Source organism: Ruditapes philippinarum, unplaced genomic scaffold, assembly GCF_026571515.1.
Source record: "Ruditapes philippinarum isolate M1 unplaced genomic scaffold, ASM2657151v2 ctg5520_1_1_1_1, whole genome shotgun sequence".
NCBI classification, from domain to species: Eukaryota; Metazoa; Mollusca; class Bivalvia; order Venerida; family Veneridae; genus Ruditapes; species Ruditapes philippinarum.
The window spans coordinates 1-72,089 of NW_026855320.1; the positions used below are offsets into that span (position 1 = coordinate 1).

At 32.3% G+C, this 72,089-nt stretch overlaps 1 protein-coding gene and 12 non-coding genes across 13 annotated transcripts; 7 read left to right on the forward strand and 6 right to left on the reverse strand.

Moving 5' to 3' along the window:
* Window positions 1-5,418: 5,418 nt before the first annotated feature.
* On the forward strand, window positions 5,419-5,490 carry Trnaq-cug (transfer RNA glutamine (anticodon CUG)). The gene has a single exon. It is a non-coding gene; the product is annotated as a tRNA-Gln (tRNA).
* A 377-nt stretch (window positions 5,491-5,867) lies between these two features.
* Trnaq-uug (transfer RNA glutamine (anticodon UUG)) lies at window positions 5,868-5,939 on the reverse strand. Its single transcript has one exon. It is a non-coding gene; the product is annotated as a tRNA-Gln (tRNA).
* A 540-nt stretch (window positions 5,940-6,479) lies between these two features.
* Window positions 6,480-6,551, forward strand: Trnaq-cug (transfer RNA glutamine (anticodon CUG)). Its single transcript has one exon. It is a non-coding gene; the product is annotated as a tRNA-Gln (tRNA).
* Window positions 6,552-7,180: 629 nt separating this feature from the next.
* Window positions 7,181-7,252, reverse strand: Trnaq-uug (transfer RNA glutamine (anticodon UUG)). The gene has a single exon. It is a non-coding gene; the product is annotated as a tRNA-Gln (tRNA).
* Window positions 7,253-8,099: 847 nt separating this feature from the next.
* On the forward strand, window positions 8,100-8,171 carry Trnaq-cug (transfer RNA glutamine (anticodon CUG)). The gene has a single exon. It is a non-coding gene; the product is annotated as a tRNA-Gln (tRNA).
* Window positions 8,172-8,756: 585 nt separating this feature from the next.
* Trnaq-uug (transfer RNA glutamine (anticodon UUG)) lies at window positions 8,757-8,828 on the reverse strand. Its single transcript has one exon. It is a non-coding gene; the product is annotated as a tRNA-Gln (tRNA).
* A 4,495-nt stretch (window positions 8,829-13,323) lies between these two features.
* Window positions 13,324-13,395, forward strand: Trnaq-cug (transfer RNA glutamine (anticodon CUG)). Its single transcript has one exon. It is a non-coding gene; the product is annotated as a tRNA-Gln (tRNA).
* An 11,426-nt stretch (window positions 13,396-24,821) lies between these two features.
* Window positions 24,822-24,893, reverse strand: Trnaq-uug (transfer RNA glutamine (anticodon UUG)). The gene has a single exon. It is a non-coding gene; the product is annotated as a tRNA-Gln (tRNA).
* Window positions 24,894-31,764: 6,871 nt separating this feature from the next.
* Window positions 31,765-31,836, forward strand: Trnaq-cug (transfer RNA glutamine (anticodon CUG)). Its single transcript has one exon. It is a non-coding gene; the product is annotated as a tRNA-Gln (tRNA).
* A 371-nt stretch (window positions 31,837-32,207) lies between these two features.
* Trnaq-uug (transfer RNA glutamine (anticodon UUG)) lies at window positions 32,208-32,279 on the reverse strand. Its single transcript has one exon. It is a non-coding gene; the product is annotated as a tRNA-Gln (tRNA).
* Window positions 32,280-32,748: 469 nt separating this feature from the next.
* On the forward strand, window positions 32,749-32,820 carry Trnaq-cug (transfer RNA glutamine (anticodon CUG)). Its single transcript has one exon. It is a non-coding gene; the product is annotated as a tRNA-Gln (tRNA).
* Window positions 32,821-33,445: 625 nt separating this feature from the next.
* Window positions 33,446-33,517, reverse strand: Trnaq-uug (transfer RNA glutamine (anticodon UUG)). The gene has a single exon. It is a non-coding gene; the product is annotated as a tRNA-Gln (tRNA).
* Window positions 33,518-64,399: 30,882 nt separating this feature from the next.
* LOC132742926 (uncharacterized) lies at window positions 64,400-71,107 on the forward strand. The gene is made up of 2 exons (XM_060731430.1): window positions 64,400-65,327; window positions 67,696-71,107. The coding sequence occupies exon 2, from the start codon at window positions 69,161-69,163 to the stop codon at window positions 70,469-70,471; it is 1,311 nt and encodes a 436-aa protein (XP_060587413.1). The 5' UTR covers window positions 64,400-65,327; window positions 67,696-69,160; the 3' UTR covers window positions 70,472-71,107.
* The last annotated feature ends 982 nt before the right edge of the window (window positions 71,108-72,089 follow it).

Below are 72,089 nucleotides of genomic sequence, written 5' to 3' on the forward strand. Positions count from 1 at the left end.
GTCCAATTGAGCCTGCCTCCAACTGTTTCTATTTTTCTGTGTCCAAATCTGCTCTAAGTAAACTGGGTTTTTAAAGGCCAAATATGCCCGAGGAATGCTTTTATCGTTATTTCTAAAAAAAGCGTTTTTTACTTATACTTTCCAAAATGATAAACAATTGGCATCATTTTTCATTTCAATAAGTTCAGTTACAGTGATTTCGTATTTTTCATTGTCCCTTGTTTTCACTTTGCTTATTATTAATGACAAATCTTTCACAGTAATTGCTTTTTTCTTCAGGTGACAAACATCTAACATGCCCTCTTAAGCCATCATTTAAATGGTGAAAATCGTGTTTGCCCTTATAGCACTTACCCATAATCAAGTATGTTTAAAACTAAAATATCTTCTGAAATAACTGACGATGCATATAGCTATTTTTGTGCAAAATGAGAACGACTACGTTTCCAATTTTTTTAGAATTATGTCATGACCAACAAATTGCCCTTCACAAGGTTATCCTTTCTATATAAGTGCAATTTAACACTGCTTGAATAAAAATTAATACTAATAAGTGGTATTTGTACAATAAATTCGTCCAATATCATATATTATATGTAAATAGATTCAAGTATTAAAAATCCACTATTAACACCTTAATACGCTTACTTAAAATAGAAATTTAATTAGAAATGTTTTTTCCTATACGTCCTTAAAGGCCTGCAATGTGTTTGTTATAAACAAACAGTTCAAATATAATTTACACTTATAGAATTGTTAATAAGTAGCAATCACTTTATTGAAAAAAGGTTTAAATATCATTTAATACCATGTGTAAATGAAAATTTAGACTGATTAGATATTTCTTTAGAATTCAGGTTATTTACGCAATGAATAGACTATAAATATTTGAAACAAGAAATGTATGTTAAGACCTGCTATTACCTTGACATGGTGCCCAGGCTATATATTTACTCTTAAACATGCTGGAGTAATAAGGTCATATAATATACTGTGAATTCACATAAATTCGTGGGCATGGAATTTCGCGGTTTTGTAAAAAAAGATGTTTTTGTGTATTCATAAATCTGTTGATAGTTTGTGCAAAAAAGGTAAAATGTAAATAACAGTATACAAACAATTGCACAGCAGACGAAATAAGACTTCTTTACATATTAAATTCGTGAATTGACGTGTCAACGAAAACCACAAAAAATAGTGCTCATCAAATAATAATGATTATGCAGTAGATGAAAAGGGATTTTACACACACAATGTAAGCTTTGAAATTGTTCTTGGCCTTGATGCTTCAAATGATGTTGATAATGATTTTAAAAAATGGGTAAATTATGTAATTAAACTGTTAAAATGAATTGCACAATCACTAGAAATTACCATATTATTTTAAATGCCTATACAATAATACATGTGTTCTAAAATAGCATAATGCTATATTAATTAAACAGGCTGACAATCTGGGCTAATGATATCATACCTATAAAGCCATGTATATAACCATAGAATTATTTAGAAAATGTCATTCATCTAAACAATGTACAATGTCCTTTTTTAAAGTAGAACCCGTGAACCCAGAAAAAGAACACGAGACTACATGGAGTACAATATGAATTAAATAAGGGTTTGTTTTAATCTGGAAATATAAGAAAACATTTAGTCATTGTTTATGGGTAATGGATTGAGGGTAATAACTGTGTTTAATTATTTTATTTTAACTTCAGTCAGATCCATTCATATGTCAATTAAACTGTCTATAAGATATGTCTGTAAAGTAAAGGTTTACAAACGATGCAAGTTATTACATCAACACAGACATATTTCAAATTAAATTTCTTGTATTGTTTAATTGTATGTCAAATTTTCAGTTATTTGCTGCCTCATCTAACACTTAGGTAAAGATTGTATTTTATATAAAATATGCATATCTTTTTTACTTTTCTTTATAGTGATAAAAGCATAAATTTCATCTAGTCATTGAAAAATCAAATATGCCAATCAAACGGTTTATTAAAGCAGGTGAATACATTTATCTATCTATATACAATGTATGTTCACACAACAACAATTCATTGAAAAGAATTTACTTTCATCAACATGCTACTGTAGATGTGAATGTACTCGGAAAAAATGTGCAGTAACACTCTAATATAAAATTGCTGGTTTTGAATTTCAAAAAAAAAAAAAAAAAAAAATGTTCATATTGTGATAAAACTGACAAATATCGGTGAGATATTGGGCAAAACAAACAATTTGACAATTTAAATATTTAAATTCCAGTCATATTTATATCTATGTAAATTGTTTACATCATCTACATAGTTAGCACTTCAAGTTAGAGATAGTTTCTATTCTTGTGTTATTAGATTTAAAAGCATTTGATCCCACTTAAATAGAAAACGTAAAATTCATATAGCAAACAAATCAATCAAACGATTATTAATGCGCGTGAAATTATTCGATCATGGGTATTGGAACAACATTTTAGCCCTTGCAAATATTCATAAATTATCATACGTCCTCATTTTTTTAACCCTTCAACAGACCAAAGGGGAAAAATAACCGTACCCTGGAAAAAGTTGGTTATTAACATAGAATAATGCAGCTGTATTGTTTGAAAAATGTTATATTTTGTGTAAATGCTAAGATATATGAATATTGCATATAAGATAAGACAAAAATGTGAATAGATCATATTTATTACATGCTTTTCGGTGGTTTATAGAAATTTATAAGTGATTTAAAACTGGTAATTTCACTGTTTGAAACAGTGAATTTACCACTTTGATAATTTCACTGTTTTGAATTTAAGCCCCTTACGTTGTTTCAGTGAAATACCAGCGTGCACAAAACTGGGTACCAACTTAATGACGTCACGTTGTATTATTATTTGGCGCGCTTTTCATTAAGTATTAGGTTTAATGTCTTTTTAAAACGTTTCTTTGCATATAATAAAAAGAAAATTTGTTTAGTTTAGTGTAAGATCGAAATATATTTCACCTTGTGAACACCAAAAGTTCATATTTCACTCGTGGCTGCGCCACTCGTGAAATATACCTTTTGATGCTCACTCGGTGAAATATATTCCGATCTTACACTGAACTAAACAAATATCCTCTATGTGTTCCACGTTTTTTCCCAGTTCCCCATTAATGTTTTGACCTGTTTCAGTTCCTGAACTAAGTTGATTATATATGTTTAAGAAAAACGAACTAATGTCATAAACGTTGCACATCAATTTTTGCACTTATCAATTTAGCTTTTGTCTGATTATTTTGCTGAACTAAGTTGATTTTATAGCATAGCACAAATTATACATTACCAAAGTGCAGTTTATTGTACACCTATTGCGTTTTCGTTCGGATACTGTCATATATGAAACTTCCTAATAATCCCCAATATCTGTTATTTTTCCTTTGCACTATCGATATGTCTATCTTTTTCCCGCCAAACCCGCAGTTTTTCCACTTTTTTCTAAAAGTGATATTAAAAAATGAAGCCAACGCGAATTTACAGAAATCAAGAATGTGATAACAAGATATGCATGTAAGAAAAGATATTCATATACAATGTAGTATGTACATTGATTATCTAATACAACATGTTGATATTTGGCGAAAAAATGAATGACTTTTAATTCTTTATATGATTAACAAATCTATGTAAGTAAGAAAGAACGTTCTTTATTACAATAACACAACTGTGTAAAATAGTAAAAAATAGTAAAATTGCATACAGAACCGGTCAACTAGACTTATAAGTCGCCTTCTTTAGCAATAATGTAAAAAAATCTTGACAAAGAGGAGAAACAGTTACCTTTTTTAACAACAATCTTTGAAACATTTGTCTCCCTTCCCTTTTTAACCTAAAACATTTTGAATCAATGCAACAAGACCACATTTGGTTGAATATTAAATAATAATTTCATCATTGCATGTAGGTGCACCTGCGGGCTTCTTCCATCTGTACATCTGTGAAGTCGCCGTATGACCTTTTCTGTGTTGGTGTGACTCCCACCAATATAAAACTTCCAGGAAAGCTGAAAAGTCGCCGTGTGGCCTTTTGCAGTGTTTGTGCGATGCAAACCAAACAAAGACAAACATTTCTTTATTAGAGCAGCTCTCAATGCAGCTGAGATCTTTCACCATTAAGCTAGTAAGTTGCCGTTTCACCTTTGGAAAGTCCCAAAGTTGGTGCGACGTAAACCAAACCAAGAAAATGACCAAACACAGCATTTCATTATTGCCTTTAAGTAGGAGAAGGAGATGACTTCATTCAGAATGTGCTAAGAATGTGATATAGAAATCGGAAGGTAGGTTGTGCCAAACTTTCTTTCAGTGTCGTTGTCTCATTTCAGCAAATATTTTTTCATGGCAGAAAAGGACTATCAAATGCCGTCTTATTTAAGGAGCGTGGTCGGTAACTTTCATTTCCCGTTACCATCCATGAACAGGCTCAATCAAACCGAACCTGCAACATTTTCACTTTTGTCGCTTTGTGCGTTCTTCGGGGATTCTTTATTTCTCTCTATTTCAGATAACATTCTTTCAACTTTAAAATGATTAAAATGTTATAATAAAAATATCATTAATGTCACTTGATTGCTTAGTGTTAATAATTTAAGAGAAGTTGGTGTTTTGTAAATTGTTTTTTTCTTTATTTAAACATAAATAGGCCATCGGTTTCGCAATGATCCGAAAAATTATTCTAAATATAGAAAACGAGAAGATAATAAAATGAAAGCAAACGACTGTTAGTTGTGAGGTTGTTAGACCAAATACCGTGTGCACTATGTTTTCAGTAATTTAGGATTACATAATTGCTATTATCATTCCTATGTGATAATGTTCATGTTTTTGTTGTTGTTGTTTTTGTTTTTTGTTGTTGATTTTAATATCGGGTAATAGTTAATAAATCAAACAATTCAAATTCCTCTCTTGTTTAAGTATTTTCATCATTTGTACAATCAACACTCAATTTTGTCATGTTACTCGGTTCGAAATAGCTCTGTGTATTGTTAAAATTTGAAGTACTTCATCTAGCAGACAAGCCAATCAAATTATTATTAATGTAAATGATAATATTCGCTAAAAAGTTTGATCACCACATAAATATTTAGATGAATGCGAAATATCCGTGGTTTTGAATAAAAAATATACTCTTTTTTATAACTGCAAAATATTCTTTCGTACGTTTTGTTGTTGTTTTTTGTTGTTTTTTTTTTATTTTTTTTGGGGGGGGGGGGGGGGGGGGGGGATGCGGGTAAAAAAATGTAAAATGTTTTTCACTGTTTGAACGATTCAAGTGAGGTAATATTGATAGATTGATACAACATTTAGATATAAACATTTAGACAAGTATTACGCGTTATCTTTCTTAAGTAAAAGTGGGTTAAACGTAATACCTGTATATTCATATGTAAGTGGTTCCATGGTGTAATGGTTAGCACTCAGGACTCTGAATCCTGCGATCCGAGTTCAAATCTCGTTGGAACCTGAATTCTCCTCTTTTTTCTTTTCTTTTTTAAACGATATCGCCAATAGATTTCTCTATTGAATATAAAATAAAACATTCCCCAGTTAAACAAAGATAACGTCCTACCTCCATTTAAAAATGGGCCAAAACATCGTATTATTGAACTTATTTATGCCACGAGTTACTATATACCTTACCTTGCGTTATTTGTCGCCCCTAATTAGATCAAAACTGACTCATCACAACAAAACCGCTTCTGGTTTAACTTATTCAATATCACGTTTTTAATTCGCCCTTGAATGTACTAAATAACTCAATACAAAGAAAATGGTAAATAATTGCTCTTTATGTTTATTATATGAACGTAAAAAATAAAGGAAAAGATTTGCAAAAGTAGAAGGTTCTACCGAGATTTGAACTCGGATCGCTGGATTCAAAGTCCAGAGTGCTAACCATTACACCATAGAACCTATACATATTGTATAAAACTTACCTATATTAATACACTGTTATATCTTAACAGTTGACAGTTTGACAAGTTTGACAATTGGACTACTTACCTATATCAATACACTGTTATATCTTAACAGTTTATCAGTTTGACAGGCTTGACAATCGGACGAATAACAAAATTTGATTTTATTGTTATGGTAAGCACATATATGTCGACATTCATGTGCATGTGAAAGTAAAGCATTTTGTAAAGCGAATAATGAATGAGATTACCTTTTTTTGTACGATATATTCACAATAAACTAAAAGAAATTTAACTTACTTCCACAATTGTAAGAACCGCAATAATACACAATGTTTTAACGAAAAAATGGTTATGACATCACAATCCAAAAGCACACTAAAATGAAAGGAAAATATAGTGTTACCGAAATGTAATTTTAAACCATTAAACATAATGTATATAAGATAATATGCGACGATTAATCGCTCTTAAGTGGATTAACTTTTTTCGCATTAGCTGAAAACTTTCATTTTTACATTACTGGTATCTGACTGGTTCCATGGTGTAATGGTTAGCACTCAGGACTCTGAATCCTGCGATCCGAGTTCAAATCTCGGTGGAACCTAATTTTTTCCCTTTACTTTTATGAAAGCTCGTAGTGAATCTTATTCTATCCTAATACTTTAATTCAGAAAGATATCAAATTTTCATCTTTTGGTCTTGTATTGGCGCCAACAACAGCGGCAGCATTTACTTCTACCAGTGCAAAGGAATTAAACGAGAATCATGTATCGAAATTTAGTAAAAGGTATTCATTAAGGGCACATTATGACTCACAAATAAATAATTTTTTACATCTTAAGAAAGGGCAAACATGAATTTTATAATTTTAAATAATGGTTTTAGGGAATTTTGGGTTCTTGTTACCTGATAAGTAACGATAAATGTGAAATAATTTGTCATTAAAGTAGCATAATGTAAACCAAGTAGTATTTGACTTCCATACAATACAAAATACGAATTCACTGCTACTGAAGCAACAGTTGTAAAAAGTGGATTATGTAATTGGCCAATGAGTAAATTTTTGATACCATAAAAGTACACAAGTATTAAAAGGGTTTTAAAAATGAAAATAAAAGCACTTCTAAGGCATAATGGGCCTTTGAAGGATACGCTGAGAATTTGGATGAGTTGAATTACTTTTATAGTATTAAAGTACAAATTGCTATATTTGAGATTTGGAAAAAAAGTGAAAGGTTCTACCGAGATTTGAACTCGGATCGCTGGATTCAAAGTCCAGAGTGCTAACCATTACACCATAGAACCTATACCTGTTGTAGACTGCCTATCTATATTATAAGATACTAATACACTGTTATATTTATCAGTTGACCAGTTGACGAGCTTGACAATCGGACAATTTATCAGATATTTCGCCACAAACTTAACATTTGAAAATATAACGTTATCTTTTGTAAGCTCATCTTATAAAAGAGGCCTTCAGCTTTTCTAAATGTTAAATGTGTTATTTTATGATAAATTGTTTCATATAATTGTGAAATAAAAAAGTGTACAATGAAAGTTGTCGTAGATGAAACACATAAACAATAAGGAAACCCTTATATACGTCTTAATTATCTACCGGTCCGTTCTCTGTATGTTTATTAGTACAGCGCAAGAAACGATCGACACTGCGCGCTATAAATAGCTCTTGGGGTGCTGTGCTGAAGAAGCCTTAACAGTGATATGATGCACTTTTCCTAGGTTACATTACTGAAATACTTAATTTGAAACTGCACATAATTGTTTTTTTCCGAACAACAACAACAAAAAACCCCAAAAAACTGAAGGCCGCTTTAAGTTGGTTGACAGATTTGACAATTGGGCTGATTATAAATTGGTAACTGTAAGCAGGGTCTTTCAAATCTTTCTATTTGAAAGACCCTGCTGTAAGCCGACTTTTATATTCTCGTTACAGGAAAGCATGATTACTGCATGAGAATTGGAACACAAAACAAAATCTATATTACACTAAGATTGAAAAAAGTAGGGTTACACCCGACTTCACATTATAAACTTACTCTCCGCTTAATCGTACTTAAGTATGAGTAACCGATATACCGATTTACGTGTTATCGTTTACAAACTATTTTTTATCACTTGTAGGATATGTGGTTCCATGGTGTAATGGTTAGCACTCAGGACTCTGAATCCTGCGATCCGAGTTCAAATCTCGGTGGAACCTAACTATTTTTTTGGGATAAAGACTTTTAAAAAGTTAATTATATGTATAGATTAATTGCTAATAATTTTACTAGCTAAAATATCAGATATTTGCATGTCATTTTACTTTAATGATTAGTATCTTTCATTTCATACCCTTTTTTAATAAAGACCAAACGATATTCGTACAATATATCGTAAGACTCTGAATCCTGCGATCCGAGTTCAAATCTCGGTGGAACCTTGCTTTTTTTAAATGAAGTCGCCGATATAATTTTCTATTGAATATAAAATAAAAAAAATCCCATTTTAACAAAGATAACGCCCTACCTACATTTGAAAACGGATCGAAACATCACATTATATAACTAATTAATGCCGCGAGTTACTTAATTCCTGTATATATCTTACCTTGCAGTATTTGTCTCCTGAAAATGGATCAAAACTGTCTCATCACAACAAAACCGCTTCTGGTTTAACTTCTTCAAAATCACGTTTACAATTCGTCTATGTATGGAACTGAATACAAAGAAAACATTTAATATGTACTCTTTTATGTTTATTATATGAACGTAAAAAATAAAGGAAAAGATTTGCAAAAAATAGAAGGTTCTACCGAGATTTGAACTCGGATCGCTGGATTCAAAGTCCAGAGTGCTAACCATTACACCATAGAACCTGTACATGCTTCCAACAACTATCTACATTATGAAATATAAACCCTTTAGATAACTCTTATCTACCGGTCCGTTCTCTATATGTTAATTAGTACAGCGCAAGAAAGGAACGTCACTGCGCGCTATAAATAGCTCTTGCAGGGGGTCGAACGTATAGCGGTGCGATACTCCTTTAAGCGAGGTGATTTCATGCGATACGCCCTAATGGCGGATTTACCCGTGTAAACACACGTCAGAGTGAGGGTTTTTTATTAAGTATTTCATAAATCTTCGATTACAATTGCATATTTTGTATGGAGGATGTGAACGCATAGGGACCGACACACATTTTCATCAAAATTACAGAGGCTTAAATATCATAATTAAAAAAGGTGATTGAAGGTAAACTACGGCAACTAATTTTGGGTCGCGTGGAATAAAATTGCTTAATGCAAGCTTATATAATATAGTTAAATTTCTATCTCTTTATGCTTAAGAGTATCATAGATTGAGTGCATAGCAAGTGCCTGTGCTCCATATCACCATAGACGCTTACTAGTCAAATAATTTAAGTGTACGCTGGATTTTGGTGCTATACAAATAACTGTACGCTGTTAAAGGTTCCGATATTTTTCATTATCACATCTGTGAACATGTTTTCCTATGATATACTAAGATAATCTACATCATATGTTGCCCGTTTCCGGAATTCTGGAAATCTTCTTTCTTTCCTTAGAGATTACTTGAAAAATAAAAGTTTTGTTAACCATCTATATAAGTGTTTGAACTTAATTGAATATTGATAATTTAATTATCGTGTGATAATAAGGAGTTGATAAAAGTAACCTTTACTCTAAGATCTTATGATAAAAAAAGTAGGAATTTTGAAAAAAATAATGTAAGAATGAATTTAAGAAACCAAATTAAGAAATCTTTGTATTAAATTAACTCACTTTCAAACGCGAACATTTCAGAAAAAATAGCAGTTAAATGTGTGATATAAGGGCTGTTTTACTTCATGGGTTCTAAGAGTCTTTCTGTACATGCTGCTTGGTCAAAACTGATATTTTTCAAAATTTATAAATAGAATTAAAAACATTTCAACACCCTATAAAATACAAGCTGAAAGTACATTTATTCTGCTGCTTCTAGAGATAGGAGACTAGAACATGGTGGTAAAAATCTTAAGGTGGTAAAATACTATTTCTAAAATGTTGCTTATAGAACAGGCTATTAATTGTTGGCATGTCAGGAAAAAACACAAAACTTCAATTTCAAACTTCAGTCAGACATTGGACACAAACAGCCTCAGTGTCTTTCTTAGGAACAGCTGATGCTCACATGGTGCAAAAACATAGTTCGTAAATTTTGCAGGAGCAATTAAAACATAAACAACTGATTAACAGACAAAACTCACTACAGATAGTAGAAGTACCAGCAAGTACAAATGCTGAAACACAGTGCAAAATTAACAAAAAAGCTATTGAGTAGATAATATTAGATGAGGCACACAGGTTATGAAATAAGCGTGACATATAAAATTAACACATTTAGGTTGTGGGTTCAGTTAAAATATCATCCCAAGGGACAATACTGTAGCCAAGTGTTAGCGAGGTTGGTATTTTTACTGATGATGTGCTGTGTGCTGTGTTATTTATTTTACTTCCCGAAACAGATACTGTAATCGTATAATACTATTTATTTACATAAAAAACACTTGCCAGATTTATACTGTTTTAAAAGTACTGTTGCCTGTTAACAGTATTAAATCTCTTAGTCACATGGTACACTTGCTTTAACAGTAAGAGTAACTCCCAGTGGAAATGAATATTTACAAAAAATGCGAGGGGTAATGCTATCATTAAATTTTGCAGAGAAAGCCTATTTTTTAAAAGAAAACTACTGGCAGATATGTAAATCACTAAAAGTAATGAGATTCTTTCATAAAAGCAAATAACGCAAAACCTGTTAGATATACACCTGGTAAGGAGGTAGTATTAGTTATATATTTCAAAGTGCGTCAGAGCTAATGGCAACACATTAGAATTACATGACAATACAATGATGTGCTCTGTATATAATATAATGAAGATCCAATCCAGAGGAAATTTCAAACCAGTATTTTTTCCATATAAATTTCAAGTATTCATTGTCCAAAAAAAAAAGAGATTCATTACATGTTAGTTTCAAGTATTGAATTGAAATAGAAGGATTGGTGAGCATTTTTTCGACCAGTGCCACGTAAATACAATAGCAGATCCATTCTCATATAGTGGGCTTTTTTAATTAAACGTCTATTCTCTCCTGACAACACTTAAATAAGTAATTAATAATAGAAAAACCTTTACTGAATAAATGGAAGACAACAAAACGAATATTATCGTGACTATTGATGTATTTCGATAGAATTCTCAAATTCTCTGTGCAATAACTTATCTCATTTGAATGATTTAAACCTTTGTGGAAGATTTAAATTAACTATATCATAGTATTAATACATAATTGACACTGTTATTTTGATTGGACACCTGTGATTTAACATATGGATTCAAACATACTAACTCAAACTCTATATTTCATCAATATGAATAAGAAACGTACTGTAATGAGGAAAACTTGTTACGGGAAACACATACCAACATTTGTGCGTACGTTGATTCTATCGACCAAATATTAGGCGACAGTAAGAAAAATGGACAAACAACTATTATACTATTTTCAAACTAGATATCGAAAACTACTCTCTGATGTCATTTTCATTTTCAAAAATAAAATGTTAGGACTTAAACTAATCAATACTCGTTTAAAACGACTGATACATGATTCTTTGCATGTCATATCAGTTGACGTTATAAATTTGCCAGCAACAAATACTCTCAATAACTTCCTCAATTCTATAATACTAGTTTTTCTATTTTGACAAAGCATGCAAATTATAGAGTTCTGATCAGCATGTCACAACTATGCGTATTATTTCAACAAAAGTACATTAGACAACACAATATTTGGGGAAAAACACGCTCGTACTCACTTTCGTTTTCGCTCCCGTCCGCCATTAGGGCGTATCGCATGAGTTCACCTCGCTTAAAGGAGTATCGCACCGCTATACGTTCGACCCCCTGTCTTGGGGCGCAGTGTTGAAGAAGGCTTAACAGTGATATGATGCACTTTTCCTAGGTTACATTACTGAAATACTTAATTTGAAACTGCACAGAATTGTTTTTTCCCTACAACAACAACAAAAAAACAAAAAAAAACTGAAGGCCGCTTTAAGTTGGTTGACAGATTTGACAATTGGGCGAATAATAAATTGGTAACTGTAAGCAGGGTCTTTCAAATCTTTGTATTTGAAAGACCCTGCTGTAAGCCTACTTTTATATTCTCGTTACAGTAAAGCATGTTGATTACTGCATGAGAATTGGAACACGACCAAATCTATATTACAATAAGATTTTAAAAAGTAGGGTTACACCCGACTTCACATTATAAATTTACTATCCGCTTAATCGTACTTAAGTATGAGTATACGATTTACCGATTTACGTGTTATCGTTTACAAACTATTTTTATCTAACATGGTAGGATAATGTTGGTTCCATGGTAGTAATGTAGCACCTCAGCGGACTCTGAATCCTTGCATCCGAGTTCATAATCTCGGTGGAACCTAACTTTTTTTTGGGGATAAAGACTTTTAAAAAGTTAATTATATGTATAGATTAATTGCTAATAAATTTTACTAGGGATAAAATATGCAGAATATTGCATGTCATTTTACTTTAATGAGTTAGTATCTTTTCATTTTCATACCATTTTAATATAGACCAAACGATATTCGTACAATATATCGTAAGACTCTGAATCCTGCGATCCGAAGTCCAAAGTGCTAACCATTACACCATTGAATCTATACATGCTGCAAATTACTATCTACATTATGAAATATAAACCCTCTAGATAACTCTTATCTACCGGTTCCTTCTCTATATGTTAATGTAGTACCAGCGCAGAGAAAGGTGAACGTCACTGCGCGCTATAAATAGCTCTTGGGCGCAGTGTTGAAGAAGGCTTAACAGTTGATATGATGCACTTTTCCTATGTTACATTACTGAAAATACATAATTTGAAACTGCACAGAATTGTTTTTTCCCTACAACAACAACAAAAAAAAAACAAAAAAAAAAACAACTGAAAGCCGCTTTAAGTTGGTTGACAGATTTTGACAATTGGGCGAATAATAAATTGGTAACTGTTAAGCAGCGGTCTTCAAATCTTTCTATTTGAAAGACCCTGCTTTAAGCCGACTTTTATATTCTCGTTACAGTAAAGCATGTTGATTACTGCAGAGAATTGGAACACGGCCAAAATCTATATTACAATAAAGATTTAAAAAGTAGGGTTACACCCGACTTCACATTATAAACTTACTATCCGCTTAATCGTACTTAAGTATGAGTATACGATTTACCGATTTACGTGTTATCGTTTACAAAACTATTTTTTATCACATGTAGGATATGTGGTTCCATGGTGTACTGGTTAGCACTCAGGACTCTGAATCCTGCGATCCGAGTTCAAATCTCGGTGGAACCTAACTATTTTTTTGGGATAAAGACTTTTAAAAAGTTAATTATATGTAAAGATTAATTGCTTTTAATTTTACTAGCTAAAATATCAGATATGTGCATGTCATTTTACTTTAATGATTAGTATCTTTCATTTCATACCATTTTTTAATATAGACCAAACGATATTCGTACAATATATCGTAAGACTCTGAATCCTGCGATCCGAGTTCAAATCTCGGTGGAACCTAACTATTTTTTTTCGATAAAGACTTTTAAAAAGTTAATTATATGTATAGATTAATTGCTAATAATTTTACTAGCTAAACTATCAGATATTTGCATGTCATTTTACTTCAATGATTAGTATCTTTCATTTCATACCCTTTTTTAATATAGACCAAACGATATCCGTACAATATATCGTAAGTAAGCAAGCATGGTAAATTAAGGTAAGCTTACTGTAATGCTTTCCTGCCAAAAGATTCAAACATCGGCCAATATCCTAGCACATTGGTTATTTCCGGAACGTTATTTTTCACAATCTCCGATATTCAATAATTTTAACCGTTTATAACCGAAATATATCATAGCGATAAATGATGAGTGATTGTAGCCCAAGTTTTTGAAAAAATAAGTTCCTGAAATAATCGAGTTGCTACGATATAGACCTTTTTACGACGCGGTCCGTTGCTATGAAAAATCGACTGGAATTAGAATTTTCTGGCGCATGCTCAATCTGCGTAGGGCAAAAAAATACACCGCCATACATAGAAATATAGTAGAAGTTCATAGACAATTCCGAGTTAGTTCAAGGTGAACGGAAGAAAATTGTATAAAATAGCTTTTAACAAATATAGAAAAGATGACTTTATAGCTTTGTGGCGAAGAAAGTCATAAAAAATGCATGGAAATGATTCTTGTTTAAGAATTTACGATCACGGACCTGACACTGAGATCATTTTTTAAAGAAGATGTGGAAATATATCTATTAGCAAATGAAAAGTCAACTTGTTTGCTGTTGAAATAGTTCAGATACAAAACAAAAAAATTATAACATGAAATCGAGATTAATTATCATTCAGAAAAAATATCAGAACAGGTGATAATGCATTTTTAGTGTTCAATATACCTGATTATATCCTTTTTTCCGATTAGCCTGTGATGCAAACAGAATAATTTAAGTCGCATAAATAGATTTTAAATAATTATTTTTCTTTCTTCAAAATCTTGAGAAGTTAAGACGGGTTGTTTGGAAGAGATATAACATACATTTTATCCGCTTCTTCGTAAAACATGTTATTTTTAATAATGCACGTCATTAACACCCTGCTGTTTCAATTTAAATAACTGATGGAAAAGTCGTACAAACGACATGTGTGTGCCCCTTTTGACCATTGAATTATTAGTCCCGCACATTTGCGTAGATCTGTTAAAAATAAATTCACGTTTTCAGTACTTACCGCCTTAAGTTATCCCAAAATTAATTTTTTTTTGGGTGACATAACATGAATATATTAAATATATTAAAGCCTTTAAGTATAATAAACTGTAGACATCGTTATTGCGTTTTTGCCCTACGCAGAATGCGCATGCGCGAATTGCAACATTCGTTGCTATGGAACATTGTATTGTAAAAAGGTCTATTGGCCAATGTTAGATTTTTTGGCAGGAATCCATTTCAGTAAAACTACCTTTAGTATAATTAAATTTATAAGTAAATGCTATCATTGTAAACTAAACACCATTGAATCAGATATAAAGAAATATGCGTATTTGAGAAAAAATAATAACAATTTGTGAAAATGATGCAGTCAAATTAATAAAATCTGAATACCATTTGTAAAAATGCTAAAACTTTTAAAAGATCCATTTACTTAGGGAATTGTTTCTCGCATTTTAAACAATAAAATATTACAGAATATATGTGAAAAAAACATTGCGTAAACATAATTCAATTTTTTTGTGTTTTTTTTATATATCATTTGCATGTATGTTTACGTCAATGAAGAATTTTAACTCTGACATTATCCAACGACCCGAGTTCAGATGCCGGTAGAACCTTCTCCATTTAATTGAAACTTTTATTTTGCAATCCTTTTCACTCAGGATTACGTCAGGGCTTTAAAATGTTGTAACGCTTCGTGATTCTCTGGGCGAGGATTTATCAGAACTCAATAAATAATAACTGCGTCTTGTAAATAAATTATTTTTTCCCCCAAAATATCAAGTTTCCATAAAATTAAAAAAAACCAAAAAACATTTAATAAAAGACTTCAAACCCCTATCCTAAACTGACCAAAAAATTCTTTTATGGTAAACTTTCCCTCTTGCCCAAAAAACCCTTTTACTTCCTTAAATCATATAGCCTAAAAAGTCCTGTAGTCCAATAAAAATTCGTCACAACTCCCCCCTTTTTGGGAGTCGAATTTCCCCTGTTATATTTTTACACAAACCAATTTCATGTTTTTAATGGGAATTAACTGAAATTTTCCCAAATATTACTTTTAAAACACAACAAAAGAAGCCATTTTTATGAGAAAAATGCTGAAAAACAAATAGTGTATCTTTTAAAACATTGTTTTTTCACTTTTTAAAGTTACATTGTCATTAATTTATCATGATACTGTGTAGCCATATTCTTTGATTTCGTTGCTTGAAAAAGTTCAAAATAATATCTCCATGGGTGTCATTCCTCTAAAATCAATGGCTCGCTATATCCAATTGAAAGCTTAAGCCTTTGTACGTTTTATCTCTGTAGGTGTTCCATTTACAAGCTTTTGTGCGCTGCAATGTTCAAGTTGTGATAGCTATGAGACAATTAATTCCCCTCTTGAGTATTTAGATCCTCGTCATTAGTAATGGACGTCATCTCCTCGTTTGGGTTGCTGATATCATCAATATGACGTCATCGTTCCCGATACCGCTATCATTACTTGTCTTACCGATTCGAATAGTTCGCCTCTTTTTTGATTTTTTTGCATATGTCTTATTTTTTGTTTCGTCACAATTTTACCTTCACAATTTTTTGTTTTTTATGTCATAATTTCTATCTTCTGTAATGACGTCACATTCTTCATTCTGTAAATAAATGTCACAGTTTTCCTCTTTGTCACATGTTCCATCACTTGCTACACCTTTGTGTTTTTCATCAACACACTGTGCAATTTGCCTCTCGAAATAATTTTGCACTGTAACATCGGTTCTGGAAATGCTTATCTCAGTATGTCCGTCAAGATCTTCTAGAGCTTTTAAGTAATCACTAAGATCTGGAATTGACTCCACACTCCGTCAACACACTTAGATTCTGAAGGCTGTGATTAACTTATGTTGAGATGTATAGTGTTCCCATCTAGTTTGATTACTGGTGTCTCACTTGTTCATTATAAGAAGAATCTTGTTGCTGCGCTGATTAACAGGATCATAAATCTGGCTCTGTCTGTCTATTAAGCTGTCAAAGAAACTCTCGTCTGAGTTTTATGTGTCACTGTAATAAGATTCACTCCTTTCCTTTTTGGTCATTTTCTGAGCACAAGCACTTTTTGAATCTCGAAGCACTTAATCCCATGTTTCCGTTCAAAGATGATTTCTCAAGTATGACATCCTACAAATTAATCCGTCACACTTCTATTCCGTACACACATAATATTTCTGTTCAGGTATGTGTTTCTCTTTTATGTGTCTTTTTAGATTACTCTTACTGCTAAAATTCTTTCCACAAGTGTCACACAGTAACCCATATTGATAAAATCAACAAAATCTTTTAGATAAGCAGGTTTTATAATTTTACACGTCTACTTCGAATAAAATCTTCAGAGGCTTCTAACATGTGCACTTGTTAAATTGTTTTCGCGCCTTTTTCCTGCCCACGGGAAATTCGTGCTCGTTCCACCTCAGGTAATTGGTCCGATTGATCCGTTATGTTCATGTTTTGCACCCACTGATCGCAACGGATCCGATTGAATATACTGATCCGTTTGGTCCGTTATGCTCTGTCTGTTAACGTTTTCCGTTTGTCCGTCCGTACGGCGTGCGTTTATGTTTAATTTGATTTTTATTTCATTCTGTGGTCTTTATTTAAAGTTTTATTACTAATTGAACTTCCAGCTTTATCTGCCACAGAGAATTTCTTGTGTGTGTATTTCTGCATTATTCGATAAGAATTCTTGCAGGTTTCGGCTGTTGAATGTCCGTTGAAATATTCTGTTCTTTTTGTACGTTAATGCTTGCACTCCCATGAAACTTCTTAAGATTATCTCCATGAACTATAACAGGTGGAGATGATTCGGAATGTCGAATTTTGAAACAATACATCACATAGTTTTTTCTATAATAATCCATGGCCCTGTCCAATGGCGTACGATTTTTTGATTTAACTCCTGGAACTGTCTTTTCTGATTTCTCATAACAAATCAGCCGACTTCATTATTGATGTATCTTCATGCGACAATCGTAATGTTTCTTTTTGTCTTTCTACGGACTTCGACAAATTGTCTCGCACAAGACTGTGCATTTTAATCAATTTCTCTTGAAGATTTTTAACGAAAGTTGGAATGTTGTTGTGTCGTTCTCCAGTACTCTCATTAAATTCACTTCCGGTCTGAACATTTATTGGAAGCGACATATCTTTTTCCATAAACAATTCGATATGGACTATAACCTGTAACTTTCATGCACTGAGCTATTATATGCTATCACGATATACTCCAAGAATAAGTCCCACTCTGTTTCTTTAAAGTTAAGCGCAACGAAAGCAACTCCATCACAGAAAAACCTTATTACCACTCGCGGCCCTTTAAAACTGCACTTTGTTGACTTAAGTTCAGGCCTACACCGGTACTGAATGCTTTTAAAGGTATCTAAGGTAATATATGTTCGTTTTTGCACCTGTATCAATTTCAAGTTCACTTGCTGGTTAGAATTTTTACCTGAGACGTTCATATCCTTCTTTATTCTTTACATTTACAAAATTCTTATTGTTTTCAGTAACTTCACTCTGTTGAGGTCTTTCCTTAAACATTGATATCGACCGTTCTCTGACCTGCCCGAGGGCGGTCGATCCTAGTTTTCAAAATACATTCTTGGAATCCTGCTGACTAAGAGAATTCCTTTTGATCCTTCTGATTCGAGTTATCAACCTGGCGTCTGTTTGAACTCCAGCTATTACAAAGTCATGTTTCCAAGTCTTGGCGGCTCGTTATAACGCTCTAGGTTAAAGACACGCCCACTCTTGTAGTCAATTCTATGTTTTTCACGTTCCGTTTGTCTTAAACACTCTTCTTGTATTGCAGCTATTATCGCATCCTGCAAGGTTTTTGGTCTAGTTCTTTTCACAGATAACCTAAAATCAGCTGAATCATGACAGTTTTCAAGAAAAGTACTCAACGACAGTTCTCCAACTATTCCTAAGCAATCTGGATAAGCTTTTCTAAGTAGAATCCTCAATAGATTGGCCAAATTCTCTGTATGTCTCATTTTTCTGCTTTCTTCTTAATCTAGCATCAGCTATATAAACTTTCTTTCATATTTACTATGCCAAATCTCTGTTCCATCCTTGAAAACAGCAAATCAAAATCACATTTGCACGCTTGACGGTAATCCGTATGCGAATGCTTCCGCCTGACCACGCAAAGAAAACAGAAAAGTTCTCTTTGACTCTTCTTTGGACCAGTTTATTCAAAATGGTCAAATTATCGAAGTACCTTCTAAACCGTGCTACACATCACTTCCAGTTCCACTGAATGTTCTACGACACGGAAAATTACGGGATGGGGACATTGCAGTATTACTGCCCATTTCTTACAAAGTTGTGCTCATTAGAGGTCCCCACTTGGGGATCTGGTTCTGTACTGATGATTGTCCCTTGTTACTCGAACGCGGAAGGGGATAGTCAAAAAAAATAAAAACAGACGAAACAGAAAAACAATGAGACTAGATACGGAAAAATTATCGATGGGGGAAATAACCCTTTCCAAAAAATATGTACGTATTTTAGAATTATTCTATAATGTGAAAAATTTTTGGGGCCCCGAAAAGACGCTATCCGTACTAAAACTTTATTCCCTTTCTTTTTGGGTTTGTTTTAAAAAAAGAAACATGTCCTTTTCCTCCCCAAAGGGGAAGAAAGGTGTTGACATCCTGTCAAAATTTGGCGGGAAGAAAACTTGGTGATTCCGGAATCATAGTTAAACACTTGTTTTATCCTTTTTTATCCATCTATCCTTTTTCGGGTCGGATGCGGGTCGGAAGTTGATAGTTTGGGTTCCTTATCCACATCCTGATTAGTCTGTTTTTAAAACATTTTCCAAGGCGGACATTCTGGCCACAAATGTTCACCGTTGTCCAAAAACAAAAGACTTTGAAGAACTCACAACGTAGATTGGTTTAGGAATACAATAATCCACATAGGAATTGTATCCCACCGCTGCCACCAGTGTAACGCTTCGTGATTCTCTGGGCGAGGATTTATCAGAACTCAATAAATAATAACTCGTCTGTGTAAATAAATGTATTATTCCACCAAATATCAAGTATTCCATACAATAACAACAAACCAAAATAACATCTAAACTGAATGACTTCAAACACACTACTCCTAACACTGACCATAACATCTCTTTATATAGGTAAAAGCTATTCCTCTTAGTCCAAATAAACCTTTACTTCCTGTAAATCTATATGTCCAATCAAAATTCGTCACAATGTTTTTAATTATTCCACATCATTGATGTTAATCTTACTGTTATTTTTTATCATTTAAACAGTTGAGCTATTATACCTCAAAGAATAGACAGAGCATTTTATTATCGTTGCTCAGGTTTTCAACTTTTCTCAGAGTTCTTAAATTTCTTGCTGTTTAATGATTACAACCAGTTCGTGATTACCGTCAGTTCGTGATTACAGTCAGTCCATAATTTCAGTTCGTGAATACAGTCAGTTTGAGACTACAGTCAGTTTGCGATAACAGACAGTTCGTGATAAAAGTAAGTTCATGATTACAGTCATTTCGTGATAACGATCATAACATGTGTCAGTTTGCTACTAAACTATCTATATTGATTTTCAATCCTTGCAAAACAAATGTAGTTAACCATTTCTCTAAACTGATCAAAAGTAGTATATTTTTATCTATTTTCATCTAAACATGTGTTTTGGAACAGATATATTATATATACACGAACTTAAATTATGCATGTGCATTTTTAATGGTTTGATCAACTTGTGTGCCTTAAGTAAATTTCATGCTTTCGATTACAGTGTAAAAAAAAAAATTAAAATTCAAATAAAAAAATGGGGTTTTAAATTAGTATCATTATGAATTTTGGGGTTTTAAAGGAGCAAAAAAGCAAAATTTAAATTTTTAAAAACATAGAGAGATTTAAAAACCCGATCCTAGTAAAATATAAAACCCCTTTGCCTCCTTTTTTCGAAATAAATAAGTAACAATGAAATCTGTAAAATGACGGGGAAAAGTTTTTTATTTTTGCTAGTAAAATAATTTTTTAAAAAGCTTGTCTTAATAAATTTTTAAAAAGCCCCCGCCCTGTACAGTTTCCTTTTTACCTTTTAAAATTTCTTAATGGATGTTTACAAAAATTAAATTTTTAAAAAACTTAAAAAACCCGTTGAGTGTAATTTTCTACGAACTTTATAAAAATCAATTAAAAAGTAAAAAGGAAAATTTTTTCACAATTCATATTAAATTTTTCGGAAAAACCCATTCATATTTCAGAAATCGTTTAGCCGCCTTTATCTTATCATTATTGTATATATTAAAGACAATGCAAGAACAATAAACTAGAAAAAAAATATCATTAATTTCTCTTTATCATAGATGTGATGTTTGTGATTAAACATTTTCTCGACGATTTTTCTTCAGCCTCTGACCCCCCCCCCCCCCTTCGATGGATCCGTGCCTGAATATGGCTGTTATCTTAAATTTCACATTAATTCAATTAATTTGTATCACAATATTATCATGAACTCCGATAGATTACATGCAGCATTGCCTTGCGGTCTACAAAAGTTATAAAAGTCATGTCCCGTTATACAAAAAGTGGCTCCCGCCCAGGAGGGTAAAAACTACTGCTTTAACTTAGACTTGTATAGTAAAATACTACAAACAATATTCTTGTAGCCAAGAGTATGTTGCCTGAAGGATCTCCTTGTGATCCTCTACAAACCTTGGGTCATTTGTTTAATATGAAGACTAAGATATAAAAAAAATTAAGTTTTTGGGGAAAAAAATAATGCCAAAAGGGTAAAATGTAAGTATTTTTTTTTGAATATTTTTATAGACAGTAGTGAGTGAATAAAAAAAGATAAGAAATTATGCGTTTGGAAAAAAAAAGAAAAACCCCAATCTGGAAACCCCCCCCCAACTTTTGGGCAATATGGTTACACAAAGTGTATTAGATCTTTTTAAATAATTATGTTTTAACACCACTTTCATATTGGAACACCAAAGTTTTTGCTAATAATCATTCGACGACCGGTACAGACCGGGCCAGTAAATATGATACTATTCTTCGGTCTCTTGTATGTGCTGGTCAAAAGAGACCGGGAGAGACCTGGAACGGAAGCAACTGGATCGGCGAATGGTGTATTCCACATAGTTACTCCCCTTTGATAAATGATCGTCATTGACCCAGCACAAATATTGATCGTTCAAAAGTATATGAGGTAAAAAAGGTTTAATATTTCGACATAATAAGTTTCATTTGATATAAGACTTTGAATAAAAACATGTTACTTGTCTATGGGTACAGACATCTACTCTAAGACTATCAGTCTTGGACCAAAACGGGTTAAAGAGGTGGTAGTTATTAACATGAAAGACAAATGTAAAAAATGTAATCTTCTGTGAAAATAGCTAACGAAATATGAATACAATGTAATAGATATATGAAAGAAAATTGTACATAGACCATAAGTGTTCCACATTTTTTTTTCAGTTCCCAGTTAGAGTTTTCACCTGTTTTAGTTAGTGTATAGCTCATAATACCCGGTATTTATTTTATATTGCTTATTTTTATATTATGCCAAGCCCTTAAATTTAAAAGATTGTTTTTGTCCTTTTTTTTATAAAAAGTGATATTATAAGCTGAAGCCAGCGCGACTGTACAGTTATCAAGAATGTGATAACAAGACATGTATGTAAGAAGAGATATTCGTATAGTATGTACTTTGATTATCTAATAAAATGTGTAGATATTTGGCGAAATAATTAATGTCTTTTAAATTCTTTATATGATTAAACAATCTTTGTAAGTAAGAAAGAACATTGTTAATTAAAGTGATATAGTGCAGACACCAAACACAAAGATATAGTAAGTAAAATTGCATAAAGAACCGGTCAACTAGGCTTATAAGTCGCCTATATTAGCAATTACACAACTGCAATAATGAATAAAAGAAAATCTTGACAAAGAGGAGAAACAGTTACCTTTTTTAACAACAATCTTTGAAACATTTGTCTCCCTTCCCTTTTTAATCTAAAACATTTTAAATCAAAGCAACAAGACCACATTTGATTAAATATTTAATCATAATTTTATCTTTGCATGTAGTTGCAACGGTGGTCTTTCTCCACCTGTTAATCTGTAAAGTCGTTGTATGACTTTTTCTGTGTTAGTGTGACATAAGAAATCAACTCCTCCCCCACCCACAAAAAGAACTACCAGTAAAACTGAAAAGTCCCCGTGTGGCCTATACAGTGTTGGTGCGATGCACACCAAACAAAGACAAACATTTCTTTATTAGAGCAGCTCTCAGTGCAGCTGAGATCTTTCACCAGCAAGCTAGATAGTTGCCCTCGTTTGATCTTTAACCATGTAAGTGCGACTTAAACCAAACTTAAAAAAACAAACGTTTCATCTTACACGGATGTGCAGCTGAGATCTTCTGGAAAGTCCCAGTGTTAGTGCGACGTAAGCCCAACCAAGAAAATGACCAAACACAGTAATTCATTATTGCCTTTAGGTAGGAGAAGTAGATGGTTTTATTAATAATATGCTGAGAATGTGATATAGAAATCGGAAGGTAGGTTGTGCAAAACTTTCTTTCAATGCCGTTTGTCTCTTTCCAGACAATATTTTAAATGGCAGAACAGGACTCTTACATGCTGCTTTATTTAAGAACTTTCATTTTCCATAACGCTCAATCAAACCGAACCTGCAACATTTGCACTTGTCGATTTGTGCGTTCTTCGGGGATTTTTTATTTCTCTCTATTGTAGGTACCTTCACTTAATTTTAAAAATGATCAAAATGTTATCACAAATAATATCATTAATGTCACTTGATTGCTTAAAGTTAATAACTTTAGGGAAATTGGTGTTTTGCAATGATTTGATAAATTATTCTGAATATAGAAAAAAACGAGAACATAATAGATCGAAAGCAAAAAACTGTTAGTTGTGAAGTTTTCAAATGTGAAACCAAATACTGTGTGTATTATGTTTCCAGTATTTTAGGATTAAATTATTGCTATTATCATTCCTATGTTACAATTTTAATGTTTTTTGTTGTTGATGTTTTTTTTTGTTGTAGTTGTTTTTAATATTGCGTCATATTTAATAAATCAAGCAATTTAAATTCCTCTATTGTTTAAGTATTTTCATCATTTGTACAATCAACACTTAATTTTGTCATGTTACTCGGTTCGAAATAGCTCTGTGCATTCTTAAAATTTGAAGTACTTTATCAAGCAAACAAGCCAATCAAAATATTATTAATGTAGTGGTAATAACCGCTTACAAGTTTGATCACACAACAATATTTAGATGAATATGACAAATTTGTGGTTTTGAATAAAATATTCTCTTTTTATGTCGAACTTTAACGGGAGGTAGGGGTGCCGGTACTTGTATCAAAACATGTAAAATGAAAGTCTTTCGCTCTTTGAACGTTTCAGCTGATATAAGATTGATACATTGATATAACATTTAGATATAAGTATTACGCGTTATCTGTCTTAGGTAAAAGTGGGTTAAATGTAATACCTGTACATACATAGTGTTTCAACGGTGTAATGGTTAGCACTCAGGACTCTGAATCCTGCCATCCGAGTTCAAATCTCGGTGGAACCTGAATATTTTCTCTCTTTTTTTTAAACGAAGTGGCCGATATAATTTTCTATCGGATATGAAATAAACAATTCCCCATTTAAACAAAGATAACGTCCTACCTACATTTGAAAACGGATCGAAACATCACATCATATAACTTATTTATGTATCGAGTAAATTATATATCTTATCTTCCGGTATTTGTTTTCCCTAAATAGATCGAAACTGACTCATCACAACAAAACCGCTTCTGGTTTAACTTTTTCAATATCACGATTCAATTCGTCCTTGTATGGAACTGAATACAAAGAAAATGGTAAATATTTTTTATTTTATGCTTATTATATGAACGTAAAAAAATAAAGGAAAATATTTGCAAAAGTAGAAGGTTCTACCGAGATTTGAACTCGGATCGCTGGATTCAAAGTCCAGAGTGCTAACCATTACACCATAGAACCTATACATATTGTATACTACATACCTATATCAATACAGTTATATCTTAACAGTTTATCAGTTTGACAGGCTTGACAATCGGACGAATAACAATTTGTTTTCATTGTTATGATAAGCACATATATGTCGACATTCATGTGCATGTGAAAGTAAAACATTTTGTAAAGCGAATAATGAAAAATATTACCTTTTTTGTGCGATATACTAGTATTCATAATAAACTTAATATTAAGAAACTCAATAATACACAATATTTAACGAAATAATGGTTATGACATCACCACCAAAAAGCAAAATAAAATGAAAGGAAAATATAGTGTTATCGAAATGTAGTTTAATTCATTGAACATAATGTATATAAAATAATATGCGACGATTAATAGTACTTAAGTTGATTAACTTTTTATGCATTACCTGAAAACTTTCAATTTTAACATAATTGATACCTGACTGGTATCGTCTTCTTTATTCATGGAGATAAGAAAATAAACAATATCTTTCACAACATAAAATTCTATTGTGCCCATATTTGCCTGTTTGGACTCTCTATGTGTGTATGTGGAAGTTTTCTAATTCTTGTAATGTAAAATCTAACATTCTTGGGCTATATATTAAGATACATTTGTATGGATATAAAGGTCTGGTAAGGACATGATAATAATGAGATTGGTCAAAGACAATTGCTCAATATTGGACATTTGTCAAGCCTTCGTGTTCAAATTTGTGTCAACACGACTAGAGTGACATAACTATCACATATAGCACTATATCAGTTTATATTAAATACATTAAATAGTATTGCTAGCAAAATGAAATAACAGGTACAATTTAATGTAGCAATCATCTTCGGAGTCTTTTATAGAAACAAAATGAAGCATCATGCTATGCGAGACTGGGTCTAATAACTTTTGGCTACAGTACTGATGTTTTCTTTTCATCAATATAGCAGTCTAACACACAGGTTACAAGATGACGTTGATATAGGTCAATGCCAAAATGTGCCATGTAAGTAATTATGCTTCATTGATATAATTTCTAAATTTACTATATTTTAAGGATAAGAAACATGGTTATAAGAATCCTTTAATGTTAAAACAAATGTTTTTAGCTTGAACTGAACAAAGTTGACTGATAAAGGGTATAAACCTTGACACTAATATAAACAATTTCTATCATTGGTTTTCCTTCGGGTCTAGACATCTTACACACCATTTACGATCTGGCAATAACTTCATCAAATCAAAAAACGAGATCTTTCGTGAGTTCTTGACGTTAACCAAGGAAGATGTCGTAAAATCTCGCGATAAATGAGCATTCATTTTTTTTTCATTTTTCATTGCAATTAATTGATACTGTGTTTATAATGGTCTCAACTTTTATTTGTCTATAGTTGAAAAGGCGGTTCTTAATGTTTTCGTTTGAATAATTAATTTGTGAGTATCATTTTTCTGTTTACACTTTCCATTGGTAAAACATGAACGAATGCTTTCAACTTGCATTGATTTTCATCGGTGATACCTTGTTATTCGTTTCGTAGCCATGTTCTGTTATTTTAGTTCCAACTGAGTATTCTCTTCCTTATCTAAAGAATGACCCTAATAAATTGCTATCCCGATACACTTTAAGGAATTATGAAGAAATAATTATAAGCAATGGTGTTGTTTTTTTTAACTTGAACAATAACCACAATCAACAGATATGAAGTGGTTTATTTATTTATTTATTGCCTATACCCAACCTACCATATCGTTATATTTTTCTCTGACAGATGTATAGTTCTGTTTTAATGCCTGTTCGAGCGGCGTTTCAACTTCTTTAATGTCAAATCATTAACTCTTGCATTGCTTTACTTAATTGGCCTCGCGTGACCTATGATTTTTCAGGTTACATCTAACTCGGTCATCTTTCAAGTAAGTTAGCAACTCGAAATATTGGAAAACATGAGTGTATATCAACTCTTTGAATATTTGTCTATAAAATAATCAAATTTTAAAGGAGATGTCATATTAGTTGGGTTACAGGTTCATTGTAAGAACACAAAATTTAATTTTGACACTGCTTTTTTAGTCTATGACAATGCATGTTTTGCTAGTATCCGAGAGATGCATTACGTGTATTTAGACAAAATGGAAACAAAATATCATGGCATTTTTGTCACCAAGCAAAAAATATCGTGAAATAATATATACATCATCACAATGAACATAATTAAGAACGTAATATATTCTTTGCAATTACATGTATTTATCTTTGACTCCCAAGGTGATTGTTGGTGCTTTGTGTAAGCATTAGTTAGCATTGGTTGTTTTTTATTATTGGTATTTTTTCCACAGTTTTCATCTGAGAAACATTAATGAACGCTTTCATTTTATATTGGTAAATATTACAATTAAGCTAACAAGCGTCTCGTTAACTATGACGTTAAATGGAGGGAAGTAATTATTAGACAGGTGTTATCATTTGTCAAAAATGTCCCCTAATAAATAGCCTAATTCAAACTTAATAAGATAAATAAATCAAGAATGAACAACTGTCTTTGAGAGGGTTAATTTTCTTGAACACTTTACTACAGCACCATCTATTTTCTCTGTATGAAAAATGTCCCTGTTTTAGTAAGAATTATATTTACCCTTAGTCAAATAATTCTTCACTAGTAAATTTGCATGATTAGAAAGACTGCATCTGATGATCGGTTCAATAAAATTATACAAATAAAAATTATGATAAATTTTGAAGATAATTTTCGGACGGTTAATGAATGCGTCACAATTGCAGCCTGCCTCCAACTGTTTCTATTTTTCTGTGTCCAAATCTGCTCTAAGTAAACTGGTATTTGCATGATAAATTCCTCGGCTTAAGTAAGAATTATATTTACCCTTAGTCAAATAATTCTTCACTAGTAAATTTGCATGATTAGTAAGACTGCATCTGATGATAGGCTTAATAGAAATGATATTAGAAAAATGATACAAAAAAAATAATGATAAATTTTGGACATAATTTTCGGACGGTTAATGAATGCGTCACAATTGCAGCCTGCCTTCAACTGTTTCTATTTTTCTGTGTCCAAATCTGCTCTAAGTAAACTGGTTTTTAAAGGCCAAATATGCCCGAGGAATGCTTTTATCGTTATTTCTAAAAAGCTTTTTTTACTTATACTTTCCAAAATGATACACATTGGCATCATTTTCATTTCAATAAGTTCAGTTACAGTGATTTCGTATTTTTCATTGTACCTTGTTTTCACTTTGCTTATTTAATGACAAAATCTTTCACAGTAATTGCTTCTTTCTTCAGGTGACAAACATCTAACATGCTCTTAAGCCATCATTAAAATGGTGTAAAACTCGTGTTTGCCCTTATAGCACTTACCCATAATCAAGTATGTTTAAAACTAAAATATCTTCTGAAATAACTGACGATGCATATAACTATTTTTGTGCAAAATGAGAACAACTACGTTTCCAATTTTTTTAGAATTATGTCATGACCAACGAATTGCCCTTCAAAATGGTTATCCCCTCTATATAAGTGTCATTTAACACTGCTTATTACAGTTATTATTTACTATTAACACCTGAATACACTTACTTAAAATAGAAATTTAATTAGATGCTTTTTTCCTATACGTCCTTAAAGGCCTGCAAAGTGTTTGTTATAAACAAACAGTTCAAATATAATTTAAACTTATAGAATTGTTAATAAGTAGCAATCACTTTATTGAAAGAAAGTTTGCATTTAATACCATGTGTGAATGAAAATTTTAGACTGATTAGATATTTTTCTTTAGAATTCAGGTTATTTACGCAATTGAATAGACTATAAATATTTGAAACAAGAAATGTATGTAAAGACCTGCTATTACATTACATGGTGCCCAGGCTATATATTTACTCTTAAACATGCTGGAAAGTAATAAGGTTCATATAATATACTGTGAATTCACATAAATTCGTGGGCATGGAATTTCGCGGTTTTGTAAAAAAAAGATGTGTTTGTGTATTCATAAATCTGTTGATAGTTTGTGCAAAAAAGGTAAAATGTAAATATCAGTATACAAACAATTGCACACCACACGAAATAAGACTTATTTACATATTAAATTCGTGAATTGACGTGTCAACGAATACCACAAAAAAATAGTGCTCAACGAATAATAATGATTATGCAGTGTATGAAACGGGATTTTACACACACAATGTAAGCTTCGACATCGTTCTTGGCCTTGATGCTTCAAATGATGTTGGTAATTATTACCAAAACAAATAGGTGAAGTATGTAATTAAACTGTTAAAATGAATTGCACAATCACTAGAAATTACCATATTATTTTAAATGCCTATACAATAACACATGTGTTCTAAAATAGCATAATGCTATATTAATTAAACAGGCTGACAATCTGGGCTAATGATATCATACCTATACAGCCATGTATATATAACCATAGAATTATTTAGAAAATGTCATTCATCTAAACAATGTACAATGTCCTTTTTAAAGTAGAACCCGTGAACCCAGAAAAAAGAACACGAGACTAGATGGAGTACAATATGAATTTAATAAGGATTTGTTTTAATCTGGAAATATAAGAAAACATTAAGTCATTGTTTATGGGTAATGGATTGAGGGTAATAACTGTGTTTAATTATTTTATTTTAACTTCAGTCAGATCCATTCATATGTCAATTAAACTGTCTATAAAATATGTCTGTAACGTAAAGTTTTACAAACGATGTATGTTATTACATCAACACAGACATATTTCAAATTAAATTTCTTGTATTGTTTAATTGTATGTCAAATTTTCATTATTTGCTTATCTAACACTTAGGTAAAGATTGTATTTTATATAAAATATGCATATCTTTTTTCTTTTCTTTATAGTGATAAAAGCATACATCTAGTCATCGAAAAATCAAATATGCCAATCAACGGTTTATTAAAGCAGGTGAATACATTTATCTATCTATATACAATGTATGTTCAAACAACAATCAATTCATTAAAAAGAATTTACTTTCATCAACTTGCTACTGTAGATGTAAATGTACTCGGAAAAATGTGCAGTAACACTCTAATATAAAATTGCTGTTTTGAATTTCAATGTCATATTGTGATAAAACTGACAAATATCGGTGATATATTGGGCAAAACAAACAATTTGAAAATTTAAATATTTAAATTCCAGTCATATTTATATCTGTGTAAATTGTTTTCATCATCTACATAGTTAGCACTTCAAGTTAGAGATAGTTTCTGTTCTTGTGTTATTAGATTTAAAAGCATTTGATCCCACTTAAATAGAAAACGTAAAATTCATATAGCAAACAAATCAATCAAACGATTATTAATGCGCGTGAAATTATTCGATCATGGGTATTGAAACAACATTTTTAGCCCTTGCAAATATTCATATATTAAGTCCTTTTTTTAATTCTTCCATCTGTAAATCTGTAAAGGCGCCGTGTGACTTTTTCTGTGTTGGTGTGACTCTAACCAATATAAAACTACCAGGAAAGCTGTAAAGTCGCCGTGTGGCCTTTTGCAGTGTTGGTGCGATGCAAAACAAGCAAAGACAAACATTTCTTCATTAGAGCAGCTCTCATTGGAGCTGAGATCTTTCATCATTAAGCTAGAAAGTTGCCGTTTCACCTTTTACCGTGTAAGTGCGACTTAAACCAAACATGAAAAACGTTTTATATTACACGGATGTGCAGCTGAGATCTTCTGGAAAGTCTCAGTGTTGATGCGACGTAAGTCTAACCAAGAAAATGACCAAACATAGCATTTCATTATTGCCTTTAAGTAGGAGAAGGAGATGATTTTATTCAGAATGTGCTAAGAATGTGATATAGAAATCGGAAGGTAGGTTGTGCCAAACTTTCTTTCAGTGTCGTTTGTCTCATTTCAGCCAATATTTTTACATGGCAGAAAAGGACTATCACATGCCGCCTTATTTAGGGAGCGTGGTCGGTAACTTTCATTTCCCATTACCGTCTATCAAACAAAGCCTGCAACATTTTCACTTAGGTCGCATTGTGCGTTCTTCGGGGATTCTTTATTTCTCTCTATTGTAGATAACCTTCACTTAATTTTAAAAATGATCAAAATGTTATCACAAATAATATCATTAATGTCACTTGATTGCTAAGTTTTAATAATTTTAGGGAAATTGGTGTTTTGTGAATTGCTTTTTCTTTATTGAAACGAAAAAAAAACCCTCGGTTTCACAATGATTTGATTAATTATTCTGAATATAGAAGATGAGAAGATAATGAATCGAAAGCCAAAAACTGTTAGTTGTGAAATGTGAAACCAAATACCGTGTGTATTATGTTTTCAATATTTTAGGATTACATTATTGCTATTATCATTCCTATGTGACAATTTCAATGTTTTTTGTTGTTTGTTGTTCTTTGTTTTTTTTTAATATTGCGTAATATTTAATAAATCAAGCAATTCAAATTCCTCTCTTGTTTAAGTATTTTCATCATTTGCGCAATCAACACTCAATTTTGTCATGTTACTCGGTTCGAAATAGCTCTGTGTATTGTTAAAATATCTAGCAAGCAAGCCAATCAAATTATTATTAATGTACGTGATAATATTCGCTAAAAAGTTTGATCACACAACAATGTTTAGATGAAGACAAATGTTGTTTTGAATAAAATATTCTCTTTTTATGTCGTGCTTTAACGGGAGTTAGGGGTGCGGGGTACTTGTATTAAAAATGTAAAATGAAAGTTTTTCGCTCTTTGAACGTTTCAGCTAAGATTGATACATAATATAACATTTAGATATAAGTATAACGCGTTATCTTTCTTAGGTAAAAGTGGGTTAAATGTAATACCTGTACATACATATGACAGTGGTTCCATGGTGTAATGGTTAGCACTCAGGACTCTGAATCCTGCGATCCGAGTTCAAATCTCGGTGGAACCTGAATTCTCTCTTTTTTTTCTTTTTTTTTAAACGATATCGCCGATATAATTTTTTATTGAATATAAAATAAAACATTCCCCAGTTAAACAAAGATAACGTCCTACCTACATTTGAAAACGGATCGAAACATCACATTACATAACTTATTTATGTATCGAGTAAATTATATATCTTATCTTCCGGTATTTGTTTTCCCTAAATGGATCGAAACTGACTCATCACAACAAAACCGCTTCTGGTTTAACTTTTTCAATATCACGTTTCAATTCGTCCTTGTATGGAACTGAATACAAAGAAAACGGTAAATATTTGTTATTTTATGTTTATTATATGAACGTAAAAAAATAAAGGAAAAGATTTGCAAAAGTAGAAGGTTCTACCGAGATTTGAACTCGGATCGCTGGATTCAAAGTCCAGAGTGCTAACCATTACACCATAGAACCTATACATATTGTATACTACATACCTATATCAATACACTGTTATATCTTAACAGTTTATCAGTTTGACAGGCTTGACAATCGGACGAATAACAAAATTTGATTTCATTGTTATGGTAAGCACATATATGTCGACATTCATGTGCATGGGAAAGTAAAGCATTTTGTTAAGTAAATGAATGAGATTATATTTTTTGTACGATATATTCACAATAAACTAAAAGAAATTTTACTTACTTCCACAATTGTAAGAAACTCAATAATACACAATGTTTTAACGAAAAAATGGTTATGACATCACCATCCAAAAGCACACTAAAATGAAAGGAAAATATAGTGTTACCGAAATGTAATTTTAAACCATTAAACATATGTATATAAGATAATATGCGACGATTAATCGTTCTTAAGTTGATTAACTTTTTTACGCATTAGCTGAAAACTTTCATTTTTACATTACTTGTATCTGACTGGTTCCATGGTGTAATGGTTAGCACTCAGGACTCTGAATCCTGCGATCCGAGTTCAAATCTCGGTGGAACCTAACTTTTTCCAAATACTTTTACAAAAGCTCGTAGTGAATCTTATTCTATCCCAATACTTTAATTAAGAAAGATATCAATTTTTAATCCTTTGGTCTTGTATTGGCGCCAACAACAGTGGCAACATTTACTTCTAGCAGTGCAAAGAAATTAAACGAGAATCATGTATCGAAATTTAGTAAAAGGTATTCATTAAAAAACATTATGACTCACAAATAAATAATTTTTTACATCTTAAGAAAGGGCAAACATGAATTTTATAATGTTTAAATAATGGTTTTAGGGAATTTTAGATTCTTGTTACCTGATAAGTAACGATAAATGTGAAATAATTTGTCATAAAAGTAGCATAATGTAAACAGGGTAGTATTTGACTTCCATACAAAATACTAATTCGTTTCTACTGAAGCAACAGGTGTAAAAAGCGGGTTAGGTAATCGGCCAATGAGTAAATGTTTGATACCATAAAAGTACACAAATATTAAAAGGCTTTTTAGAAATGAAAATAAAAACATTTCTAAGGCATAATGGGCCTTTGAAGGATACGCTGAGAATTTGGATGAGCTATATTACTTTTATAGTTTTAAAGTAAAAATTGCTATATTTAAGATTTGGAAAAAAAGTGGAAGGTTCTACCGAGATTTGAACTCGGATCGCTGGATTCAAAGTCCAGAGTGCTAACCATTACACCATAGAACCTATACCTGTTGTAGACTGCGTATCTATATTATAAGATACTAATACACTGTTATATTTATCAGTGACCAGTTTGACAAGCTTGACAATCGGACAATTTATCAGGTATTTCGTCACAAACTTAACAATTGAAAATATAATGTTATCTTTTGTAAGCTCATCTTATTAAAGTGGCCTTCAGCTTTTCTAAATGTTAAATATGTTATTTTATGATAAATCGTTTCATAAAATTGTGAAATAAAAAAGTGTACAATGAAAGTTGTCGTAGATGAAATACATAAACAATAAGGAAACCCTTATATACGTCTTATCTACCGGTCCGTTCTCTGTATGTTTAGTAGTACACCGCAAGAAAGGAACGTCACTGCGCGCTATAAATAGCTCTTGGGGCGCTGTGTTGAAGAAGCCTTAACAGTGATATGATGCACTTTTCCTAGGTTACATTACTGAAATACTTAATTTGAAACTGCACAGAATTGTTTTTTTTCCCAACAACAACAACAACAAAAAAACCCAAAAAATGAAGGCCGCTTTAAAGTGGTTGACAGATTTGACAATTGGGCGAATAATAAATTGGTAACTGTAAGCAGGGTCTTTTAAATCTTTGTCGACTTTTATATTCTCGTTACAGTAAAGCATGTTGATTACTGCATGAGAAATGTATTTATTGCAGGTTAAGAGTTATAATTGTCCGGTTAAGTGAGGTATAACATAGTTAGCACGAATATTTCGTGCTCGCCGGTATTGATATGGAAAGGCGGGTAAATCGCCACTCGAGGACTTCGCATTGCATTGAACACATCGTATTTTGCGCGTTACACATTTTTCTTTATGGAGAGTACACGTGGTGAATGTCCTTCAAATTATGGGAAGGACTTTATTGATTTTGAATCATTTCTGAAAGAAGAACTTTCTACTTTCAAAGAAGAAATAAGAGAGGAATTTTCTGGGTGTTCAGAGAAAAGCATTCGCAAGTTTCAAGAAACTGCCAGTAAACGCTCACCTGTTGACTTTAAATATAAAGGAAACAAGTGACAGTACGATTTCAATTGTGAAGTTTTAGAAGACATTGAGCGCGTACAGTCTTTAGTGAAGTCAGGAGAACAGTTAAGTTCGCTTCAGTTGCTTGAGTCTACAGTGCAGAAAATACATAAGAGGAATAAACTTGTCAGGTTAGCAGACAAATCCCCTGCTGGGTGGGGCACCGTCGCAGAATACGTGTCCGACGAATTGGCGATTGATAGCGACGATGATCGTAAAATTCGTAGAGCCGAGGCAAGGGCATTGTCAAAGAAGAGAAAGTTATCCAGTAGTCGAGCCTCTGCGACTTATTCTATTTCTACTTCTACTAGTAGCCAATTTGAAACTTTTCGTCCCTTTGGGAGAGTCCAATGCTTCGCATGTGCAGGTTTCGGGCATGTCAGGGCAGAGTGTCCAAAGTTTCAACAATCTTCATCGTTTCAAGGGCAGAGATCTGGAGATATCGTCCCGTTCCCGACATCAGCAGAACTTCCCCGGGAATTATCACGTACCAGTCCCCAACAGGAATCAAGGGCGATAACCGAGGAATGTCATTCAAGCCACAGCCAGCCGAAACAAACTGAAGAAAGACAGTTTAGTGATATAGATGAGTATTTTTCAGCTCATAGTATTTTTTGTAATTTTTCAGTAAATGAAGTTGAAACTGATATTTTATGTTCACATTCAAGATATTTTGAATTTCAGTATGTTTCTAAAGATGATAATTTTGAAGTAAATTCGGGCGTAAAGGGTAGACTGAGATTACACGCTAATTATTGGTGTAATGTTTTAGAGGCATCTGATTTTATTTTTGACGTAGTAAAAAATGGTTACGTCATACCTTTTAACAATATTCCTCAATCATATTTCATGAAAAATAATAAATCTGCATTTGACCATTCAGATTTTGTAAATGACGCAGTTGCTGATTTAGTTAAGTCTGGCTGTGTGTTAGAATTTCCTTTTCAGCCTTTTTTGGTAAACCCTCTTTCAGTGTCTGTGAACAGTTCGGGAAAAAAGCGTTTAATTTTAGATTTAAGTGTCATGAATACATTTGTTAAGAAGGAACATTTTAAATTTGAGGACTGGAAGGTTGCGTCAGATTATTTGTTAAAGGATGGTTTTATGTTTAAAGTTGACATTTCATCTGCATATCACCACATAGATATAGCCACAGCACAACAAACTTTTTTGGGATTTTCATGGACTGAGAACGCTAAGCTAAAATATTATGTTTTTACTGTATTACCATTTGGGTTGACGTCGGCACCGTTTATTTGGACTAAATGTTTAAGATGTATTGTAAAATTCATTCGTCTTCAGGGAATCAGATTGTTTTTTTTAGATGATGGGTGGGGAGTAAATAAAACGTTGAATGTACTCTTAAAAGATGCTGATTTTGTTAAAGATGTCCTCATCAAAGCGGGGTTTTTGATCAATACTCAGAAATCGATATTAACTCCAGTTCAAAATTTAGAATGGTTAGGCTTATTATGGAATTTAAAGGATAATGTTTTAGAAATTCACGATAGGCGTGTGAAAAAGCGTATAGTACAGTGTATTACCTTTATCATAGGTAAATTTCCTTTCGTGTCTGCGCGAGATATGGCTGAGGTTTACTGGTAAAATTATTTCACTGATTCCAGTTTAGGAAATGTGTGTAAGCTCATGACCAAAAATCTTCACAGAGCTATTGAATGTAGGATTAGTTGGAATTCAGTTATAGATGTTTCGGATTTAGGAGTAATTACAGAGTTACAGTTTGGGAGAAAGCATTTACTATAGGCTGACTAAAAAGTTATTTGTATCTGATATAAGTTCAGTGACAATCTATTCTGATGCAAGTCAACACGCATGCGCAGCTTACATACAAGGTTATCCGACCGCCGTTTGCCATAGAAATTGGTCTCCATTTGAACAAAATACCAGTTCTACCTGGCGGAAAATGACCGCTATATTGTTTGCCGTTGCAGAGTTTTCTCCCTTTGATAAAAGGTCGTTTACTCAAATGGTGCACAGATAATCAAAATTGTGTATCTATAATTGAAAGCGGTAGTATGAAATCCGATTTACATAGTATATCGTTATCAGTGTTTGAATTGTGTTTGAAAAAATCAAATATCAATTTATATGCAATCGGTTCCCAGAGATAAAAATTTGTACGCAGATTATTTGAGTAAGCTGTTTGATTTTAGATGATTGGGGAGTTTCTTTAGCTTTTTCAATTTCTTGACGCTTATGTTTGGCCCTCATACGGTGACAGATTCGCAAATCATTACTTAACCACGTGGTGATCGGTTCAATCTTTAGGTTGGGTACCGGGTACAGAGGGTGTGGACGCTTTTTCTTTGGACTGGGCAGGAGAAAATAAACTGGCTAGTTCCACCGCATAAACATGATTTCAAAAACTTGTTAATCATATAATTACATGTAATGCCAGAGGGACGCTGGTAGCTCCATTCTGGCCCGTCTGCTCCGTTTTGGTCCATGATATTTGGTAATAACGCGGTTATAAAGAGCAAAAAATTGCGGACCATTCTTGGCATTTAAGCCAAATTCTGAGATTTTTGTAACATTACTTTAACCAAAAATCTATTTTTGGTTCTGATAAGTTTTTAAGCAAAGTCTTAGTAGAACGTTTTTGAATAAGAAAGAACAGCTGTGTAAATAAGTTGCTGTTGCACAAGTTTTATTTCAAGATTGTTATTAAATTTTGAATAATTAGATATTTTATCACAAAATGAAAATTTAGTTTGATAATCGGCAAGTGTTAGCGATATGGTGTTAAATAAACATTGACCAAGGGTCAAATGTACACAAAACTTTGTAAATAAGATATTTTTTGTTGCCATAATTTTATTGCAAGTTTAGTATTGAACTTTTGACAATTAAACATTTTATCATAAAATGAAAATTTAGTTTGATATTCGGGCTAATGTTAGTGATTTATGGTAATTTCTTAATTAATAAATACTACCCAAAATCTCTTTTTTTCCTTCCTATTTTTTTTAAAAATTAAAAAAAAAGGGGGCAAAAAAAAAAGAACTACGCAAAAAAAATTTTTTTTAAAAAAATTTGCTGGCAATTAACCTTTTATTTTCAATTTTTTTTTGTTTTTTTTATTTAATTTTTTTTTTTTCGGAATTTTTTTTAATAAATTTTTATAAACCAAATTTTTTAAAAAAAATTTATTTTATTTTTTTAATTTTTTGGCCTTTTTTATTTAAAGGGTTAACAAAGTATAAAAAACGGATTTTTTTGAAAAAAGGGTTAAAATTTTGGGGGCAAAGGAACTATGAAATTTAAGTTTAAAATTTGGGGTTTTCTATTTTATTAAAGTTTTTTCCCAAATTTTAATTTTTTAAAATAAAAATTTTCCCAAAATTACTTGAATTTTTTAGTTTTTGATATTTTTGGGGGGTGTTTTGCGTTAAAGGTTTTTAAATGACTTTTGACGAGGGGGGTTCAATTTTTTAAAGGGAAAAATTTTAAAATTTTTGGGGAAAATTTTTAAAGGAAATTTATTAAAAATTCCTTTGAAATGGAATTTTGGGGTTTGGGTTATTAAACACATTTTTTTTGTTTTGTTAAGATATGCTTTTTCGGGGGGAAAATCATTTTAAAATCGTTTATTTTGAAAACCCTTTTTTTAAAGGTATATTTGTTCCCCTTAACTTTTGGATCAAGGGTAAAAAAATTTTTTTAAAGGCCGGGGGCTTGATAAACCCGGAAATCAAAGGTTTTTCTTTGGAAATCGGGGATTCGGGTTTTTTTTTATGTTTTTTGTTTTTGGGGAAAATTGTACAATTTTAATTTTTTATTTCCCCCTCTTTTTATAACTTTTTTTAAGAAATTTTTCTTTTTGGGTAAAAAGGGGTTTTTTATTTTTTTTTTGTTTTTGTAAAAAACCGGGGGATCCCTTTGGGGTTGCCCCCCGGGTTCAAGCCCCCTTTAAAAACTTTTTTACTTAATTTCCCAAAGCTTTTTAATACGGGAAAAAAGGTTACCCAAGAGCAACATTTAAAACTTTGGGGGGATTTGGGGAAAAATCTTTCAGCAATTTTTAAATTTTTCTATTTTTCAGCAAAAAACCCTTAAATTTTAGTTTTATCCCCAAAAAATTTTTTTTTAAATTTTCAAGTAATAAATCGTCATTTTACATTTTTTGTTTGAAAAAATTTTTAGCCCGGAAAATGGGGCGCAATAAACAGTTTGGTTTTTTTCCAATTCTACCCTTTGTGGAAGTTTGAAGTTGAAATTTTCGGTTGGGGGGGGCTTCCCACACCGGCAATCCCTTTGGGTTTTCCTTTTTCCTTTTTTCTAAAAAGGGGCCAATAACGTCTAAATTTTTAAAATTCAAATGGTTTTTTCGTTTTTTTAGGAAAATAATTAAAATTTACAATGAATTTAAGAAAATGTTGCTATGTGTCTTATTTGCGTACGCGGGGTTTTTTTAAGATTTTCAAAAACTTTTAAATTATTAAAAGATCGTTTTTGGGTTTTTCCCAGAAAAATTTTTTAAATAAATTTTTTATTGAGACTAGAAAGATGATTTTACAGAAAAGGGGAAAAGGGGTTTTTTTTAATCGCTAAAACCGGTTTAAATTTACATGCCCCAGTAAACTGAAATTGGGGAAAAATATTTAAAATTTTGAAAATTTTTGAACGAAGACGATAGTTCTGAAGATTTTTTTTTTTTTCGTTCAGAAAAGGAAATTTTTAATTTCTCGTAATGAGTATAATTTAAAAAGGTTCAAAAACCTTTATTTTAAACCACTAGAACAAATTTTATTTTAAATTTTAAAAGTTTTGGGTTTAAGATAAGACAATTTTGGCCCTTCATAAGTTTGAGAAGTGGCGGAGGGTACAGCTGCTGCAAAATTTTGGAAAATACCAGAAAAGACTTTTTTAAACGAAGGGTTTCGTTGGCTAGGGGAGAAAAGCCAAAAGGGCCCTATGTGAAAGACAGCTATAAAAAATTTTAATTACTGTATCAAGAAGTTTTAGGTTTTTTAATTTTTTCGAATATTTTATGTTTTAATATGGGTTTGTTTTTCATAGCAAAAGTTAATTAATATTGTTTTAATTATTTAAACGACTTTAAAGAACTTTTATAATTAAATTGGTTAAAGTTTTTAACTCTTTTTCCCTTCCCTTTTTTTTTCTCATATTGAAAAAAATGCGAAAGGGCCCTTTTTCCTACTTGAGTGTTGGTTTTTTCCTGAGGGGCTTTAAGGGTTACAACCCCTTTATTAGGTTTATAAATTTAAATTTTTTTTTTCGGTTAAGCCCAAATTTGAAAATAAATGTATTTATTTTCAGGTTTAAAAGTTATAATTGGGCCCGGGTTAAGTTTAGGTATAAAATAGTTTGCACGAAATTTCGTGCCCGGCCGGGGGGTATTGAAATGGAAAGGCGGGTAAATCGCCACTCGAGGACTTCGCATTGGGATTTAAAAACTCGTTTTTCCCCCCCGCCCACCCCCAAAATAAAGTTTTTTATTTAAACCCTTTTTTTCGCAAACCATTGATTGGGTTGTTAGGGGAAAAAGTGGTTTTTTTTTTTTTTGAATCACTTTTTAAATAATCGATATTAAAAAGTTTTTTTCCGCAGGTTGTAGCTTCCCTGATTGCATGTCCAAGATTATGAAAATATGGATCATCTAACTCACAGGGAAAAACCCGTTTTTTATTTGTATTGGGTTTGTATACAAAATATTGAAACAATCAACTTTTCCTTTTTGATGTTTTGTTATTCTGCCTAAGACTTTAAGGGTTTTAAAAACTCATTTAGGTGATAAAAAAATTTTTTTTTCGGTTTTAAAAGAAGGGGAAAATTAAAAAAAATAAAAAACTGTTTTTTTCTTTCCCTTTTTCAATATTTAAAAAATAAAAAATTTTTCATACACTTAAAAAGTATTTTAAGTTTTACAAAATTTTTAAATTTTAGGTTTTTAAAATGATCTAATAAAAAATACTACTTTTTTAAACCCCAAGGGCCCAAAACTAATTACACTAAGATTTTAAAAAAAAAATAGGGTTACACCCGAATTTTACATTATAAAATTACTAAACCGGGTTAAACGACTTTAAGTTTTGAGTATAACGATTTACCCGGGTTTACGTTTTTAAGTTTACAAACTTTTTTTTTGGGGAGGATAGTGGGGTTTCCATGGGGTAATGGTTAGCACTCCCGGGGCTTGAATTTCCCGGGGGATCCCAGTTCCAATCTCGGTGGGAACCTAAAAAATTTTTTTCCGAAATTAAAACTTTTTTAAAAAGGGGGTTAAAATAAAAAATGTTGGGGAAAAATTTCTAAAAAATTTTTTCTAGGGGTAAACTATCAAATTTTTTGGCCCTGCATTTTTTTCTTCCAAATGATTAGTATCTCATTTTTTATACCCTTTTTTAATATTGACCAAACGATATTCGTACAATATATCGTAAGGGGTTTAAAGGGGAAATGGGGCTACTGAAAATGGCCCTTTAAAGGGGAAAGGGGGGAAATTAAGGGAAAACTTACTGTAAGGCCTTTCCCGCCCAAAAGAATTCTAACATCCGGGGGCCGATATCCCAGCACATTGGTTTTTTCCGGAACGGATTGATATTCCCAATAATTTGGGTTTAAAACCGGTGAAAAAACCGGGAAAATATTCATTAAACGGGTGGAGTGATTCTAGGGCCCAAGGTTTTTTTAAAACCCAAAAAAGTTCCTGAAATAATCGAATTGGGATGTAAAACCCAAAACAAAGAAAATTGTTTTAATTTTTTGCCTCTTTTATGTATATTATATGAACGTACAAAATACAGGGAAAAGGTTTTTGGGAAAAGTTTGAAGGTTCTAACCGAGATTTGAAATCGGAATTTTGCTGGGTTCAAAGTTTCCCGAGTGCTAACCATTCACCATAGAAACCCATACTAATTGGTTAAAAAAACTTAACCTAACATTATTACACTGTTATATCTTAACAGTTGCAGTTTTTACAGGGTTTTACAATTGGAAATACTTACCTATATCAATACACTGTTTAATTTTTAACCGTTTATCAGTTTTACAAAGGGTTGACAAACGGACGAATAAAAAAAAAAATTCAAATTTTTTTTGTAAAACACATATTTCGACATTCATGTGCATGTTTAAAGTAAAGCATTTTGTAAAGCGAATAATAAATTTAAAGATTTCCCTTTTTTTTACGTAAAAATTCCAAAAAACTAAAAAAAATTTTTTACTTATTTTCCAAAATTTTGTAAGAAGCAAAAATAAAAATTGTTTTAACAAAAAAAATGGTTATGACACCATAAAAACAAAAAAATAAAAGGGAAAAATTAGTGTTCCCAAAATGAAATTTTAAACTTTAAACATAATGATAAAGATAATATGCGACGTTTTAATCTTTTTTTCATTTTGTTTAAAATTTTTTTGGTTCGTTTGGGAAATTTCTTTTTTAAACTTTTATTGTACCCTGACGGGTTTCCAGGGTTTGTAAGGGTTTTTAGCACTCGGGATTTTGAACCCTTTGCGTTTCCTAGTTCAAATCTGGTGGAACCTAACTTTTTCTCTATTCTTTTTAAAAGGTGTAGAAAATTTATTATACCCCAAAATTTTAAATTTAAATAAAAGAATAAAATTTTTAAACCCTTTTGGGTTTTTGGTATTTCCCCAAAATAGTGGCAACGTTATTTTACATGCAAAAAAAATTAAACAAAAATCATGTTTTAAAATTTAGAAAAATTTATTCATTAAAAAAACAATGACTCAAAAATAAAAAATTTTTTTTATTTTAAAAGGGGAAAACAGGGAATTTTTTATATTTTAAATAAGGGTTTTTTGGGGAAATTTTTATTCTTTTTACCTGATAAGAAACAAAAATGTGAAAAAATTTTGGGGTCAAAAAAGTGGGCAAAAATGTAAACGGGTGAGTATTTGTTCCCATAAAAATACAAATTGGGTTTTTTCCCTGAAAACAGGTTTTTAAAAGGGGGTTTTATGTAATGGGCCCAAAGGTGAAAAAATGTTTGTACAAAAAAAAGACACAAAAAAAAAGGGCTTTTTAGAAATGAAAATAAAAACTAAAGGAAAGGGGTTTGAAGGTTTACGCTGAAATTTTGGATGGTTTATTTACTTTTTATTTTTAAAGTAAAAATTGCATTTTTTAAGTTTTGGGAAAAAAAAAGGGGAAAGGTTCTACCCCGAGTTTTGGGAACTCGTTCGCTGGTTTTAAAAGCCAGATTTGCTAACCATTTCACCTTTAAAAACCTTAAAAGGTTTTGGGTAAAAATGGTATTATATTAAAAAGACTAATACACGTTTTATATTTATCGGGTGACCTTTTGGGAAAGCTTAAAAAATTGACAATTTTTTCGGTTTTTCTTTCCAAACTTAACTTTTTTAAAAAATATAATTTATCTTTGAAAGCCCCCATTTTAAAAACTGGCTTTCCTTTTCAAAAGGGTTAAATATGTTTTTTTGATAAATCGTTTCAAAAAATTTGGGGAAAAAAAAAAGTGTAAAATAAAAGTTTTTCGTAGATAAAATACTTTAAACAAAAGGAAACCCTTATTTCTTTTTTTATATACCGGTCCGTTCTTTTGTATTTTTAAATTATTTTACAGCGCAAAAAAGGAAACGTCACTGCGCGCTAAAAATAGCTTTTTGGGGCGCTGTGTTAAAGGGCTTCAGTGAAAATGATCCCATTTTTCCCGGGGGTTTAATTACTAAAATACAAAAATTTTTGAAATGCAAAAAAATTTTTTTTTTCCCCAAACCAAAAACAAAAAACCCCCCCAAAAAAATAAAGGCCGTTTTAAATTTGGGTTTGACAGATTTGAAATTGGGTGTTAAAAATTGGTAATTTGAAAGGCGGGGTTTTTCCCAAAGTTTTTTGTATTTGAAAGCCCCTGCGGGAAACCCATTTTATATTTTTGGGTTACGGAAAAGGCATGATTACTGCATAAAAATTGGAACAAAGCCCAAATCTATATTACCTAAGTTTTTAAAAAGTGGGGTTTAAACCCCCGGACTTCAAATTTAAAAAATTTTACTATCCGCTTAAATCATTTAAAGTTTTGAGTATCTTTAAACCGATTTAGTGTTATCTTTTTAAAATTTTATTTTTTTACTGTAGGATATGTGGTTCCAGGGGTGTAATGGTTGGGCACTTTAGGAAATTGAAACTGCGATCCGAGTTCAAAACTCGGTTTGGGAACCCAACTATTTTTTTTTTATAAAGACTTTTAAAAGTTAAATTTTATGTATTTGATTTTAAATGGTAATAATTTTAAATGCTAAAATATAGATATTTGAAAGTCATTTTTTTCTTCATATTATATCTTTATTCCCTACCTTTTTTTTTAATATAGACCAAAAGATAAACCCTGGGAGTTTTTTGTAAGTAAACATGCATGGTTAATTAAGGTAGCTTATGTAATGCTTTTCCCGGGCCAAAAAATTCTTGACTTTTTTACTTTGTGCGAAAAAATTTATAAAAAAAGGGATGGGAAAAAATTTTGTTTTAAAAATTTTTCGATCACGGAAACCTTTAAAACTTTAGATCTTTTTTTAAAAAGATGTGGAATATTTTATTAGAAAAATAAAAAGTAAACTTTTTTGCTGTTAAAAATAGTTCATAAAAAACAAAAAAAATTAAATTAACATAAAATCGAGTTTTAATTTCATTCAAAAAAAAATATCAGAACAGGTGTTAATCCCTTTTTAGTTTTAAATATACCTGATTTTTCCCTTTTTTTCCCCGATTTGCCTGTGATGCAAACAAAAAAATTTTAATTTCGCATAAATAGAAAATTTTTTTTTCTTAAAAAACTTAAAGAATTTTAAAATGGGTTTTTTTGGAAAGAGATATAACTACTTTTTTAACCCGTTTTCTTCGAAAAACCTTTGTTTTTTTTTTAATTTAATGAAACGTCTTTAACACCTGCTTTTTCCCAATTTAAAAAAACTGAGGGAAAAGTGACAAACGCATTTTGTTCCCCTTTTGCCATTAAATTTATTAGTCCCGAAAATTTGGTGGGTTTTCTTTTAAAAAATAAATTCACTTTTTTTAAAATTCTTACCGCCTTAAGTTACCCCAAAATTTTTTTTTTTTTGGGTGAAAATAACATGAATTTAAATATTTTAAAAGCTTTAAGAAATAAAAACTGTAAAATTTGGGGTTTTTAAAAAAGGTCTTTTTCCCAAATTTTTAAATTTTTTTTGCGTAGAATTTAACAAACTGGGTTGACTACATCTTAAATGAAACTGAGCGTGAGTGAACGATCATATTTTTTCATTTTTTAAAGAAATAATTTTCCCAAACAGTGTTTTTTTATCGCTAAATACCATCACTGTTTGGGTTCAGATGCGGGGAAATTTTTAAAATAAATGCGAAATCCGAACGTCAAACAGGATGTTATAAGCGAAAAAAACCCACTGTTTGGAAATTATTTCGATTCTAACACGACTTAAAATAAATTTTCGGTACATGAAAGTTTAAAAAATTCCGTCAATTTGTTTCCAAACTTTTTTTTCAGGGGCTTTGGGGTTTTTTAGTGGTTAGTCAGGGTGTATAATGTTTCCTTTCACATGTTAAAATGGGAACGCCCAACTTTTGGCATCTTTTTACATAATAACCACATTTTCTTTTTTCAAATGTTCAATAGGAAAAAATGAGGGTCGTGTTAGAATAATAATTTAATCGGTTTACAGCAATCCCGTCGGCATCATATGTACATGTATGTCGATGTTTTTGAATTTATAATCAGCAGCATTGCTTTTCTACGATTTTTTTCTGAGAACTCTATCAAGCCTAAAGTTATATATATATAGATATCACGGTAACTTATGATCCGCGCAAAAATATATCTTAAAAGATTATCGTATACACGGCATTGATGGATACCGAAAATAAGCTATTTTTGAAATAGTGCATTTATCTGTTGAAATAATTACGTTAATTATATATTTATGCATTCTTTTAATAACTTTGCAGAAAAAAAAATTCAGAACCCCTAAAATATCTCAAACAATGCAGTTTGAGCCGAAAAATTTACATACGTACGAAAATAGTTAAAAACGTATTTTTGCTGTTAATAAATGATTTGTATGAATGAAATAATACAGAATGAAATGTTTTGTAATGAAATATTAGACTTTAAAGGGGGTAAATTGGAAAGGGGTAATATCCCAAATAAATTAAAAAGAAAGCAATGCGAAAATAACCCAAGGAGGGATACGAAATAACATTTCAAAAAAAATATAAATATTTTCATACGGTATTAATTTTTTAACTTATAGGTTTTTTTCATACACCCTTTAAATTTCCTTACGATAAAACGTTTTAATATTTCTTTAAAAAACAATTTGAACTTTTCCCCAGTAATGGGTTTTTAAAATTATTTTATGGGGTTTCATTTAGAAACAAAGATAGAGAATGGCCGGGAAATTGCATGCCCATAAAATTAAAGATCTTCTTTTACATATAATATAAAATAAATAGAGGGAAATTTGAATGAGTTTATGTTCAAATATTTAAATTCATTAGAGAAAATTAAAAAAAAATTAAAACGGGGTTTTATTCGAGCCTCTTTATGAGCATGATATTTGTTATTCAAAAATTCAATTTAATTTAGTTTTTTAACATACAAAATATTTAAAAAAAATTTCATCAAATTACCCGAAAAAAAAGTCCAAACCAAAAAAAGGGAAACTTATACAAAAATACGAAATTCCCCCTTTGGTACGTAACCTCAATTTTAAAATTTGTTCTCCTTTGAAAAAATGGGGCGTCATTTACCCTGCACAAAATTATCGTTTGGGAAACAGTTTTTTTCTAAAAAATAAAATCAGGTTAAAAGAAGGTTTAATATTTATAGAATTTGTGGGGAATTAGTTTTTATTTGATTAAACCTTTTTTTAATAAAAAAATTTTGTTTTTTTTTTTTTTGAGAAAAAACAAAATTTATCAGTTTAAATTTTTGATTTTAGTAGGACAACAAATAAAAACCGTATTTCCCGGTATATTCGGGGTAGGGGGCTTGAAATAAAGCCTTTTTTCCTAACGGAATGGACTTTTAAAAAATCAAATTCATCTTTCCCCACCCATTTTTCCCATTATGGGAAAGAAAAATGGGAAAAATCGGGGAAAAAAAATATTTTTGTCCCATTTTGGGGGAAACTAATTTTGCAAAGGGCTCTAGAGATGTTCTGGGTCCCCAAACCCGTTTTAAAGAGTTAATCCCTTTTTTTTCACGTCGAAAACCTGCAAAAGGTTTTCCATACTTTTTTTACATAGCTTTGGGGGTATTAAAAATTTTTTAAAGTCCCGTAATTTTTTAGGGATTTTTGATAAACATAAAAAAAAAAGTTCTTTTTTTTGAAAAAAGTTTGAAATTCATTCTATGAAAAATTTTTTATGGGAAAAAATCTGTTGATGGACAGAAATTGTTTTTAACCCCCGGTTTTTTTTTGTATCTTACGGTTTAGCTTATTTTGTGATATTTCCAAATTTTTTTGTTTATTATTTTACTGTTTTTGGGGGGAAAAAAATTTTAAAGTGTTTTTAAAATTTTTAATGTCCCTGTTCTATCTAACGCAAATTTTGATAAAAATCTGTAAAATTAAATCAGTCGTTGGTGCATCTGCCATAATAGAAAGAGATATTTTCTGCAGAAACTTATGTACTCCATGGTACTAAGTTCTTTATATTGTATTAAATTATTCATTTAGTGATATTTAATAACTTTCTTGTTTTATTACACTTTAATAAAAAAAAAAATAATGGAGATACTTCATATTTACATACATGCCATATTTCCAGCCACCCAGATAGGGGGATTTGGCTTTAAAAAGCAGGGGATTTGGACCAAAAGTAGGGGGATTTTTAAGCAAGCACAAACCAGTCGTAATCTTAAAACGATGCAAACATTTAATTTAATTTCCCCCCATTTTATTATGAAAATGAACATTTCTATCAAGATCATTTGATATTTTCAAGTTTTTAACATACATGACTGTGTGAAAGAATAATTTTTGTAAACAAATTTTTTTGCAAAAATAAAACATAGGTACTTTAAATATTTGATGTAAAAAAAATAAGAATCCCTGTAAAACTAATATAATAAATTGCATGTATAATCATATAAAATCAGATATAAAATTGAATCATTTTAGTACAAATTAACTTGAATTTGATGGCATTCAAAAATTTCATTAAAATAAATATACTTTAACAGCGCAAAGTTTTTTCTCTTTAAATGAAAGGTCCCAAGATTTTTTCTCTTTAAATGAAAGGTTTCAGAGAATTTTTGTAGCCATAGAAAGGTGAAATAAAAAAATGCTGTCTTAAAAATTTTCCGTTGACACTTCATAAACAGTAAAAAAAAAAAAATCTGACACAAATCTTAATCCATTATGTACTTCACACCTCAATTTGTTAACCCACATCGATTGCCTTATATGGCAGTAGGGAGTCTAGACACTACGTCACTTGGTACCTGTATGTACATGTAAACTGTGTAATTGATGCAGGGTTGTGTAAAGGTTTTTTAGAGTGTACTGACTACTGGATAATAATTGGACGCTAATTATTTGGCCTTTTGTGTTAAAACAGGTATTATTTATTATTTATCTTTCAATCCCTCTCAGTGTTTGTTGCTTACTGTGAGACAAAGCTAGTTTTATATTTATTTTGCAACAACATAGATTACAGTTACATAAAAAATAATATTTTCAAACATTGCTAATCATGATTCTTTGAGATACTTTTGCCTGATCATTATTTTTTTATCTGCACTATACTTCAAAGACCCAATGCGACAACAACCTCAAGGCGGGGTTACATAGCCCAACAAAAATTGATACGTCACACATTCAGTATCGGACGCTGTCATTGGTTAAGCCACCTGCAATACTGACACACTGATTGACAGGTTTATCAAAGCAGAATTTGTTATTCCTTGACAGCTGAAGTGTGTCGGGGTAACTAACAATACAATTATCCGTTAGACCCCTGCTGTTTTAATGGGGAAATATTACTTCAGGCATATATAGTTGTAAAAGTTGTTTAAGTCTATTGTTTAATTATGTTTATTGGTAAAAATGATGCTTTAATTTTTTTGTTGGTTGAATTTTTGAAAATCGGGGGATTTCGATCCCACGGCGGGAGATCGGGAGACATGGTCGAAAATCGAGGGTTTTTGTCCCCCGGCGGGGGATATGGCATGTCTGTATTTATACACAACATCTTTTTGGTCACAACTTGCATGTATTTTAAACTCAAATTGACCTTGACACAAGAATGACCTTGAAGGTAAAATACTTTCATTTTCACTTATTGTGGTATAATTAGCTGCAACTTAATAATTAATCAATGGATTATTTTCATACTTCTGGTTAAATATTTTTTATTTATGTACAGATTTGATCATATGTGAACAAAACAACACTTGTGACCAAACAGACATGTGGAATATTTTAGATATGACCTTTACCACCAATTGATAAGATTTTGATTATATGTTTCTATACTTTGTCATTTATTTATGGAAGAGATTCAAAGATTTGACAAAACAACAAAAGTAACTAGACAGACCTGTTAATTTTTTTTTTAATTAAAAAAAAAATAAAACCTTTAATTTGTTTGCAGTTTGAAAAAAGTAGAATAGTCAAGTGTTGCCCTCATCCGGCTGTGGCTTTTGTTCGCAATGCATAGATCCCTGATCCCTGATCCCTATTTCTTCTTATCAGATAAGTGGATACAAAAACAATTTCACCAAAACCTATTTGTTAACAAAAGAACACAATTCAATGTTTATGGTTATTAGATATATTGTTATTCAAATAAAAGGTCAGACTAGAGATCTATCAATATTGTCATGAACCATTTTGGGCAGTGTTCAATACATTATTTTTTAAAGGAAAAAAATATTATTCTTTTTAAATTTTTTAATTAATACAGAGATAAATGTAAGTAAATGTTAGTTTTAATGTTTAGTTGAAAGGGAGTACAAATTTTAGCAGGTTTTCCCCCATTAGTGGGGTTTTTTAAAAATTTTTGAACTTAAAGTACAGGTTTTTTTAAAAGAAAATTTTATAAGTAATTTTGGGAAAGTAAATTTAAGACTTTTTTAAAAGCGGTTACAAAATTCGGTTTTTCCCCATCTTTCCCTGAGGGCCCCAGCGATTTAAAATCACAAAAATTACAAAATTTTAACAGTTTACATGTACAAACAAAAATACCAACATAAAATACCAAAAAAGTTTTTTAAAATAGATCAAAATTAAAATTTAAAAAACGAGTAATTTTAACAAGAAAAAGATAATACACATACACCAATAACAGAGAAGAAATGCAATATGTACAGGTAGGCAAACTAACATAGTACCTGTTTAAAACAATATTAATACTAATGAATACACATGAAGCCTTACACCATGAAAAATCAAATGATAAATTAAGACCATTATCTAAATGCATACTAGCTTATGAGTTATTTTAAAATATAACTAAGAAACCAATTTTAAGTTCAATCGGATTAGGCAATTATCATTTGGCATCATTGAATCATAAATTTTCATTTATGGAAAAATATGGGACAAAAGTAAAATGAAATTGTAGTAATAATAATATAGTTATAATGAAAAAAAAATCAAGTAATTTGTACAACAGGATTAAATCAATAGCTAGTTTAAGGAGAAAACTGCCATTTGATATAAGTTGATTGAAATTTCCGAAGAGTATCAGAAATTCTTATATTTACTGGTATGTATTATATTTTTGGTCCAGAGTAAGCAAATGATTTTCTGAAGAATTCTGTGTTAGGTTTTTGGTATAATTAGCTTTGCATTTTGTTCAAATCTTAGGTTTAATGTGTGTCTTAAGTTTACTGTCTGGAATTTTTCTTCATATATGTTGGAAAGTCTGGTTCATTTATTGATTTATACATAAGAATTGACTTTTTGTACATGATTCTTTTGTCAAAAGACATCCAGTTTAATTCGTTGAACAATTCACTTGAATGTGTATCAAAACTTTTGTCAAGCAGTATTCTGGCTGGTCTTTTTTTGAAATTTAATGACATCAGATAGTAATTTGTTGCTGTAGTTTCCCCAGATATTAAATGCGGCAATATGTATGCATTAAAAAAAGTTTTCTTGAATGAAGATTAAGATACTGTTTAAGTCTAAGAAGTAAGTAAAGCTGCAAATTACATTTTTATAGTTGACTGTACCTGTTTTTCCATTTAAGATTGCTATCTACATATATTCCAAGTAATTTTTCAGGGTTTGTATATTCTATTTCTTAGTCATTAAGATGCAAAGTAGGGGGTTGCATAGTATCTGTTTTTGTGCTTTTATTGATAAATGCATAGCTTTAGATTTCTGAGTATTTACAACCATTGCATTTTGCATGCACCATTGACTTACATTATCAAGGTCTTTTTGAAGATTGCTGTTTACTTCTTCTAAAGTATTGCCAGTAGTAGCCAGAATAGTGTCATCTGCAAACATATCAGTAATTGATTGTTTCACATGAAATGGTAGATCATTAATGTATACAATGAATAGAAGGGGCCCAAGGACTGAGCCTTGGGGTACACCTGAGACAACTTCAGCTGGTTCAGATAATACACCAGAAACATTTACTTTTTGATACCTTTCTGACAGATATGATTTAATTGTGAAGAAAGATGATAAAAAGGTAGCTTTTCAAGTAGTAGTTTATGGTTTACAAAGTCAAATGCCTTAGATAAAAGTGTTCCAACAAGTTTTCCATTGTTAAGTGCATTGATTTAGTTATCAACTATATTTGTAAGTGCTGTTTCACAAGAGTGGCTTGTCCTGAAACTGGACTGTGCAGTTAAAAGTAAATTATTTTTTTCTAGAAAGTGCTTCAAATGGTCTGATACATGCTTTTCAAATATTTTAGAGATAAGTGGAAGCACTGATATTGGTCTGTAGTTATTTTTGTCTTATTTTGACCTTTTTTGTAGATGGGCATTACCTTTGACTGTTTAAGCTGTGATAGATATTTTCCATGTTCTATGCTTAGATTTATTATGATACATAGTGGTTTATCACATATGACATCTGAGGCTGTTTTTAGGAATTTTGCACTTATGCCATCTAAACCAGTTGCTTTTGTAATATCAAGACTGTCCAACTTTTGTTTGACATAAATTATTTCAACAAAGGGTATTCTAAATTTATTAGAATTATTTAGAGTGTCAAGATTTCAGAGAATCATTTAAAGCAGTTTTCATTATGTTCTGATAATTCAGTTATTTTTTCAGCCATTTTAAATATATTTGCAAAAAAATTGTTAAAAGTTTCAGCTGTTGATTTTGGGTCAGTTATTGGTGAACCATTCTCATTATTTATGTAGTTCGTTTGATAATTTTCTGTTTTGCCAGATGGAGATCTCATGATTTCCATAATATTTTAAGGTTTTTCTTGTTTGAGTTTATCTCTTGTTCAAAGAAGTCTGTTTTTGCTTAATGTATTAATGTTTTTACTTGTGGTTTCTAGTATTTGAAGTCATAATAATTATTATTGTTTTTTGCATAGTCCCTTTCTTTCATTGCATCAGCTATAACATCATAAAACCTATCTGCTTAGTTTCTATGTTTTAGTCGTTTCTGCTTGTATGGAGCATGCTTATCTAAAGTTTGTAAAAATAATTTGTTAAATGTATCTAAAGCATCATCTGGATCACTAAACATGTCGACCACGGCTGCTCTGACAATTCATGAAGGAAATTATCTGCATTAAAGTTCTTTAAGTACCTATATTTTATAGTGGTATGCATTGGACCTTTGTTAACATTGTTATTTGTTCGTCATGCGAAAACTATAGGATAATGGTCGGTTATAGAGGGTAAAGGGACTGCAATGTTTGATACATTATGTGGCTGGTTACTGCAAATGTGGTCAATAGTGGTTGAAGTCAATGGTGTAACATGTGTTATAAGATAAGAAAGGTTAAATGTGTTAATAATATTATTCAACCTTGAATTATTTGTGCAATTAATAACAAAATTATAGTTGAAATCACCAAAGAAAATTAATTCTTTGTTTTCAATAAATATTTTATCATGAATTTCTTCAATTTTCTCATTCCATGTAGCCAATGATGAAGGTGGCCTATAGATGTAACCCACCAGAAATGGTTTCTGCTTGTCAAGTTTTATTTCAAGCCATATTGACTCAATATCTTCCGATTCTAAGTCAGATCTTAATTCACATTGTGACCAGGTGGGCTCCAGCCTATATACATAGATAAAATTAATGGCCAACCACACTGGCCCCAGCCAGCAGTCAGTCAGTATAATGGTCCAATAGAACAAAAGGCTGTGATCGAGTATACTAGTACTATATATATTTCTCAAACCCTGTAAATTAAACAAATAAAACATATTACTAAATAACAAAAGCATAATACATTTATTGATGTATGATATAGGAGTTTAATATATAACTATATTATGTTATAAATTCAGACTGTGGTCAAGTCAGCCAGCCTAGAAATATCTTTAGTCCTTACTTAAAATAATTAATGAACATACTGATAACCTTAAATGAAATTAAACAAAGAATACATATATTTACATACCAATTGTCGATCAGGTTTCATATGTAGGTAATACACCTCTGTTTCTCTCCTCACGGACTCTTACTGTGCTCTATTAACTGTAAATGGTTAAATGACAAGTGATAATACAAGATAGCAAATAGTGATATACCAATTACCAAATTATTAGAAATATAAGCTGCCATCTTGATTACAATGTACATGTCCAATATACATGTTTACACAAATACTAAATTAATACAGATAAAGCATTGCTCATTTGTGTCTCAAAAAAGATGAATCAAAAGTAATAAATAAGACCAACCAACCTCAACCTTCAATTTCCAAGAAACACCAAAATAGTTATAATAAAATTAATAAAGTTCAGCAAAGCTAGTTCACATTTGACTTCTCAGTACCAAGACTTGTGCAAGAGTGAACACTATATCACATGACCACAATAATTGGTTCAAAAACAGCGGGAATTTCAATGCTTGACTAATAACTCAAATTTACAATGAAAGGGAGATTATAGACCACTCTGTAAAAATAAAATGCGAAAAGTTTAAAATAAAACACGAACTGGTTACAACATGGTATTGTAGATTTAACATATAACACAACTCCACCACCATTTGATATCCTATCACGTATAAACAATTGATATTTTCTTAAACATATATCCGAATCAGAAAAAAAAACATCACTAAGGAAAGTTTCTTGTAGTCCCTATTATTTATCAGCATACATTGTAGAATGTTATCAACACGTTTTGAAACGAACAGTTAACTGCGTCAATAAATAATTATTTATATTGCTTTTAAATAAGCACATACACGGCACCCGGCGCAGGTAGTCATGATATATTTTTGCTAAAAAGCTACTAATTAATGTAGAAAACCCACTAAACATCGCATATTTCTTCTATGATGTCATTTAAGTACATTTAATTCTTTAAAATAATACACGTCATTTCAGTTAATTTTTGTTTAAATCACCAGAAATGCCAGACGACGATATTGTTTACAATTACAACATTACATAACAATTTAAGCCTATAATGGCATAATAATTCGGCAGGATATGGCCATTTATGTGTTGACATGCCGATGTGTTGACATGCCGTAAAAATCTAAACAAACAAATTTAAGAAGCTACTAACATGAATTTGTCTGTGTTTATTGGTTATTTATTCTTCTAAGCAGTGTAAGAATTTCAAATCAATATCTCGAATATATTTTACGCAACAAAGAATGTCCACGAATTTTTGGATAATCCCTTGTATATTAGAACATTAATAAGAATACCTGGTAAATGATAAAATCAAGTTGAAAATAGCGAACAAAATATGGTTAAGACATATTTTCTGGCATATCAAACAGACGTTTCTTCTATTTAAACAGGTGCTTCACCACAAATATCTTACACCAAGTTTGGTACAGACTTGGATATTTTGCAATTTGCTCCATGGTAACTGTTTAAAGTGTGAACAATGCTTTGTCAAGATCACACCATAAGATATCCAAAAGGCAAAAAATCCTATCAGTAGCAACACGCAGTATTTGGTCCTTGAATATTTCATTAAAATCATGTTCCAGATTGGAAAATTTCTATTTCCATATTTCATATCTTTATCAAAGTAGCTTCTGATCCAAGAATGCAGTATTCAATAATTAAAGGCATCATATTATATATAGCGTCTTATGCTCCCCGAAAAATTTCGGTGGAGCATATAGTCTGCGGGTAGTTCATATGTCCGTCCGTCAGTCCAAATTCGTGTCCGGCCCATAACTTTTAAGGTCAAGGTCAAAACATGACCTTGCAGCAAAGTCGTTTCCAGTCAATAACTTCATTATTTGAAGTCGGATTTTTAAACTGTTTCAAAAAAATGATCACCATATTGAGACAACGTGTCGCGAGCAACATTTGGATCGCTGCCTTGAATGTCAAGGTCACAGCATGACCATGCAGCAAAATCGTGTGCAGTCCATAACTTTGTTATTTGAAGTTGGATTTTAAAACTATTTTACTAAAATGATCACCATATTCAAACGATGTGTCTCGATCAAAATTTGGGTCGCTGTCTTGAAAGTCAAGGTCACAGCATGACATTGCAGCAAAATCGTGTCTGGCCCATAACATCGTTATTTGAAGTGGTTTTTAAAACTTTTACACAGAGATGATCACCATTTTGAGACAATGTGTCATGCGAAACATTTTGGTCGCTACCTTGAAGGTCAAGGTAACAATATGACCTTGCAGCAAAATAATTTTTGGCCCATAACTTTGTTACTTGAAGTCAGATTCAACAACCATTTCACAGAGATGATCACCTGATGAATCGACTTGTTGCAACATTTGGGTTGCTACCTTGAAGGTCAAGGTCACAGCATGACCTTGAAGCAAAATAGTGTCCGGTCCATAACTGCGTTATTTGAAGTCGGATTTTACAACTTTTTCACAGAAATGATCACCATATTGAGACGATATGTCACGCGCAACATATGGATGGCTACCTTGAAGGTCAAGGTCACAGCATGACCTTGCAGCAATATCGTGTCGAGCTCATAACTTTGTTATTTGAAGTTGAATAATACAACTATTTCACAGAAATGATCATCATATTGGGACGATGTGTCTCGGGCAGCATTTGGTCGCTAATTTGAATGTCAAGGTCACAACATGACCTTGCAGCAAAATCGTATCAAGCCCATAACTTCGTTATTTGAAGTTCGATTTTACAACTGATCATCATATTGAGAGACAGTGTGTCGCCCGCAACACTTTGGTTGTTTTTAAACTTTAAACTTTGTCTGTGACGTATACGTAACTCTGACACTACCAGAAGGATACCTGATTGTGTCCAAAACCTATTCGGGGAGCATCACCCGGTTCAACCGGCTCTTGTTTTTAAGTAATAAAATGAGATTGTTTAGTAAACATTTGAAAACCCTGTCTAATATGCAAGCACTAAATATCTTTTTCTGTGCAACTCAAATGCCTAGCTATTTTGCCAAATAATATAAATCATGTACTCTTACAAATCTACAACTTGTGCAGACTTAACGCAACTTGTGTAGACTTAACTATTTGACCTGAGGGAATCTGTTTGCCATTTACAAATATAAATGTACTCAGAGAGCTGGGTATTCCTGTCAGTAATGACAGACAATGCATATTTCATTTTCCTGGATGTAATGTTGTTCTTACTCTGGAAACAAATGACATTTTCTTATAACTGCACATGAAATTAGAATTTATTTCTTAAATTTGAAAAAGCTGCCATCTCAAAAATCCAGTTCATTCTTAAAATGCATGACAATGACGTCATTTTCAAGCATGCAACGGATCTTCTTTAATATGGAGCAAATTTTCATATATTAAAGATAAGTTGTGTTCTTTCTGATCCTATGAGAAGGGGTTGCGTTTTTAGTGTTATGTCACTCAGCCATTTTGAACGAAGTTGTTAGTGGATACATAAGCAAAAAGTTTAAAATAAGCGTGTTAGTTTATTATTTCATAATAAATACGTTTTACATGTAAGTTAACCCTTCCACATTCATTTACTCAGTAAGATGAATATTCCAATATCAGTACATTGTACAATGAAAGCAAACTTAAGACCCTGAGTGTCTAGAAATTTAAAATGCTAAAATTCTGTAAATATAAGGTAATTTTACAAGTGAGAAATGTGATGATTTCTTTAATTCCAGGTCTAACTTCCAGCAAGGAAATAAAGCTGACAAGATGGACAGTAAAGACACACTTTGTGAGAAGTTATCATCTGATTTGCAAAAAAAGTGGTGTTCAAAGAAATAAGATGCTCAGTCCGTGTAAAATGACACATATATGTAATATTTGTGATAAAACATTTACTCAACGAATATCTTTGAAAAGACATATGACAATACATACTGGCGAGAAGAATCATGTATGTAAAATTTGTGATAAAGCATTTTCTGCTCGAAGTTCTTTAAATCGACATATGAAAATACATACTGGTGAGAAGAATCATGTATGTGACATATGTGATAAAGCATTTTCTGATAGAAGTAATTTGAACACTCATATGACAATACATACTGGCGAGAAAAATCATGTATGTAACATATGTGATAAAGCTTTTTCTCGCCGAAATTCTCTCAATGCACATATGAAAATACACACTGGAGAGAAAAATCATATATGTAAAACGTGTGATAAAGAATTTTCTCATCAATGTAATTTGATAAGGCATATGACAATACACACTGGAGAGAAGAATCATATATGTCAAACATGCGATAAAGCATTTTCTCAACAAATTTCTTTGATCAGGCATATGACAATACACACAGGCGAGAAGAATCAGATATGAAAAAATATGTGGTAAAACATTTTCTCAACAAAGTAATTTGATAAGGCATATGACAATACACACTGGCCACAAGAATCATAGATGTGACTTGTGTGATAAAGCCTTTTCTCAACGAAGAAGTTTGATCAACCATATGACAATACACACTGGCGAGAAGAATCATCAATGTGGAATATGTGATAAAACATTTTCTCACAGAAAGATTCTGAATACACATATGACAATACACACTGGCTAGAGGAATTATCAATGTATTTTGAACACAAGAAAGATGAATCATCAATGTAAAATTGAAACAAACTAATAAAGAACCTTAGTTTGTAAATAACTACAAATAAAACCAATGACATATGTCTATGAAATGGTTTATTTACTTGTATATTATTTTATTTATTTATTCTTTTTTGGGGGGAGGGAGAGGGGGTGTTATTCAGACAGGTATACTTGTTATTTTACATCAAATAAGAAGAAGGTGGGGTAAGAAAACCTGTCAGATTATGTCAAATAAAATAGGGGCATCAAATATCATTTGATAATAATCATCTTGATACAAATCTAAACATCTGTGAAAAATAAACAGAAATTTAACCATGCCTATTTCAATTTAAAATCATTTTAAGTTGTTCCACTATCTAATTTCAAACAATTCAGAGTAAAAATTATGCATAAAACTTTTTTCTTAATTTCAGATTTTATATAAAAATAAGAGAAAACATCAGACATAAAGAAGAAAAAAATACATCCACACCGTATAGAAACTCTGTGTCCTCACTGAAAATAGATATAGAAAGAAGATTTTGCATTAGGCACCCAATAACCGAATGACTGCTTTTAGTTTCATGTTAAATGTCTGTTAAGATCAAATACAAAGGACTATGATTTGATTTTGTTTTAATTTTAAGCTATTGAGTGACATAGATGAATTAGTTAAGAAATTTAGAAGACAAAATGTAAAATTAGCTTACATGAGCTTCAATTTATGATCTGTACGATTGTCAAATATGTGATAAACAGATATAATAAACATCATGTGTGTTTAAAGATGATAAAGGTCTCCTTAACACTATGTACAGGTTCTATCATGTAATGGTTAGCAGTCTGGACTTTGAATTCAGCGATCCGAGTTCAAATCTCGGTAGAACCCATTTTTGATAACAATTGTGATTTTTTGTTATCTTTTCATTTCATACTCAATTATTGGCCAAAAAAGAAAGATTTCTTAAGTTTAATATGATCATATTAAGCAACATGTCGGCTTCTTCATTCATTGCACGATCCATGTAAATATATATCTTTAAAGATATATATGTATATACAATTATATTTTTCCAGCTTCTATAGTTGGACACGTACCTGTTAATTACATTGTACCACATTTATAAATTTAGTGTTGAAGTTTTTAGGCTTTGAAGTTAATATATTTACCTTGTCATTGGTCAGTTAATTGAATTTATATGTGGATTAAGTGTAGTTCTTCTTCCAATATTGTACATAACCCACTCGGGAGCATTGACGTACAGGGTGTATGTACAAAGTGTTGTGCGGCGAATAAGTGCAGATTTAAAAGAAGAACATGTTAAAAATAAAATCATCTCCGGCATATTAGGGCCCCATGACTAGTCCTCCCTTGAAGGCCTCAAGACTGACTGTTGTGGCTAGGTGCTCTGGGAGCTGGTTCCACAGGCGGATGGCCGAAGTACAAAGGAGAACTTCATGGTGTCTGTTCTGCAGAATGGGACATGGAATATGTGTCCATAGCCATGGCCACCAAGTGTCAGGGGGTGGAAGTACTGTGCAGCTGGGATGGCTATGAGGTTGTGCGTGATCCTGTAGACCATCACTAGCTTGGCATTGGAGCGGCGATGCTGTAGAGTTGGCCAGCCTAGGTCTGTCATCATTGCAGTGGTGCTGCTGGTAGTTTTGTAGTCGCCTTTAACAAATTGGGCAGCTCGCCTTTGGATAGCTTCAAGCTGGTTGATGTTGGTGGCTGTGTGTGGGTCCCAGACTGTGCCTGCGTACTCCAGGATTGGTCTAACAAGGGTCTTGTAGGCCTGGGCCTTGATGTCTTGTGGGCAGCTTGTGATGTTTCTTCTGAGGAATGATAGAGAGTTGTTGGCCTTTTTGATGGTAGATTCTGTATGTATGTTCCATGAAAGATTATTTTCGATGTTGACACCAAGGTACTTTCCACTTTTGACAGATTGAAGAGTTGATTGATGGACCTTGTAAGCATAAATGATGGGGCTTCTTTTCTTGGTGATGTGTATGACTTCACATTTGCTGGGATTGAAAGACATCATCCACTTGCGTTCCCATTCCTGGAGTCTATCTAGGTCTTCTTGGAGGGCTAATGCGTCAGCTTCTGATTTGATTTTCCTGTAGATCAGGCTGTCGTCAGCAAATAGGCGGCTGATTGAAGTCACGCACTTTGGTAGGTCATTGATGTAAAGGAGGAACAGTAAAGGACCTAGTACTGTCCGCTAGGGTACACCGGATGTAACTGGGGAGGATGCAGATGAATGGCCTTCAACGACAACTTGTTGGCTGCGGCCAGACAGGAAGCTCTCAATCCAGCTTCTGACTGTCCCTCTGATGCCGTAGTGATCTACCTTGGAGAGGAGTCGTTGGTGAGGCACAACATCGAACGCCTTACTGAAGTCTAGTATTATGGCGTCTACTTGTTCCCCTTGATCCAGGGCTGATGACAGGTCTTGAAGAGTAAGAAGAAGCTGACTTTCAGTTGAGCGTTGTTTTCTAAATCCATGTTGTTGATCTGAAAGGATATTGTGATGGTCAAGGTGTTTTATAATTTGGCTATGTAGGATGTGTTCTAGGAGTTTGCTGCATACTGATGTGAGAGAAATGGGTCTGTAGTTGGCAGGGTTGCTACGGTCACCTTTTTTGAAGATAGGTGATACATTTGCCTTCTTCCAGACTGAAGGTACTGTTCCTTGTTGTAAAGAGGCGTTGAACAAGAGGGTGAGAGCCGAAGTAATGTATTCGGCATAGTCCTTCAGGAATTGTGTAGGAATATTGTCAGGACCAGAGGCCTTATGTGGGTTGAGGCTGAGGAGAAGTTTCTTAACGCCCTCAGCTCCTACTGTGAAGTGAGGCATGTCTGGGTATCTTTCTCCGTCCATGGCTGGCACATCTGTTGTGTCTTCTGTAGTGAACACCCCAGTGAACTGTTTGTTCAATATTGTAGCCTTCTTACTCGGGTCGCTGTAAGTTGTTTTCTTATAAATGAAAAATCAAAAATTTACGCAGACAAATTGCTACATTTATTGTAGCAGATTACACTTTAAAGATTGTACTTGTTTCATAACGTGTGATTCCCAAGAGCTTAATCTTTTGCGTACCTCAAAATGGTGTTTAGCTCTAGATTTTTTAAAAAGGTCAATAGTTTTTAGCTTGACTCAAAGTAATAACTGTAGAAGCAATACGTTTAGAATTATCAATATCTCCCCTTTGAACCTAGAATTTTCTTTTAACAATTTAATTTTCAGCTTGAATATTTGATAATATAAGTAAATATGTATATGATAGTCATCCATTTGTAAGGAATGTTGTGTGTAATGTTATTTGAAGATAAATCCAGTTGAAAAGTAGCGAACAAAATGCGGTTAAGACATTTTTCTGGCATATCGAAGAGGGGTTTCTACTGTTTAAACAGGTGCTTCACCACAAATATCTTACAATGAGTTTGGTACAGACTTGGATATTTTGCAATTTGCCCCATGGTAACTGTTTAAAGTGTAAACAAGGCTATGTCGAGTTCCCACCATGATCTACCCGGAAGCTGTAATACACCCATCTGTAGCAACCTTTTTCTTTAATGACTCATATAAATCCTGTTTCAGATAAGAACATTTCTATTTCGATATTTCTCTCAGAGCAGCTTCTGATCTAAAAATGCAATATTTATTAATAAAAGGCATCATACTGGCGTCATTTTAAAGTGAGTATATAAAATGAGATTGTTTAGTCGACGTTTAAAAATCCTGTCTAATATGCAAGCAGGAATTCTTTTTGTTCAACTTAAATGCCTAACCATTTCGCCGCATAATATAATACTCTTACACACCTGCAGCTCGTGCAGACGTAATGCAACTTGTGTAGACTTAACTATTTTGTACCTGAGGGAAACTGTTTTGCTATTTAATTGTACTAAGAGAGCAGGATATTCCTGCCATTTATGAGAAACAATGCATATTTCATTTTCCTGGATAAAATGCTATACTTACCATGGAAATAAATGTCAATATCATTATAACTATGCATGAAATTTGAAAATATTTCTATTAGCAAATATTATGTCATCTCAAGAATGCAGTTGATTCTTAAAATGAACGGCAATGACATCATTTACAAGCATGCAACAGATCTGTTTAAAGGAAAAAGTCTCATATGGAACAAACATTCATTTTACATGTATGTAAAATAACTTGTGTTATTTTTGAGGACGAAATTGTGGCGTCTTTTATGAAGGAGTTGCGTGCTTATGATGATGGCATTTAGCCATGTTGAACAAATGCGTCAGGAAAAAGACTTAAGTTTACAGTTCCACATGCATTTTCATTTGAATTTCCCCATATCAGTACATTATACAATGAAAGAAATCTTTAAGACCCTGGGTTTCTGTAGAAAATTAAAATGTTAAAATTTGTAAATATAAGGTGAATAATACAAGTGAAATATGTGATGATTTCGTTAATTCCAGGTCTTATTTCCAGCAAGTAAATAAAAGCCGACAAGTTGGACGTTAAAGACGCATTTAGTGAGAAGTTATCATCTGAATTGCGTAAAGGTGATGTTCAAAGAAATAAGATGCTGATCCTATTTTAAATGACACATAGATGTGATAAAAGATTTACGCAACAAAAGTCTCTGAAAACACATATGACAATTCATACTGTCGAGAAGAATCATGTATGTAAAATTTATGATATAGCATTTTCTCAAGAACTATATCTTATAAAACATATGGTATCACAGACTGGTAAGAAGAATTATATATGTAAAATATGTGATAAATCATTTTCTCAACAAAATACTTTGATCATGCATATGACAATACATACTGGCAACAAGAATCATAGATGTAAAATATGTAATAAAACATTTTCTCATCGTGGTAATTTGATCACACATATGGCAATACACACTGGCGAGAAGAATCATGTATGTGACATTTCTGATAAAGTATTTTCCTAAGAACGATATCTTATCATACATATGGCAACACATACTGGCGAGAAGAATTATATATGTAAAATATGTGATAAAACATTTTCTCAACGAAGTTCTCTGGATAGACATATGACAATACATACTGGCGAGAAGGATCATGTATGTAAAATTTGTGATAAAGCATTTTCTCAAGGACGATATCTTGTCAATCATATGGTAACACATACTGGTGAGAAAAATTATATATGTGACATATGTGATAAAGGATTTTCTCAAAAGAGTATTTTGAATAGGCATATGACAATACATACTGGCGAGAAAAGACATAGATTTAAATGTAAAATATGTAATAAAACATTTTCTTATCCAAGTAATTTGATCACACATATGAAAGAAATACTGGCGAGAAGAATTATAAATGTGAAATATGTGACAAATCATTTTCGCAACGAGGTGCTTTGATCACACATATGACAATACACACTGGCGAGAGAAAACATTTATGTTATTTCTGTGGTAAAGTATTTTCTAACCGCTATTCTCTGAAAACACATATGGCAATACATACTGGTGAAAAGAATTATAAATATAGCATGTGATCAAACATTTTCTCAAATGAGTTCTATGAACAGACATATGAGGCTACACACGGGCGACAAGAATCATAAGTGTGTAATGTGTGATAAAGAATTTTCTGCAAGAGTTTCTTTTATCACACATATGGCGATACACACAGGCAATGAAGAAACATTGATAATTGTCAAGTATGTGGAAAAAAACATTTTCTCACCAATGTGAAATATGACAATACACTCTGGCAATATAAAACATAAGTTGGAAATGTTTCATAAAGCGTTTTCTAAAGAAATTCATCTGATCACACAGTCATATGACAATACACACTGTTGATAAGAAACATAAGTGTGATGTGTGTAATGAAACGTTTTCCAAGGAATTCATCTTATCATGCATATGACAATACACACTGGCGATAAGAAACATAAGGTATAGGAGGATTTTCTACACGAGTTTCTCTTATCACACAAATGAAAATACACACTGGTTAGTAGAAACATAAGTGTCAGATGTGTGAAAAAACATTTTTATAGCAAAGTGCACAAAACCTACTTAGGACAATACACTCTAGCGATATGAAACATAGTGAAGTGTGTGATAAAGTGTTTTCTAAAGAAATTCATCTGATCATACATGACAATACACACTGGGGATAATTAAGAAGCATTTTATTAAGTTTGAAGGGTGTGATAAAGCGTTTTCTCAACGAATTCATCGTATCACACTTATGTCAATACACAGTAAGACGATTTTATCATTTAAATATACTGTTTCCTTAAATTAAAGTATGCTGCCTCAAAGAGTGGGCAACACATTAAGTTTACTTTTCGTTAGTCAACTCTTCGCATAGTTCCCAAAGAAAGTCTCCTGTTCAGTGATTACAGTCAGTTTGTAATTAGGATTGTAACACGTGTCAATTTGGAAATGAAATATAGATGGGTCTTTCCAATCAGTAATAGATAATAGAGTTTGCCTAAAATACGAAAGTGACTTTATCGACGAAAGTGAGCGAAAATGACTTTTAAAATATGAATTAATTATAGCGTTTTAATTGACTTTTACAATAAAATTGCAGGTCACTTACGCTCACCTTCGTCAATAAAGTTACTTTCGTATTTTAGGCATACCATTAGATAATATATCGGCTTCTTGTTTAATAATACATGTACTTGTATAAAACGATGTCACAGGGTCATTTGTCATTATATATACATGTATATACTTTACCATTATTATATCCAATATGATATATAGTGCATTTCTTATAAATATATTCTTCCTTATCCATCCATTCTTCATCTCATATTTACTCCCATAGCCTCATTATATCATTCATCATATATCAGACACTAACTATAGTAACTGGTGACGGGCCTCATTTTTTCGCTCATGATTTACCGCCACGCATGCGCACGGCAGATTTGAATTACAGTTGTAGAGTGAAAACCTAACTCTTGTCTTTGTGTTGATTATTTATTTATTTTGCTGCCTCTGTGTGTTTTTACAGGTAATTTACTTATATATGTGTATTGATATATATTCATTCTTCATTTTCTCATTCATCGTTTGTTTCATGATTTTGACGGTTTTGTATATTTATGAAATGCACTGAAGATTTGAATTACAGTTGTAGAGTGAAAACCTAACTTCTGTCTTTGTGTTGATTATTTATTTATTTTGCTGCCTCTGTGTGTTTTTACAGTCTCAACCACAAGAGAGAACTTATAAAAACCCTTCGACGAATATAGAAGGTAACAAATTGGTGGCCAGTGTGACTTTTGTGTTTTTGGGGCGAAGCCGTTGTGGACGAATCGAGGTGTTTCCCTTGACGTCACAGGACTTCCTCAGAGCAGCCAATCAACGCCATAGCTAGCGCTACACATTTTTCTGCTACGTCACTGCATATACACATGGAATTCCCTAAGTAGCATGGAGTGATTTGTTTTTATTCGTTTATTATATAGATCGATCTAACTCTTCATTTATTTGGATTACATTAATTTTACCGGTTTAATTCAACTAGATATCATCATATTTAACGCGTCTTCAAATAATTATAGTGCACTTTGTTTACATCAGGAATTATCATCGTTGGAATTGAAAGTGAAAGTAGACTCTTGACATTTAACAGATTGTCATTTACCAATAAGCTTTTATTTTTCTAGTATATTTGTAACAGTACATCATGTAGTTATATATTTCATATTCATATAGTCTTTGTACTGAATTAGGATGTAGTGAAACATTTCATTATACCCCCAAAAACGAAGTTTGGGGGGGTATATAGGAGTCACCCGGTGGTCGGTTGGTCGGTCGGGCGGTCGGTCGGTCGGTCGGTCCAGACGTCCGTTGCATTTTCCTTGTCCGGAGCATAACTTGAAGACTAATGGTTGGAATTCAATATAACTACATACAATGGTCAAGCACATTGAGAGGAAGTGCAGTGCACAAGAACCATAACTCTATCTTGACTAATTACAGAGTTATTGCCCTTTGTTACTTTTCCTTGTCCGGGGCATAACTTGAAAACTACTGGTTGGAATTCAAAACAACTTCATACAATTGTCAAACACAATAAGGGGAAGTGCAGTGCACAAGAACCATAACTCTATTTAAAGTAATTACAGAGTTATTGCCCTTTGTTACTTTTCCATTGCTTTCTTTTGTCCGGACCATAACTTGAAGACTAATGGTTGGAATTCAATATAACTACATACAATGGTCAAGCACATTGAGAGGAAGTGCAGTGCACAAGAACCATAACTCTATCTTGACTAATTACAGAGTTATTGCCCTTTGTTACTTTTCCTTGTCCGGGGCATAACTTGAAAACTACTGGTTGGAATTCAAAACAACTTCATACAATTGTCAAACACAATAAGGGGAAGTGCAGTGCACAAGAACCATAACTCTATTTAAAGTAATTACAGAGTTATTGCCCTTTGTTACTTTTCCATTGCTTTCTTTTGTCCGGACCATAACTTGAAGACTAATGGTTGGAATTCAATATAACTACATACAATGGTCAAGCACATTGAGAGGAAGTGCAGTGCACAAGAACCATAACTCTATCATGACTAATTACAGAGTTACTGCCCTTTGTTACTTTTCCTTGTCCGGGGCATAACTTGAACACTACTGGTTGGAATTCAAAACAACTTCATACAATTGTCAAACACAATAAGGGGAAGTGCAGTGCACAAGAACCATAACTCTATCTAAAGTAATTACAGAGTTATTGCCCTTTGTTACTTTTCCATTGCTTTCTTTTGTCCAGACCATAACTTGAAGACTAATGGTTGGAATGCAATATAACTACATACAATGGTCAAGCACATTGAGAGGAAGTGCAGTGCACAAGAACCATAACTCTATCTTGACTAATTACAGAGTTATTGCCCTTTGTTACTTTTCCTTGTCCGGGGCATAACTTGAAAATTACTGGTTGGAATTCAAAACAACTTCATACAATTGTCAAACACAGTAAGGGGAAGTGCAGTGCATAAGAACCATAACTCTATCTAAAGTAATTACAGAGTTATTGCCCTTTGTTACTTTTCCATTGCTTTCTTTTGTCCGGAGTATAACTTGAAGACTAATTGTTGGAATTCATTATAACTTCATACAATGGTCAAGCACATTGAGAGGAAGTGCAGTGCACAAGAACCATAACTCCATCTTGACTAATTACAGAGTTACTGCCCTTTGTTACTTTTCCATTGCTTTTTTTTGTCCGGAGCATAACTTGAAGACTAATGGTTGGAATTCAATATAACTTCATACAATGTTCAAGCACATTGAGAGGAAGTGCAGTGCACAAGAACCATAACTCCATCTTGACAAATTAAAGAGTTATTGCCCTTTGTTACTTTTCCTTGTCCAGAGCATAACTTGAAAACTACTGTTTGGAATTCAATACAACTTCATACAGTTGTCAAGGACATTAAAAGGAAGTACAGTGCATAAGAGCCATAACTCCATTTTGACAAAATACAGAGTTACTGCCCTTTGATACTTTTCCTTGTCTGGAGCATAACTTAAAACGTACTGGTTGAAATTCAAAACAACTTCATACAATGGTCAAGCACAAAAAGAGGAAGTGCAGTGCACAAGAACTATAACTCCATCTTCAGTATTTATAGAGTTATTGCCCTTTGTTCCTTTTCTTTGTCTTTCTGGACTTATTACAGAGTAATTCAATAAAACTTCATCAATGGCCAACCACATTGAAAGGAAATGCAATATACAAGAACCACAACTATCTTTAATTGCCCACAACCATAACTCTATATTTCAATTCTTTTAAAAGATATTCTGTTACTAGTAACATCCTCTAGTAACATCCTCATTTCCGAAGCAGTCTTGTGGGGGTATTAATCACATTTAGTGATAGTTCTAGTTTATACTTGAGTTACTGTTTGTTTACATTTTTATCATACATGTACATTGTGTAATTGTTTACATTATTTTTTCCCAGAACTGAGTGAATTCATTGATTTTGTCAGCTGCCATTCACAGTAACAGACACAGTAAAGCATGTAGCATTTCACAGCAATTGGTATTGGTGAGATTAATATTAACATAAATAATATATTCCCTTGAGCCCTATATCTTTGTAAACTTTGACTGATATTTACTAGTATCTACATAGTCATACTGTATTTTGTCCTTACACAGCCAGCTATTTTTCCTTTTGGTATTTTTGGCATACTTTTACATTTTGGCATTAATAGTTTTGCATAGCAACAGCTGGTTTGTTTAAAAAAAAAAAAAAAAAAAAAAAAAAAGAAGTGGTCTGTCAAAATTCATTTAATTTAACTGTAGGTTATAGTATTCATAAATAGTATTTTTACAGCCCTGTGACAATATTGACAAATTGACTTTGACGGTTGACTTTATTATTTTGTAATGGATATTTTCTATACCGGTTAGTACTTTAGGTGTTGAACAGGAATGAGTTAGTTAATGCTGTAGTGCAGAAGATGGTCACAAGTTATTTCACCAACAGCTATGAATATAAATCAGTGTGAAGAATATTTTAGTTTGAGCTAAATATTGTTCAAATAAATGAAATTGTAAATTGGTTTAATTGATTGATACAAGTTACTGAAACCAGTGATAGTTTATAACTAGTATATGTTATAAATTATTTAGTTTGAGAAGATATATACTTGAAAGCAGATCTTGTTTGATATTGAGTCAGATAAGTGCTGCTAGCAAGACAGTTTGCGCGAAATTTTGTGGAAGTTGTTTCATGTTTTTGTCGATGGAAGTATTTTTATTTGGAGCTGCTGGCGAAATACTGTAAGGAAAGGTATTGTGAAATGTGAAATGTTGTTATATTAAAGCAAATAGAAACTGAAGTTGGTTTTGTGTTTTATTTTGGTAAATGTTGATATAGTTTTGACCTTGAGGAGAAGTTGTGCTACAGTGTTTATCTAAAGGGTAAGGTATACTAGTGGTGTCAAAAGTCTGTCGCCTAATAGTTTTGAGCTGAATTTGTTGTTGCACTTGTTTGTTATACAGGTACTTTTAAAAACAGTTCTACCAGATAGTGGAAATTTCTTTTGAAATTTATTGAAAGTATGGTGTACCAGTAGGATCAAAAGAATTTGATTCTTGTTTGTTATTGCAATTGTTTTATATACAGTTACAATACTTTAACCCGAGATAGCGTTCTACCTGTATAGTTGATATTTCTTTTCTTTTTTTTTAAAAAGAAATATATATGGTGTACTAGGGGAGACATAACATTTTTTTTGAAATGTAAAGTAACTACACCTAGTACTTGGTATTAAAAGTATATAACTTTTAAGAGGTATTTGTTTGAAATATCATTTTTGTACATTGTAAAGAAGTGATATTATTTAATTGAATTGTGTGATTTTTATTTTTGCACAATTCTACCATAGTTGTCACCTTGTTTGTCAATTTTTGTCATCATGGATTTGAATAATACTGCATCAGGCTATACTGACCGTGAACTTGAACATTATGCTGATATTATCCGTCGTTCGGGAAAGTTCCATCTTTATTATGTGGAATCTAGCACACCAGCCCCTCCTACTTTGCCCAGGGAAACCTCTCATACCCCTGATAGAGAATTTGCTGCTAGATATAGCACTGGTACCCCTTTACCAGGAACTGGTGCATGTGGTACCAGCCATCCCAGTAGGCATTCTTTGTTTAATACAGGTTCCAGGAGAGAGTCTTCATGTACCCCTGCTGCCAGATATTCATTTCCTAAACCTTATGTGAATACACACACTGTTGATAATAATCCACTTCCTCCACCCCCTATACCTTCTCCACCCATACAGTATTCTTTTTCTCACTCTAATGGTTTACAGCAACCTGCTCAATTTTCTTCTAGAGTACCTAAGTTGCCTGAGTTTTCTGGTGAGGATCCTGATGATTGTGCTTTTGACTTATGGAGGTATGAGATCAACTGTTTGATCAGGAATGCGGTGTATCCTGAACATATTTTACTTGAATCCATCAGGAAGAGTCTGAAGGGTAAAGCCCGTACAGTTCTTTTACATCTTGGAGAGGATGCTTCTGTTCAGGATATTTTGTCTGAATTGGAGGGTATTTATGGTAATGTCTCCAGTGGTGAGAAGCTGAAGGAGAAGTTTTATTGTGCTCAGCAACTACCTGCTGAATCTATTGCAGATTATAGCCTTAGATTGGAACAGCTTTTGTCCAAGTCTAACATTAGGTTTGAGCAGTCCACCAAGAATGAGATGTTATGTAATAGGTTGTGGTCTGGGTTGTATGACCAACATCTCAGAAGTGTATCTAGGTATAAGTTTGAAAGTATCCATGATTATGGAGTACTTAGGAAGGAGCTCAGACAGATGGAACAGGACTTAGAATTAAATAAGAAGAGTCCATCTTCTCTCACACTTCCAGTGAGTAAGGCTAAGTCCTCCCATGTTCAATCCCCTGAGGGTAAGAAAACTCCAGATGTCAAGGTTGAACCTGCTTCCCTGTTAATGTCATCTGTTGAGAATAAGATTCTTCAACAGTTACAGGATTTGACCAACCAGATGAAGCAGCTGAATTCCAGGGTTGGCACTGTTGAGAAGGAACTTCAGGGTTTGAAGAAGTCCAGAAACTACCAGGGTGGATACCAAGATAGGAGCAGATGGAGTGATAAGAGTAAGGAGCAGGGTCCAGCCAAAGAAACACCTAAGGCTAATGACAAGTCTGTTGCAGATAAGGTTCCAGAGAATCCTTTAAACCGGAAGTGACCTTCTCAACAGGGCCAACAGGAGGTCAGCCATTTTTTAAAGGCCCATTTATTGCACCTTTGGTAGGTCATGCCAATGAGGTTGAAGTTCTCATTTGTGGCACTTCATGTAAAGGTCTTCTTGATTCCGGAAGCATGGTTTCTTCTATTAGTGAATCTTTTTATTCATCTTTAGTTCCTAGACCAGAACTTCACAGCCTTACAGATTTTAGTTTGGATATTTCCAGTGCTAATGGTTCTTCCGTTCCTTACATTGGTTATATTATTGTTGATATTGGTATACCAAAGGTTGATTTTAACCCTGTTTCTGTGCCATTGTTAGTGGTTCAGGATACCAAGTATTCTTTTTCAGTTCCTTTAATTGTAGGTACCAATGTTTTAAATTTTCTTAAAACTTTGGCCCCTACCTGTCAGGTACCAGCTGAATGGAGTGATGTTTTTACTGTTTTATCTTCTGTAAATTGCCTTCCTGTCAGAAGTCTTAGTGATATCAGTGTTCAGATCCCACCTTTTGAAACCAAAACTGTTATTGGCAAGGTTCGCAATGTTTGTAATATGTCTGAAGCTGTTACTGAGAATATTGACAATAATGTATCAGTATCTGTTTGTCCAAACCTTGTTCATGTGAAACCTACAATTTCTTTTTGTAGGATACCTGTGAGAATGTGTAATATGTCTGCCCATCCTGTGGTCATTAAACCCAATTCTCTTCTTTGTCGTCTTCAAGATGTAGATGTCGTTAGAAGAATAGATCCTTTTGAAGGTTCTACTGCCAAGATGAACAATGCAGACAAGTCACTTGAGGATTTGGGTATTTCTGTTCCTACTGATATTCTAACAGTAGATGAACATGTTAAGGCCAATGAATTTTTCTCTAGTTGGAAACATATCTTTTCATCAGGCCCAACAGATCTAGGATGTACCAATATTGTAGAACATGGTATTGAACTTTCAGATCCTACTCCTTTCAAGGACCATTATCGGCGTATTCCACCGGGTATGTATGTTTAAGTCAGGGAACATCTGAAAGATATGTTAGCTGCTGGTGCCATTAGAGAATCTAATAGTCCCTTCTCTTCGAATGTAGTCCTTGTACGTAAGAAGGATGGGTCTTTAAGATTCTGTATTGACTACCGTCGGCTCAACAGTAGAACCATCAAGGATGCATATGCCTTGCCCAGGATAGACGAGACCATAGATAGCTTAGTTGGTGCCAAATTCTTTTCTAAGCTTGACCTACGATCAGGTTACTGGCAAGTTGCCATGAAGGAGGCCGACAAGTTTAAGACAGCCTTTTCGGTTGGTCCACTCGGTTTTTACGAGTGTAACCGTATGGGTTTTGGGCTAACCAATGCCCCTGCTACTTTCCAGCGTCTGATGGAGCGTGCTATGGGTGATCTCAACCTTACTGAATGTCTCATCTATTTAGATGACATTATCATCTTTTCTAAATCCAAAGAAGAGCATTTTCAGCGTCTTAATTCTGTTTTTCAGCGTTTGGAGAAAGCTGGTCTCAAGCTTAAAGGTTCTAAATGTGATTTCTTTCGAACCAGTGTGAAGTATTTAGGCCATATTGTCAGTGAACATGGTGTCGAAACCGATCCCGACAAGATTGCTGT

Bases quoted from the DNA above. Each gene is read 5' to 3' on its own strand.
- LOC132742926 (XM_060731430.1), top strand. From the start codon at position 69,161: ATGGATTTGAATAATACTGCATCAGGCTATACTGACCGTGAACTTGAA.